Source organism: Talpa europaea (genome assembly GCF_964194135.1).
Source record: "Talpa europaea genome assembly, chromosome: 12".
NCBI lineage: Eukaryota > Metazoa > Chordata > Mammalia > Eulipotyphla > Talpidae > Talpa > Talpa europaea.
In genome coordinates, this window is record NC_140079.1 from 48,293,668 (window position 1) to 48,365,416 (window position 71,749).

At 48.9% G+C, this 71,749-nt stretch overlaps 2 protein-coding genes across 2 annotated transcripts; one reads left to right on the forward strand and one right to left on the reverse strand.

Annotated features, from left to right (window-relative positions):
• Positions 1–10,016: 10,016 nt before the first annotated feature.
• SUGP2 (SURP and G-patch domain containing 2) lies at positions 10,017–34,519 on the reverse strand (the record flags this gene model as incomplete). Its single annotated transcript, XM_084249466.1, has 9 exons — positions 10,017–10,137; positions 10,663–10,799; positions 12,498–12,559; positions 14,175–14,701; positions 18,734–18,845; positions 19,835–20,319; positions 27,699–27,819; positions 30,780–32,369; positions 34,399–34,519. The coding sequence occupies 9 exons, from the start codon at positions 34,517–34,519 to the stop codon at positions 10,017–10,019; spliced, it is 3,276 nt and encodes a 1,091-aa protein (XP_084105592.1).
• A 7,639-nt stretch (positions 34,520–42,158) lies between these two features.
• On the forward strand, positions 42,159–54,693 carry ARMC6 (armadillo repeat containing 6; the record flags this gene model as incomplete). The annotated part of the gene is made up of 7 exons (XM_084250465.1): positions 42,159–42,279; positions 43,333–43,415; positions 48,637–49,210; positions 51,546–51,691; positions 52,603–52,734; positions 53,134–53,271; positions 54,481–54,693. 7 exons carry the CDS (start codon positions 42,159–42,161, stop codon positions 54,691–54,693), a joined length of 1,407 nt encoding a protein of 468 aa, XP_084106591.1.
• Between the last annotated feature and the right edge of the window lie 17,056 nt (positions 54,694–71,749).

Consider the following 71,749-nt stretch of genomic DNA (forward strand, 5'->3'; position numbering starts at 1 on the left):
GGAAATCTGCCCTGTGAGGAATTCAGTGAGTGAATGAGTGAGTGAGTGAGTGAGTAAATGAGTAAGTGATGAGTGAATAAGTGACTGAGTAGTGAATGAATGAATGAGCAAGTGAGTGAGAGAAAGTGTGGGTGGGTGAGTGAATGGATGGGTGGATGAATGAACTGACAAGAGATGGACAGAGGCTGCAAGAGACTCAGGGAGAGGCTGGAGGGACTTTCAGGGTGGCCTGCAATCAGTCCTGGCGGAAACAATGCTCACCGATGTGACTCTGTAAGAGACTCCATTCAAACCTGGTGCTTTTTTCTCCAGGACCACAGCTGCCTTGGAAACAAAGACCGGCGATTGTGCCAGCTTGTGTTTAGTCATTTCTACTTCCTTTGACTATTCTTCAATGGGTTTTCCTTTCAAACCACGTGCGTCTACCCAGAGTGACAGCACATGGCTGGGAGAAGACAGGAAGAACCCTCGCCGCCCCCTCCACCCTCACTTTCCCTTGCACCCCTCCCCCGTGGCCAGACACAGCTGCGTGTATGGAGATCGGCCTACATTTTATAGAATTTCTACCCAAATCACACCAAGCTTTGCAGCTCCTCCACTTAACTTCTGTTAAAATCTTCGTCATATTTCACAGCTGAAGGCCCTTTTAACTTCCCCCTCCCGTCCCTGTATTTGTCTTCAGGACCTGGCAGCATGAACAAGCTCCTGATACATGCGGACAAGGACCTGGATGATTTTCCCAGAAGGGAGAAGAACATGGGCCCGGGTCAGTTGAAAGACTGGCCTGGGATGAGAACCCTGTGGAGCAGCTCAGCAGCTCCTCGAGGTTAAATATGGAGCTGCCACAGTCGCGCGTCACTTAATGACAGGGATGCAGTCTGAGAGATGGATTGTCAGGTGATTTCACTGTTGTGAGAAGGTAATGAAGTTAATTACATGAACCTAGAGGGTACAGACTACTACACACCTAGGCCAGAGGGTATACTGTCTATGGGGACCCTTGTTGATTGAAACGTCATTAGCTGACTCATATGCCCGTGATCCAGTAATTTCACTCTTAGTGTCCACCTTTCTGAACCAAAAACATGGAGCCACATAAATCCCTGAACACACAGTTGCCAAAAGGTAGGAACAACCCAAATGTCCATCAACATATGAATGCATAAACATAGTGTTGTCCATTCACAGTGGAGTATCTATTTTTTAAAAAGGTTATTTATGCATATAAGAACTGGGGTACAGGCCAGAGGTGTGGGGGTGAGAGGATTCACCAGAGACAGAGCGGGGAACAGAACAGGCAGACTGACTGAAATACACTGCTGAGGGGAGCAGCGGGTGAGACAGGAGAGGTCTGCTGCGCCCTGTGGGTAGACCCCTGGCCGGCCAGGGATCAAACTTGTGCTGCAGAGGCTGTGGATTGCTTCACTGTGTTATGCTTAACCCCTTGCACCACCAGGGAGGCCCATTCACAGTGGAGTCTCACTCAGCCATCAAAAGGAACAAAGCTCTGATACATGCTACAAAGTGGATGAACCTTAAAATCATCACTCGAAGTGAAAGCAGACAGACATAAAGGGTTCAGGCAGTTTCTTAAGCATCTTTGTTCCCAAGCACTTTCACCACCTAATTAACAGGCCTCATGGCAATTTTGCCATAAAAGAGAAAGGAATAAAAATAAGATATTGAGGGCCTCCCCGGTGGCGCAGCGGTTGAGCACTGGGTTGCGAAGCTGCCCGTGGCCTCTGCGGTGCCGGTTCGATCCCCGGCTGCTCCCCGGCCACCGGAGGAGGGTCCCACATGGCGCGCAGACCTCTCCTGCCGCCCGCTGCTCCCCTCAGCAGTGTACTTCGGTCCTTCTGCCTGCTCTGCTCCCCACTCTGGCTCTGGTGAATTCTCTCACCCTCCCGCGCTTCTGACTGTACCCAGTGCTTGTATAAACAAAAACAAACAAACAAACAAACAAATAAATAAATAAACATGCCTCTAAAAAAAAAATAATAAGATATTGAAAAAGACAGCATGAAGCATGAAGAATTAATCACAGGACAAAAAGACAAAACATTAAACAAATGTAAATATATTGAGAAAAATACAAAATATTCAAATACATTTCAAAGTGTGTATAGATTCTTGGCAACACTGCCCAGGAACTGTTTTCCTTTCATGGATTGTTCCTAAGTACTTGTCTTCGAAGTCTTTCATTTGTTCATGGTTTTATACAATTCTTGTTGCTTTTTTTTTGCAATCAGGTTTACCGTAATTGTGAAATTAGAGTGTAAAGCCAGATTGAATACTACTATACTGGAGAATGAAATCTTCATTTGCAAAGAGTTGGTTTCTTATTTTATCAGTGGAGAAACGAAACCAGTGTCAACCAGTTCTTTTCTTTTTTATGGTAAAATTGCTTTATGGACAATTAGTTATATGGCAAAAAAAATACTTGTGAGAAAAATGCTTGAGGAGAAAGTACCACACGCAACACAACAGGGCACAATGTGGGCTTTTAAGGAAACATCCAGAACAGGTAAATCTATAGACAGAAAGCAGATTGGTGGTTCTCAGGGGCTGAGGAAGTGAGGTGGAGAGTGAGGGAGAGAGGGTCTCCATTTGGGGTGACGGAATGTTCTGTAACTAGATAGAGGTGGTGCTTGCACAACATTGTGGATCTATTAAATGCCTCTAGATTGCTCATTTTAAAATGGTTCATTTTGTTATGTGAATTTTCTATCATAGAAACAAAAAGGTTGGGGAATCCTCAGGCATGCCAGCAAGGAAGGGTGTGCCATCCCACCAGCACAGGCAAAGGCTGGGTATCAGCATAGCTAATCTGGGGCTGGGCTTATGGTCAATGAGGGGACTCTCCTCAGGAATTTGTCAACTGTGTGCACCACTTTCCTCTGAATTCCTGCACAACCCCACTTCTTAGCTAATGCACCAGAGACGACTGTCCTTATTCTACCAATGAGGAAACTGAGGCCACCAGGGCTAACGTGAGTCCTTCAGGGTCACCGATGTGGCCCTTCCATCACATCACCAGGTCTAGGTCAGGACTTGGAAAACAATTTTTCGGAGGAGGAATGGGGAAGGACGCCTGTGACAGACTCTGGCATAGTACTGCGGGCATCCGTGAGCTTCTCAGAGTCCTAGGACTGATCCTCGGAACCTTGCTGTAGGTGCTGCTGCTCTCTTATTTTGCAAGGGAGGAAACTGAGGCTCAGAGGTGAATCACCCGCCCCCAGGCACATAGTACAAGGTGGATGTTAAGACTGAGAGTTCAAACCTGCAAGTTCTGCTGTGCTCTGAGTTCACTCCAGGTAAAAGCAAGTCATCAAGTCATGGGCCAGAAATCCAGAAGTGAGACCTCACCTCTCACTCCTGGAACTGGAGGAACTGGAGGCAGTGCTCTCCTGAGGAAGTAGAAGTCAAGCAGAGCAGGGCTCAGCTCATGAGGTCCCCCTTCTGGGATTGCAGGGAAGCAGCTATCAGATTCAAGGTCAGCTGGAATCCTGAGTGAAGGTTTCCCAGAGCCTTGATGGGCTTGAGAGGTAGAAAGGGCAGCACGCGTGTCTGTATATGCCCAGGTGTGTGACTCAGGTGGGTGTTCATATGTGCACGCACATCTCTTGTGTTTGTGCACATGCACGTGTGCATGTGTATATGTCTTTGAGTCTGCGTGTGCACGTCTGTGTGTATGCATGTGTGTGGTACACATGTATGGGTGTGTGAATGTTGCACACGCGTGCATTTTTAGTTGCTTGAGCATTTTTTTTTAAAGATTTATTTATTTATTTATTTATTTATACAAGCACTGGGTACAGTCAAAAGCGCAGGAGGGTGAGAGAATTCACCAGAGCCAGAGTGGGGAGCAGAGCAGGCAGGAGGGCTGACGTACACTGCTGAGGGGAGCAGCGGGCGGCAGGAGAGGTCTGCGCGCCATGTGGGACCCTGCTCCAGTGGCCGGGGAGCAGCCGGGGATCGAACCGGTGCTGCAGAGGCTGCGGGCAGCTTCGCAACCCAGCGCTCAACCGCTGCACCACCGGGGAGGTCCTGCTTGAGCATTTTTAGTACATGTGTGGATGAGAAGCTTTGAAACCATATGAAACCAACTGGAAATGCTGGTGTCTAGGATCTGGATTTGGAATCAGGCCAACCCTGGCCTCAGTTTCTCCACTGAGAAGTGGTCAGGTCTCCACTGGATTTGAATCCAGAAAGGCCACTGACACTCAGTTCTGTCATAGTTTATAATCTGTTCTCCAGATTCTGAAGTCAATACCCATGACCTCTTTTGACTGTCAGACGAACCCAGGGCTGTTTATTATCCATGTTTTCATAAACACTTAACTTTTTGGACACTCTAAAGTCATATAAACAAAGATTTCAAACCACACAGAAATGTATGAGGTGATAGTGAGAAATCCCCTACAGCTCAGCCCACTTCTCAAAGGAACCCCTTTAGTATGTGGATATGGAGTTTTCCAGAATTTTTCATTACTGTGTATTTAAATATTCGAGTTTGTGTTTCTATTTCTATTCAACCAAACGCGGTATTTGAAAATAGCATATAAATACTGCAGTAGGGGACTTTCAATTAATGGCACTTTTGGATCCTTTAACTCATACTTTATAATCTTAGGTTAGGAACCAAGTCGATGGGAGTCCCAGAAGGCAGGGGTCAGGGTCATCTAACGTCATGTCCCTGTGGGACTATACTCGGTCTGCCTGTCTACCCGAAGGTGAGCCCCACCTAGTACAACATATGCATTGTCCATTCATTAAACATTTATTTTGTGCGGGGGGTGGTTTAGGGATCCAGCCCTCAAGTGCCATTCTGGACGAGACAGTTAGTAGGATGCCTCATCAGCCCAGGTGGTCAGGTACAGGCCTGGGGAGAGTAGGGCAGGCTGCCTGGAGAAGGACCTGGGAAGCAAGTCTTGGAGGTCCCACAAACCCGGGGCAGGGTGGAGAATCATCCCCATTGATGGTAGAGGACGGATTCACAGCCTTGTCAACATGACATTCAAAGGTAGGAACTTAGGGGCCTCCCTGGTGGTGCAAGGAGTTAAGTCTCAGCACTATGAAGCTATCAGCAGCCACTGCAGCATGAGTTTGATCCCCGGCCAGGGAGATACCCACATGGTGCAGCAGACCTCTCCTGTCTCGCCTGCTGCTCCCCTCAGCAGTGTGTTTCAGTAGATCCACTTGTTTTGCTCCACACTCTGTCTCTGGTGAATCCTCCCTCTCCCCCCTGGTACCTCTGGCTTAAACCCCAGTTCTTGTATGAATAAGTAAATAAAAATTTTTAACTTCATTTTAAAAAAAAGAGTAGGAACTTAACCTTGTCCCCAGAGTCCCAACAGCTAGCTGGAAAAGGTTGCTGCTGTGCCACACACTACCAGCCTGAACCAAAATGGGGAAACAGATTCCAGTTACAAAGACTTTGACAAGACTCTTCTTTCTGGGCTTCCATTTCCCCATCTGTACAAGAGGGTGGAACAGCTGGCAGGTCAGTGGCTACAGTCCAAGCACTGTCACCTGGCTTGTCCTCTCAACTGTCCACTCCCTCAACACACAGGAGGGTGACAATTTTCTCGTCAGTGGACCCTTGCATCCCTTCCGTCTCTGAAGCAGGCTGTTTGGAGATGTGGTCCTGCCCTTGAGCAGGCAGGCAGTGGTAGGTAGGATGTCCACTTCACAGGAAGGGAAACTGAGGCCCAGGGACAAGGGTACAGAGGATGAACAAACATCAACTTTAAACCCTCTCCACGAGGGTCTTATAGAAACCCTGCAAGTCTCCACCCTGGTTCACAGAGAAAACTGAGGCATGGAGGGTTCCGTCTCCATGGCCCAGGGAGGGTGGGTTGTGGGACACACCAGCCTTGATTCCCTTGTGCTGGGTAATGGGTGACCACTGGGTGTTGGGAGTATTTCAACAGGGAGGGCAGGTTTAGACTGCTAGCCTCTACAACACAGGTTCTAGAACAATGTTGGGTGGGGGAACCTGGGGTGTCAGCTGGTCTGTGTCCTGAGTATAGAGAAGGGGTGGGCACCAGTGGGAACAGCTGCAGTTGCTCAGTCCATAGCTCCCCACAGGCACAGTTGGGCAAATGTGGTCACTGGCAGGCTGCAGCCAAAGTTGAATGGCACAGAAATGCCATGAAGGGGTCAGGAATGGGGGAGACTGTGGGGAGGATCCATTGGGTCTTTATAAACAAGAGTTCTCGAATGTAGGAGCTAAAGCTTAGGAACAGCCCCGTGGCAACAGGAGCAGGCTTGTGTAAGTAACAGCCCATCGTAGACATATGTACATTTTTAAGTGAAAAAAAGTCACTGTAGAATAGAATGTGCAGTTGTGCTGTTGCATTAAGGGCTCCAGCTAGAACATGCCTGTTTATACATCTTACAGATCCCAGACCAGTGCCATGGGCGGGGAGGTATTTTCACAGAGTACACACTTCTGTGCCTTCTGTGTGAGTAGGCTGTCACTAGTCACACAGCAATTGGGAGTCCACCCTGTGGAGGGGCTGCAGGACTGGAGCTACAGGCTCCAGTGTGTGAGGAAGAAAGTTTCTGGTGTGATATTTTATCCATTTCACTTTATTGGTATGTGGAAGTGAGAAGGGGGAAACTGTTCTTTGTTCTAAATATATTTAGGTTGTTTTTTCCCCATCTTTTACAAAGAAAATATACATGTGTTGCTTGAACAGTCATGTTTGCATGTATTAAAACACAGATGACTGTGTACACACACAAGCATCACAGCTCAGTGCTAAGAGGCTAGGCAGGGCCCTCCCGGACAAAGAGTGGGTAGTCCTGAATCACAAAGGAGGAAACTTTTCTTCCAAACTGAAGAAATCCTCCAACTGCAGAGGGGAACCTGAGGCCTGAGGTGGCATGACCTGTATTCTCCAGGAGGGAGCAGGGAACTTTCTCAGGAAGTGAGCGACAGCAGAGACCAGCCCTTGGAAGATGGAAGCAGATGTATGGGAAGATCATGGTCATGGGTCCCTGCCACTCCTGAGGGTCCTGGGGACAGAGCAGGGAGGAGGTCCCAAGGGGCCCTGGCTCCTTCCTGTCATGCCATGCTCAAGTGGGGGCCCCACCAGGTCCATGGGTGTCAGGCTTGCTCCATTACTGTGCCCTGCGCCTCACTCCTCACTGAAGGGCCAGGCGAGGGGCTGCGGGTGGAGGGATCACACAGGCTAGGAGCACGTGGGAGCAGAAGGATGCCCCATGGGCCAGATCCTCATCATGGAGTCATGATCCTGGCAGTGGGGAAGTCTTAAGGAGCAGAACTCCCACATCTTGACACCCAGCGGTAGACACCCTATCTCTCCAACAGGATGCGACCTCCCTATGCTTGGTCGTGGTCAAATCTGCTCTCTGAAACAGCCTGGCAAGGCTGGTGACTGTTGTGAATCTGTCAGCAAGGTCCCCGGGCAGGCAGAGGGCATGCCCTAGAGCATGTTACCTGGCTCCACGGTGGCCCCATAACACCTACCACGTATTCCCATACTGGTCTGATTTTCAAAATACATCAATGGAGATCATGAAAATTGGGTTTCTACTACATTTATTGCAACTAAGTGATTAACAACATTCACAACTTCTGAGATTAAAAAAACCCAAAAACTTCCATTTTGTAACATCACAAATGTCTTCTAGGTTTTACCAAGGACCAAAAATGCTAAAATTCTCTATGTGATTTCCAGTGATGGAAACAAGCCAGAGACAGTAAGCACCCAAAGTGGTGAGTTAGCACTTTCCGGATGCCTGTCGTCCTCACGGAAGACCCTGGAACTAGAATGACAGAAAAAACACTGTGACTTTGACAAGGTCTTGCAACCACACACATGCTTGCACCAGGCTCCTGCAAAGGGCAGTGCGCTGGCCTCTGGCTGACAGCCAGCAGGACACAGGTATGCCTCCTGGCTCCCTGCCGTGCCTTCACCACCTGGTTGTCCAATTCACAGGCAAGGCACCACCTGGTGCTGGCAGGACTTTGCAGGCTCAAGGGAGTGTTCCCTCTGACATCTGCCAAAGGTTCTCACTGTCAGCGCAAAGCAAGTGTCCCCAAGAGGAGGGGTGGCAGGAGGCTGTGGGGACAGGGTTCATATACCAGGATTTCCTAAAACATCTGACTTTTAAATAAAAGTGGAGAAGGTCAACAATGAACATTATGAGAACAGAGCAAACATGATAGAGTTAGAGAAAGAGCCAAAGAATTCCGTGGTTCCTGACCACTGACAACATGGAAGGCTACAGGAAGAATCAGGAGAGAAGAGAGCAGAAGCGCCCCATAGCTGTGGTTCCCCCAAACCTCACCGCCCCTGCAGATGAGTCAGGTCCAGGGCAATATCGATGTGCTGACTGCCAAATGGAAGAGACCGGAAGCAAGCACAGTTCCTAGGCTGCTCCTGAAAAGGGAGGTGGCACAGGCCTGTGACCAAGGGCTCAGGACACAGACCAGACAGAAGACAGTGGGAGGCCAGTGGCTTTGAGAAAGTAAGATTTTCTTAAGAGCCAGTAACAGCAGCCGATATGGTAACTCACTGCTGCGTTCCCTAAACTTTTATCAGCAGGATCCCAAGTTTTCCAAATTTTAGCACATATTTAAAACTTCAACACTGCTGCTTTATGAGGATTGAGATTCCAAAAGCCCAAGGATTCCGCATGTTTGCTACAAGAAGCTAGAAGGGGTGGCAATCATATGCCTTGAAATAGCAAACAGCTGCAGAGCCTACCCCAAGAGAATGCTTTCTGCTTCGCACAAAGGCCCTAATAAAACAAGTCTCTACACTGCCACACGTGCAGAAAATGAAGAGTCCTGAGGAGTTCACACCCCTCCCCCCATTACAGCAGACACTCCATATGTGGGTAAAAGAAATCAAACTGCAGCTTGCTATGTGGATTCCAAAAAGACATGAAAAGTTTCATAGTTTAACAATTGCTCCCCACTGAACAGAGCTAAATCATATTGCTGCTAAAGTATGTCTCAGTCTCTTGGAAGGTATTTAAGAGACTTCATAAACACCACATTTGTCAACTGAGTATCTCCCTTGTTCAAGGGGCCTCAGTGCTCTAGCCAACAGGTGGTGGTCCCAGGGCACAGTTAGCTATTCCCCATCTCTATTCTGCTCACCTCCTAGAGAATAAGACAACAGATCTAACTATGGTCTAAAGGCACTGACAGAGACTTCTGGTCGGGAAGTCTGCACAGCTGGTTCCTGGGCACTGAGAGCCCTGGTGTGCCCCTGGGCAGTGCTGCCTTTGAGGGGTCATGGCAGATCCAGAGGGATCTGCTGCAAAGGCACATGGGGGAGAGGAAGGGCAGAAGCAGATTGGAAATGATGCATTCTTTCTTTCTCTAAGAAAAAGTATAGTCAGAGGAAAACCCACACGATAAACTGCAGACAATTGTCTCTGGTACACACCAAACCGTATGTGGGCACTGGTTCCAGGGCAGATCCGGGCAGAGCTGACGTTTTAAGAGTAATTGCTGCTTCAAGCCTGATCTTTCTCACCAATGGTTTTGATCTATTCAGGGAGAGAATGATTTTGTTCAAAATGGAGTTGGAAATGATGGTTGGGAAGGGCAACTAAAAAGAGAGGTGAAAGATGATGAGTTATATACCCACACTTGAAGGAAAAGAATCTGAAGACCCTCAGAAAGGGAGTTAGCAAAGTGTCATCCTCCAGCTCGCCCTCACACTTGCAGGATGGAAGGCCACACGCGTGGCCGCCTGTTTCCATGGATAGCTGCATGCGGTCCAGCCCAGGAGCCTTGCTCCTAGGCCTTGCTGACAGGTACAGCAATTATGCTTGGGAAGTATGGGGCTCACTCCTTCAGCCAAACCTGGACACTGAGAGTGAGGCACATCTGCATCCAAAGACTCCTTTTATTTCCTACAGAGAAGTTTTCGATGTGTTTTTCTGTTGGCATTTTGGGGTACAGGGAACACTAGTTTGGGAAGAAACATCAGCTCAGGCACATGCCTCCACGCAGCTTACACGCATACCTATTTGTTTGCCCGTTTGTGTCTGTACATCTGCATCATCCGCTGACGGAACACGTCAAATGTGTCTTCTTTGTGCTCCTGTCCATCAGCACCCAACCCCTCCCCTTCTGAGGCAGTTCCCCTGAGGGGCAAAACAGAGCGTTAGTGACACCAAGCCCAGAGTCTGGTCACCAGAGGACACACAGTGACAGCAAAGGGGAACAAGGGGTACTCACCTGTGTAGGTATGCAGACCTGAGGGTGTGCTCAGAGCCCAAATACAGCAGAAACCCCCCCAGCACGTGCAAAGCTTGGTATTAATGAAATGCCTGCTGGATGTTAATAAGGCTTAAACCCTGGGCCACATTCTCCCAGTTTGGCTAGTTGCTCAAGGTCTCAGAAAAGGGAAAGTGGTTGTTGGTGTAACTAACCAGAACCACCACTCAAATGTGGCCCAAACACAAAGCCAATTTGAGTCTATGAGAACGTCACGTGTAAACAATCGCTCTCATCTCACCTAACAACACCTTTGTTAAAGAGGAAAAAACTGCCAGTTTGAAGCCATGCTCAATGTATAGAAACCAAGAACCAGGCTACAGGTTAAAGGTATTGGGCCAGAATCCCACAGAAAGCTTTGGCACCCCCCACCCGCCCAGCGCCTGTCGTACACGCTGACGGGCTCCCTGATGCCCTTCCCGCAGGAGCCCAGGCCATGGCCCTCTTTCCAGCCCATCTTCTGCAGCATCTGGAACCCTAGGTTCTTGTCAGTCAGCTTCTGCTGGGCAAAGTCAAAGTCCTTGGGTTTCTGAGGAGAGAGAAGAGGGTGCAAGCGACTGCAGAGAAGCACCTAAGATAAAGGTTTGCCCTTGCAGGGCCTGGCACCGACACCCCAAAGCCTCCTGACTCATCCGCACAGCCCCTTCCACTACCCAGTCTTCCCCTAGAAAGGGAATTGTAAACAAGTTCATCCATATGTAGAGAAGTACACCTGAAGGAGTTTGTACATGTGGATGTCCATGTATGTGTGTATACAGGTTACTGGTGTGGGTGAAATAAGCCTGCAGGGTATCTAGCAAGGCAGACAAGGACTCAGGCAGGGGTCATGCTGTTAGCTGAGGAAGAAGAGAGACAAACAGCTGTCCAGGAGAGTGCACAGGCCAAGGGCTAGGGAATGATAGGCAGGAGCTGCCAGCCCTGGAACCCCTTGCCATCAGAAGAGAGGAGCTAGAATATGCCCACTGAGATGACATGGGGTCTCTGTCATGCCCTCCTGCCCCAGAGCAGGTGGGGAAGGGAAAGACTGGTCATGGATCTCAGATAGCAGGGCTGAGCCCCTTTGGGAAAACAGCTTGGCCTGGACAGACCATTCTGGGTGCTCAATTTGTTTCTAGCAGTCACTCTGACGATGTCCTGGAGAAAGGCCATGCTTGGAAGCCAGGGAGCTGGGTGGATGCCTCCTCCTGCAAGCAGTTGCCTCTGGAGACCTCAGTGTGCAGGACATCAGGGGTTCACAAGTTTCCTTCAACTCTCAGGGTATTTCACTCCCTGCAGGGTAGTTGAGGCTGCTCCACTTTACACTGAGAGTGGCTCCTCAGCCAGACCACAGATGCGCATCTGGGTGCTGCTGCACTTAAAAGTTAGTATACTGGTTTGCGTTTCAAGTTGTGGGAGCAGGAAATTTCCTCCTCCTTCTCATAATGGGGCTAAGACTAACTCTCTGTGTCACTGCCTCAGTGCCTCGTTCAGCTCTCTGACCTCTAAGGACCTAAAATCCTCTGCACATGTCCTGGTGACCTCACTTGCCCCACAAGTATCTGCCTGACCATATGTAGTGTACCCCATCTTCTTCCAATGACATAATCCACAGGGGGCCTCCCCATTTCAGCCAATGGCAGTGCCATCCTGTCATGTTTTCTGCCCAAAAGGCCCTACTATGGTCCTTGAGGGCCTCTCCCTGAGAAGGGATCACAATGCTGATGTCATTCATCTGCAGAGACTATGTGAGCTCAGTTCCCCTCACCTCCCATCAACTGCTTCTCTGCACCCAAAGCACCCCTCACTCACCTCTGTTATTCTGGGCCCTGTTCACTGCTGCCTTCTGGGAGCAGACGGGGCCTGGTGCATAGGGGTTGTGAATGCTGAGGAACACACAAGTGCTAGGCCTGCCAGCAAAGCAGAGCACTCTTCACCATAATCAAAGAACTTCTTCATGGCTGAGATAGCACCTTATCCAATTCTTCAAACCCCACGCCTCCCCCCGCCCCACCTCCACCTCCGCCCTGGTCTCAATCATTTGTTAAATGGACTAATACCCACCCTCCTGGGTTCTGTGCAGAGCAAAGGCCAAAAGTGGTCACTGGAGAAAAGGTTGCTTGTAATGCTTTACATATTGACCCCAGAGTAGGGTATGATACAACATAGTCACAGGTCACAGTGACCTTTTGAGCCCAGTAAGTCCTAATTGACTACATCACGTATAGGACTTTCAAATCATCAAGCTCACCTTTTTTTTGGACACAGGACGACCCCGAGGCCTGTCATAGGCAATACGAACTGGTTCGTGAACTGAAAGACACACAAATAAGACATGTATATACTCTCCACCACTTTAGAGGGAAAATCAGGTTGCAATTTTGCCTGCAGAAGGTGGCTACAAGCACACCGTCAGGCCTCTCAGGAACCTCATGGCCACAGAAGTGCAGCAGAAACTGAACATGCGGGTGCCACCAAGGGCTGTCACTTTGCACTTGGAAAGTCCATCTGAATGGTTCTAATGAAGGGCCCAAGACATGGATCATTTTCCGTGACTGGATACACACACTTTGCTGAATAAACTATGTGCAATCTGTACCTCTTAAGTTCTCTGGGACTATTTCATTGATAAACAAAGTCCATACAACTCTTCCCCCAAAAAAATCACATGCTGTTGACTGATTCACATTTTTTTTGATGAAGGGAGAGATGCAGTTTTGTCTTTTCATCCACTCAATGAAAGAAATGAGAGCTTACAAAATAAAGAACCTCACTATTCCCCATGAGGTCACCCTCAACAGTATTCTGGCCACTGTCAATACCCAAGACAAGTGCTGAGGGGCCAAGGGGCTGAACAGTTGGCAATTCACCACAAACACAAGCCATGGGGAGAAACTACACCAAGAGTCGGGAGTGAACCTGAGTCCAGTGTCTAATACACAGGAGACAGGAGCGCTGTTCACAGTGCCTCACGTGCAGGTTTCCCAGCATCAGTCTCGTGCTAAAGAGGGCCAAGATCTTGCTCTGCAGAGAAACCTGGGTGGATGGGAGCACAAGGAACAATCTAGGCCCCTGGCAGTCTATCAAAAAAGGTTGTACACAATGTAATTCCACTAACAGTGAAAAAAAGGTAAAAAAGGCCAAAGAATGGTCAGTGGTCACCAGAGTGGGTGAGAAGGGGGATTGCAGAGGGACAGAGGTACTTTTTAAGGATGGCTCCAGTTTACTGCAGTGGTGGGGCCACACCTGCACATATTTGCCAAAACTCCAACTGTGCATTAGAAAATGTGTAGTTTTACTGCTGTACCTCAACTATTGGTCCCTCTCCCAAGAGGGCAGGGGAATGGCTTTCCATGGTCAGGGCAGGCACAGCAGGAAGCACTTGGCCATTAACTGTACTTAATCTCACACTGTTGTCCTCCTGCTTCTTGTCACTATAGGAGTAGGATATCACTACCCTAGATCTTCCGGAAGCTCAGTCAGGTACCCACATGGTCATAGGCAGGAAATGGCTGAGACAGCCTGTCCTTTCCCTCTAGGGCTAGGGTTCTCCACTGGACTTTGAGCAACAGTGGAAACCCCAGCAGTATGGGGGCACAAAAGCCACAGACTAATCCAGCCACATTTCCCTGGCACTGATTTGAATGGAATGGAGGTTCACATGCTGAACCACTAGGATGGTTTTAGACTAAAACAAGCACACAGAACCCCATGTTGCACTGGAACTGAGAAGACTGGGACGTAATGTCCAGGCTGCTGTTAGAACAATAGAGAGGAGTAATAAATGAGCCAGTTATTTTTTTAGCAGCCAAGTGCTGCTAATTTCTTCACAACAGTCCAGGTTCCCACTGTTCTCTACCCAGCAACCTCACCCCTCCTCAGTCCTGTGGAGTCTGTGTGGGCGTCCAGCATGCTACCAAGCACTTACCTTTGGGTTCCTGGATGAGGCACAGCCTCTTGGGAGCTGGAATCATGCCAACCTTCAGTGACTTGCTGCTGACCCTCTTCCTGGGGAAGCAGGCCCCCGAGGCAGTCTGTGATAGGGCAGGTGCACCTGCTGGGCCATCCTCAGTCATCTCACTAGGGAAGCCATCAGCAGGGAGACTACCGTCGGACTTGGTGGCACCTCCCAGCCTGGATGCCCTTCCAGGAGCAGGGGCTTCTTCACCCCCCTCCTCATCTTCATCTTCCTCCTCCTCCTCCTCCCCCTCCTCTTCCTCATCCTCCTCTTCCTCAGGCATCAACTCTGGGCTCTCCAGCTCAGTCTCTTGATGGGGGTGCTCATCCTCAGATTCTCCTTCCTCTTCCTCAGGGTCCAGGGCACTCTCCTGACGTTCAGTGTGCTCGCCAGTGTGGAGGCTCAGCGAAGACGATGTAAAACAAATTGACGGGCACAGCTCAAATACTTTCTTGCGATAGAATTTGAAAGCTGAGCTATTTTGGTCATGTAGGAACCTGGGGTAAATGAAAGATACCAGTTACCCTGAGTGTCCTCTGAAGATCCTTATTTGCTGAAACTGTCAGCCAGGTCCACAAAGTTGGGGTGGGACAGAGGAGACAATACCAGGTCCTCTTTCTACCAGTAAGGCTGATGGTATATCTCTTTTCAAGACATAGTTTGAGGAGTATTAGTAACTTTACACAGGAACCTAACTGTTTTGGTGTAGGAACAACTGAGGTCCCTGGATGAGTTCCATGGCAGTCACAGGTCTGGTCACCACACTATTGGGCACCAGGCACATTGCAGCCTACTCACTGGGGCTCTGGCCTCTCTCACACACCAGGGAAGGTATGTCGCCATAGTACTTCCTGGTCCATGTCCAACAAAGATTCTGTGAGCAGGTGGTGTCAATGAGGAGTCCCACTGTCACCTAGACCAAAAGGCACGGTTGGGGGCATGCATGGCTGCTGTGAGAAACCAAAACACGCTCAAGACACCAGACCTCCGTGGAGCAAAGGAAGATAGCCCTTGTTCCTGGACAGGACAACTCAACCTGGTAAAGGCGTCTTTCTCCCCCAATTTACATATTATTGTACAAACATCCCAATAAAAGCATCATTTTTTTTTCCTGGATCTGAACAGGGTGGTTCCAGAATTTATACAGAAAAATAAACATACAAATATATCTGGGGTAACTGTGCACAAGCTCAACGAGGGGCTCTAGCCCTTCAAGGAGTATAGGCGAGAAAGCCTCTGCAGTTAAAACAGTGTGGTAACAGTCCATTTGTTCCCTGGACACAGATCAGGAGAAAGACTAGAGACACAGTTTCTGATGGAGTTGGCCTCTCAAACACCACTATGAAAAAATAATCTTTTAATGAATGGTGTCAACACAACTGGGAAGCTTTAGAAAAATACTTAAATTGGATCCAGGCTGTACCCTCTGCTCCCAAATAACACCACACATGGAAACGTAAAAACCAAGTCACAGGAGTTTTAGAAGAAAACATAAAAGTGTCTTTATAACCTAGTGTGGAGAGATTCTTTCTATGACTTTATATACAGATGCAAAAAAAGGAAAAAACTCAGGAATATGACTACATAAAACACTTGTGCATTGTAGACCATGCCATGCACCAAAGTAAAAAAAATAAGTGACAAATGAAGAAGGAAATGGATATAGCTACAGTACAGAAAAGAGCTCTTATAGATTAAGGAAGAAAAAGCCCAATAATGAAAAGCACAAAGATTAGAACTTCCATCCCTCAGAAGTCACTGCCAGAATGAGACAAGTGACAGATTAGAAGAAAAATCTGCAAATTTCACATCTGATGAAGGACTTGTACCACGAATATAGGATGAATTCTCAAATTTCATTAATTAGCAAACGATGTAACCAACAAATGGCCACAGATTCAAATACATCACTAAGAAACACAAAAGGCACATACATACACAGAGGCCAGCACAGAGAAACAGCGTGGGATCCACATACCACTACTGCTTTTCTGCTGCTGACATGGAAAACACCACCAACCACCACTGTGCACTGGTAAGGGTGGGGAGGAAACAGGACTCTCACCCAGCTGTAGAAACAACGCAGCCATTGTGAAAGGTAGTTTTGGCACTTTCTTCAAAAGTGCCTTTTTTTACCCAAGAGAAATGAAAGCAGGTACCACAGAAGGCCTTGCACATGGACACCAAATTGGAAATATCTCTAAAACCATCAAGAGGTACAGGGCTCAGTAAACAGTAAAGGAATCACTACACAGTGGGAGGAACACTCAGCAGTACAGAGGCATGAACTATGGGTACATGCACAACGGGAATAAATTGCAACAGGTGTGCTAAGGAGTTAGGCATAGAAGAGAGCAAACTGAATCTACATAAATTTCTAGAAAGCATAAACTCCATAGAGAGCAGACTAGTACTGCCTGAGGAGATGACAAGGCACAAGGACATGTGTCATGGATGCCCCCACCATTGTGATGACAGCTGCACGGGTGTAAACAGCGTAACACTTAGCAAACAAATCTGCAGTCTGTGGTGTAGCAACTGTACCTCAACAAAACTGTTTTCAGGGGCCTCCCTGGTGGCACAAGGGGTTAAGATGCAGCACTATGAAGCTACCCACAGCCACTGCAGCATGAGTTCAATTCCTGGCCAAGGAGAAACCCACATGGTGCAGCAGACCTCTCCTGACTCGTCCGCTGCCCCTTCAGCAGTGTATGTCAGTCAGTCTGCCTGTTCTGTTCCCCAATCTGTCTCTGGTGAATCCTCTCACCCCCCACACCTCTGGCCTGTACCCCAGTTCTTGTATGCATAAAATAAATAAATCTTTTTTAAAAAGTGTTTTTAAATAGGGCAAATGATATGAATAGTTTACAGAAAGAGACACATAAGGCACCTAGATTTATGCAAAAAATTTTTCAACTTCAGTCATAAGAAAAATGCAAACTAAAACTTCACTGAGAAAATCAGAAATGTTTTGAGTCCTTCCTATTGGCCTGAAGGGAAAGGGTTGGGGAGCACTGTTGACCCTCTGGGGAGTAGCCCATGAGAAGCAAACTCTAAACAACCTAACACAACCACTCACACTGCCCTTAGACCCAACAATCCCCCTCCTGACAACACCTAAAGATTCTCTTCCCAATAGAAAGCCTACAATGGCCTATATATGGCTCACGTGGAGGATTATGCAGTGGCCAGGAGAATCAGGGCACAGGTGGCAGCAGCAGAGGGCACCTCCACATATGATGTGCAGCTCTATGCAAGTTACTTGTGGTGGAGGAGATGGGGAAATATACACACACTAGAAATGAATCTAGTTTCTGGGGGATGGGTGAGGGAGATTAATTTTCTTGAGCCTACCTTCTAGAATTTGTAATTTTTACTTTGTACATGCAAATGCTGTACTTAGATGAAATTTTTAAAAGATAGAGAAAAAAGTTCTAAAACTGAATATCCACAAAAATAAATTGGTAATGCAAAAAAACGCATACACAAAATGGATTCACTCAAGATCCACTGAGCACATCAGAGATATTGATTTTCTAAGGGAAAAGTAACCCGAGTCATTGTGGCCTTGACTAAACAGGCATATGTCAAAAGTCATTTTCACACTGTCTCAGAAGCACTGGGTGGGGAGGAGATGGGCACACAGTGAATCTCCTGCTGACTGCAGGAGCAGAGTTCTAACTGAAGTGATGGAGGGGACATTGCATCCTGGAAAAGGCTGTCACAGAAGTCAAGGTATAACCCAAACCATGACTGTGCCAAGTGCCTAGATGATGCAGTTCTCTTGCACACCATAGTTTTCATTGGGGAAAAAAGAAATGCTCCCATTTCGCTGCCAAGGCAAGGACAGGAGGTTAACGGGCAGCCAAACTCTGAGACCAGCGGATCTGTTAAAGCTGAGTGCTGGTCCAGAGCCCCCATGGGACTGGGGGATATATCCACACAGCACAGAGCCTTACCCACTCCAAGTGGGAGCCCAGCTGGGTTACAACTCAGTACTAGGACTACTGACTGCAGACAGCCTTTCCCCAAAGGAGAACATGCCCCAGAGGCAGAGTTGGCTTCAATGCTGGCTTTCCTGTTTGTAGGGGGCATGGTGTTGACAGAGCCCCAACTGAGGAAGGGTGCCAGCCCTTCCCTGAGGAAGTGCTTGCTCCCACACCTGGTCTAGGGTGATCACAACTACAGGAACAGCAAGTTCCCACCTGCTCAGAACAGCCAGAATGACTGCAACATGCCCACCCTCTTCCTGCCTCATTTGGTCTTAGCTCAGGACCTGAGGATGGGGCTGCCCTCTGCCCTTGATGTTCTCTCCCCATGAAGAATGCCCATTGGCCCTTAGATCCATTTTGAATTTCTCTCTGGGCTAGTTTTTCCAGATACCCCAGATAAGGGCAAGTCTCCCTCCCTATGACCCAGGGATGGCCCAGCAGAAGTGCGGGCAAGACCTACTTGGGGTGAACCCTAGGTCAAGAGTGTGTCTTATGAGATGAACACACTCCAATTTAAAGGATATGATGGGCACATACCACAGGTCAGGGTTGTCGGTACTATTTTCTATGCTGAATTGTTCAATCTCTGGTCCCACCTGAGCGACAAATTTTGCCAGTTTCTCTGCAGTTTCCATCGTCTTCTTATCAACTGTAAAACAAAACATGGATCACACGTTGGTTCCTAGCTACCACTTGAACAATGTGGGGTAGAGACTGAAAACAGAATCTTTTATGTCCTCCCCCTTTGCCACATGGCTCTGCAAGTCTGCTGGGCTCTCTCACATCAAATTCCCCCTTTTCTCTTGCCTTGAATCAGGACTGACTAACAGAATGTGGTAGAACGAGGGTCCAGAGGCCTGCAACACCCCCCATGCCTCACCTGGAGGCCTAATCCTAACCATTAGGAAAGCAAACTCAGGCCTGCTGCCAGGGAGTGGCAGGCACATGGCCCAGCCACCTCCATTACCTCAACCCACAGTCCAGACAACTGGCTACTCTCTGCACATACATGTACAGCCTTAGCCTGGCTAAGCAGACTCAGAGAAACAGAGGCCTCCTATCTTAAGTCATAGTTTGGGATGGCTAATTACAGAGCAGTAGTGTGGATTCTCTTCTTACATTCCCACCTAGTGCCAAGTGGTTGGGGTGGGGGGGGGGCAGGCCTATGTCAGAGTGAGAAGGTCAAATGGCCAGGAAAACAGAAGAATTAAGTTAATAAATTCAGGAGAAAAACTATAGGTGAGCTAACCCTGAGAACAGAAATACAGATACCCAGAAAAGAAGAGGCAGGAGTTGATGAGGGCAGCCCTAAGGAACATAAAGGGACTAGAATGAGAAATGGATTAAGGAACTTGAGTGCCAAGCACAGCACAAACACATCCTGCTGCCCAGCAGTGGAACCTCAAGGGAGGCACCTTGAGACAGCTTCCCTCCAGGACCAGGAAGGGCATACCAGGACTCACAGGCTGTCCCCTATTGGAAGCAAGAGGAGAGCGCCTTTGAACATGTTCCAGCCAGATCTCTGTGGGTATTACCCACTGCCCTGCCCAGCTTGCAGAAGCAATTCCCTCTGCAGAGACCACTGGAGAGAGAGGGTAGGGGCTGGGCCCAGAGAAGGAGACAAGAATAAGCACTCACCATCAGCAGATGGGCAGGGAGAAGAGGTCTGAGGGGCTTCTGAAGTGTCCACTCCCACTGGCTTGGGTGATGGGGCTGAGCTTTCTGAGCTGGGATCCTGAGGAGAGGGTCCAGCTGGGTCTGGCAGGCAGTTCTTGGCAATACCACTTCTGTCTGGCTTGGGAGGCTTTCCCGGAAGGGAGCCTGAAGCCTGCCGGCTGTGGTGCCTCAATCTGGTGCCTGAGGAGAGGAGGGTCTGGGTGCCAGTAGTTGCTCTCCTTCCCTTCCAGCCCCGGAACCCTTGAAAGCGAAGTCCCCGACGGCGCCCTGGAAGGAGCCTCTTTTTGAGGCTCCGGACTGCCCGGGCATACAGCATGGCCCTGACTGCACACTCTGCCACCACTGGCTTCTGATCCACTCCTGGCAAGGTTTGGCTCATCCGTTGCACTTCTGCCAGTTTCAGCTTATAGTATTTATACTCCAGACTACTATCGTCAGACAGAAACCTGTATGACAAACAAGACAGCAGGACATTGGTCAAAACACCACCACACATCATTATTATAAACTCTAAGTGACAACCTCCCTGCTGTCCTGGAGGATCCATACAGATCCCATAAGGACTCAGAGCAGGGCCCAGTTCCCCATTCTGCCTATAGTGACCACAGGGCAATCAGGAACTCTGAGCACTGATCAATTCCTTCTTTATTTTGTCACCAGCAGCCATGAAGAGCTCACAACCCCTGCTGGTATTGCAACACAAACCAACAGTCCTGATGCCACGAGGCACTTAGCTGCTACTAGATTACCTATAATGGGAGTGAGTCCTTCAAATGACCAGTGAGACTGGGGGCTCAGTGACCTTTAAACTGAGCAGCACGCTACTACTGGGAAACCACATGCAGGGTTACCATGAAGACAGTACAGAAGAAATCAGGGTTACACATACTGATGTCAAAAGGTGACGGTGACATGGCCAGGGAATACAGTTATAGAAGACCGTGACTGTATGAAACTGCTTGGTATACAGACATCCATGGATATCCACTTTGTTACAGTGGTGAAAAAAATATAAGCGAGGGCAATCATTCACTCTGAGGAATGGATGGAAAGGAGTGTGGAGGGGTCTTCACATTTTTTGTTTTCCACCCCAGTAGTCCCTTCCTTCTCCCGTTACCCCACCCTTCTGGAGTCTGGACTTCTCCCCATTTCCCTCGAGTCTCATGGGTCAAAAGCATCTACTCATTCTACTTCTGTAAATGTGCTCAAAGTCACACTGTCCCTCAGCTTTGCTAAGGCTACACTGGGTCTGCAGCTCTCTAGCTATTACTTCCTGCTGAAGTCTCTGATTTCCCTTTGCTCAAAAATTTCCCTTTGCTCAAAGAATCAGGTTTTACTTTGGCTGTCCTGGTCTCAGTGCTCATGTATTACATGTGGTCCATATGACTTTTCTTTCCCAGATATGACCTCACGCATCAGAGAGAATGTTCAATTTCAGTTTGTATAGAGAATGAGTATTTGATGAGTAAGCAATATTTCTGTGGCGCTCACATCATTTGACATTAAGACTTCATGTATTATGACAAGGTTCCCAATCACCAATGACCAGCCAACCGGAAGACAGGAGATCACGCCAAGCAAAGGCTGACTGGTTCCTGGTGGGCAGTGCTGTATGAAGCTCCTGCAAAATGCTGGGGAAATCTGTTGTGTAAGCATTCCATCCTAGTCATTCTGCTGAGCTGATAGCAGCATCCTCCAAGATCACACCCTGACAAGCAAGGATTCCCCTGTCCCAAATGGGATGGCTTGCTTGTGTTGTTGTGAGGTTTGTTTGTTTTTTTAAAAGGCAAAAACATCTATTTTAAGACATTTTTATTTATTTATTTATTTTTATTTATACAATAGCTGGGGTACAGGTTAGAGGCATGGGAGGATGGGAGGATGGGAGGATTCACCAGAGACAGAGCGGGGAGCAGAACAGACAGACCGAAAGCACTGCAGAGGGGAGCAGTGGGCGAGACAGAAGAGGTCTGCTGCACCATGTGAGAATCTCCCTGGCTGGCCGGGAATTGACTCCATGCCGCGGAGGCTGCGGACAGCTTCACAGCACTACACTCAACTCGCTGCACCACTAGGAAGACCCATGAGGCTTATGTTTTAAGTACTTTTTACTATAAGGAAATGCTTCAAATATCATCCCTGTTTATGCCAGTTCACTGTATTCTAAATCCTCTACACCCTTGCTGACATAACAGCATTTATTAATTTCAGAGAAATATATTCCCTTCTCCTACCATGGTAAGATTTACTAATTCATTTCCTTTTTTTTTTTTTTTTAAGATTTTTTATTTATACAGACAAGAACTGGGGTGTAGCCAGAGGTGAAGAGGATGAGAGAGAGTGGGGAGCAAAACAGGCAGACTGACTGAAATACACTGCTGAGGGGAGCAGCGGGCGAGGCTAGAGAGGTCTGCTACACCGCGTGGGCCAGCAACCTGGCCGGTCAGGTATTGAACTCGTGCTGCAGTGGCTGGCTACAGCCTGACAGCACTGTCTTTAACCCCTGCGCCATCAGGGAGGCCTACTAATTCATTTCTAAGTTTTGTATATTTATATAGTTCACAACTATATAGTTCAACAACATTCCCAACCATGTGGCTTCAAGGTGACTCTCCCTTGTCAGTAACCTCCTGCAATGCTTTTCTCCATCTTATTTGAAGTACTATATCCACACCTTTCTTTCTGGTAGCATTTGCATGGTAAGTAATTTTCATTTTTGTTTACTACTCCCTGTATTGAAGCTAACAGCAGGTTCTTTTATTTATTTGTTTGTTTATTTAAGCACAAGCAAAAGCAAAATTTCTTTAGAGACAGAATGACTGCGGGTTGGCAGGGGGTTCTTGTCTTAAATGAGGGGCAGGAGCTGCTTACTCCAACCCTTCTGCTTCCAGGGAATTGGGTTATTGGTCCAGGCAGCAGTTTCTAAGTCACCTCCCCTTGTGTGCTCCCGATGTGTAGTTGGTCCTTTTAAACCTCTCTCAGCTAGTGGAGATGTCATCCACAGATACGTGTGGATTACTAACAAGGAAAACGTATCATGATGTTGTGCTCCTGTTTCCTATTTGCCCTTCTTTTTGAATTTTTTCCCCTTTCTTGGCTTTTCATTGGGTTGAAAACATTTTCTGTTTTGCTTTTTTCCCCTCTATAACAGAAGTTATAAATCCCATCTTTATGCCTTTAATGGCTAATTGACACACATTTAAACTCTTATTCTCTGTCAACATCCAGAGTTATCCACTAGCTATTCTCATTCTGAATGAGGTAAGAGTCTCAGTGTCCACTTCCCTCTTTCCCCTTGCCACCTTGAATACTTAAATCATTTGGGATTTTAGTGATCCCCAAGCATCAGTTATTCAGATGTTGGAGCACTTGGACAATTATGCTGACAAACCAAGAGGGATTCTAGTCACTTGCTTTTTCTGCAAAGAAACATGTGATCTTGGTGGGCTGTCCCTGGAAACAAGGACCAGCACAGGTCAGGGCAATACCACTGCTGAGACAGAGTACAGAAGATGGCAGACAACAAAGCATGTGTGTTCTGTCAGCATTGCTGGGCCCATTCTACAGGCTTGTTGCTCTGCAAGAGATTGAAGAGAATGTAGAAAGTACAGTGTCTGTCTGACAACCCTTTAAGGCCCCAGATGAGGCAGGCAGCCTGGCGCGAAAAGCAGCAGTCACTTGTGTCCCCAGGACTCAGCTATGAACAAACCCTGTCCTTGAGGAGGGGGCGATATCAAATCTCTGTTGGATTTCACTAGGGAGAGAGAATGGAAATCCTCTAACTCACAGTTCTCCTCTGAGGTTTGAACCTTTCACTTGGTAACTACTAGGAAGAACCGATTAAATGCACTGAGGCCTAGAAAGAAGGAGGTCCTCTGAGAAACATCTGGAAGAAAAGGGATAAAATCCTCACTTACTCTATAGGGCTTCAACAGTGATGCATAAAGCCAACAGATCAAGAAAGAGAATGCAGGTTTCTCACCCAGAGATACAGAGGTAAGTGGCAGCATAAAGAACAAAAGTGATACTTCCAAGGAGTGGAACTGGCATGGGAACCAGTTATGGCAGAAACACTTTGCTTTTTGTGATTAGTTCCATAAATTACTTTGGCAAACCACATAAAGAAGTTTGACTAAGAATTCAAACATACCTCCCAAACCCAGGCTCACTATCTCTTATCATGGTTTCTATGGCATACTTCTCCCTCCCCTTCCCTTCTGAAGGATCTCATGGGTCCCTAAGTCTCACTCCTTAACCTGTTCTCCAGCCAGGTCTATTCCAGTAGTCAACCTTTGATATTTTTATTTCAACAATTAGAATTTTCATTTCCAAGACCCTTAATAATAGTTCTTTTCCATGATATGCACATTAATAGTTTTTTTCAATAATATGTTTCATGGATATAATATACTATTATCCACCTAAGATTATTAATTATACATACCTTATTTAGACTAAATCTTTTGCTTATAGTAACTATCTTCTCAGGTGTTAACTGTCTGTTGAATTTAGTGCCTCACTCATTATATTGATTTTCCTCAACTATTTAATTTCCATAATTCCATGCTTCTTTTTTTTTTTTTTTAAGATTTATTTATTTATTTATTTATATAAGCACTGGGTACAGTCAGAAGTGTGGGAGGGTGAGAGAATTCACCAGAGCCAGAGCGGGGAGCAGAACAGGCAGACTGATGAAATACACTGCTGAGGGGAGCAGCGGGCAGCAGGAAAGGTCTGCGCGCCATGTGGGACCCTCGCCGGTGGCCAGGTATCAAACCGGCGCTGCAGAGGCTGAGGCAGCTTCGCAGCCCAGCACTCAACCGCTGCGCCACTGGGGAGGCCCCATAATGCTTATTTCTGATTTGCACGCCCTTATTATGGCTCTGCCTACCACAGCTGTCAGTCATGAGCCTGCTGGCCCATATGTAATGGTCACGGGCAGAGCACACCCCAGTTCTCTCAGGTGCTCTCTCCCTTCAGCCAGTCACCCATCAATCACCTGGAAGCTGTCCCAAGCTTGGTCTCTGCTTTCATTTGTCTATCTGAGACTACCCGAATTCCACCCTCCAATACAGCCCTGCCTCTTACTAGTTGTGCATCTTTAAGGCAAGAGGCCTCTTCCAGCCTCAAGTTTCCTATCTGCAAAATAAGGATGGCAACATGTATTCTTCACAGGGTTGTTATGAGGATTTGGCCAGCTAGTGCTCAAGTCAGTAAATCACTCAGAATGGTACAAAGTACACAGAAAGCAAAAGGGTTTATTAAATAGAAAGCATTCAACAAGTGATGCTGGGACAATTAGGTTACCAGGGGATTTTAAACTTTTAAGTTACATGTGTACTCATTCTATACTTGAAAATAAAACAGATGACTTTACAAATTCTGTAAAACTAAAACCGTAACAATCTCCAACCCTCTTCTGCTAAATCACACTGGTTCCAAAGAACAGTTCCAAAGCTCTGGGTCTGCTACATGGAAATGCATGCCTTTAAAGCATCTTTAGTAATTACAACAGCAAGAATACTGAGTTTGGTATGGGTATACTGTTGACTACACATGATTAGAACTGAGCACTCAAAAAAATGAAATATAACTAGATGTTCTGTGAGATGACATGTAATCTTGTTAATTAACAAGGGAATACAAGGCAAGACATCATGCTATGAAATTATCTTCAAGTCAAAACACTCAGGTGAGGACATGGCATGTGTGTTGTATGCCATGTGTCATGGGCAGCAAGCATGTCATCTGGGACATAACCCATGGAAGGTAACCTGATGACAACACCAGGGTAGATGGCCCCAGTGGATACTGTGCCGTGTCTAAAGGCATTCTGGTTATCACAGCTGGGCTGCAGGATTCCCCTGGCATCCACTGGGTGGAGGCTAAAATGCTGCAATGCCTATGATGGTTCCCTGACAGAGATGATCCTAAATGTCAGTCACACTGCAGTTGAGAAACACAGACACAGGCTAATGGTCTCCAAAGGGAGCTCTCCCTTAAACTCATCAATTTCACTCCCAGATATTACACTCATAAGTACATGAATATAAGTACCTATATATGGACAAAAATATAAGCATGACACTGTTCATTGTAACATTATTTGTAGGTAGGTAGACTGAAGAGAATCTAAGAACTTACCAAGGGGCAATGTTAAGATATGGCATATGTGTATGATGCATCCATTGGTACTAAGGACAATTATGCTAAATTTTTTTTTTTTTTTTGTGGGACCCTCGCCGGTAGCCAGGGATTGAACTGGTGCTGCAGAGGCTGCGGGCAGCCTCGCAACCCAGCGCTCAACCGCTGCACCACCAGGGGAGGCCCACAATTATGCTAAATTTAAAGCCTAGGAATTGGGAAGGATAGGTGGGGAAAAAAAAAAAACCATAACAAAACACCACACAATGAGGGACAGTTGAGTGATTGCATCTTTACAAAGCACACAACACATACCACTTTGATGATAATAAAAAAAAAAGTTACCATGGAATAAAAATACTCCATTTGCAGCAACCTAGGGACGATTCTACACACATACTAAAATGCGACATATTGTGCTACTGCTAAAGCAACTTGAAACAGCATATAATCAAAGCCATTCTAGAAGTCCAACAAAGAATAGCTAAACAAATTCTGACCACCTAGCACAAGGCTAGCTAACACAGTTGTCTAAACTAATGTTTATGAAGTGAGCAAAAAAGCTGTAGGTAAACAGGGACCAAATACCCAAAAAAGGTGCTTTCTCCTTTCAGTCAGTAGACACACAAAGGGCTTCCCCCGACTTGACTTTCTCTAATAAGAAAGTACTATATATTTTTTTTTTTAAACTTTTTTATGGTTTTTATCTTTTTTTTTTTTTATATTTACTTATTTATTTATACAAGCACTGGGTAAAGTCAGAAGTGTGGGAGGGTGAGAGGATTCACCAGAGTCAGAGCGGGGAGCAGAGCAGGCAGAAGGACCGAAGTACACTGCTGAGGGGAGCAGCGGGCGGCAGGAGAGGTCTGCGCGCCATGTGGGACCCTCCTCTGGTGGCCAGGGAGCAGCCGGGGATCGAACTGGCGCTGCAGAGGCTGCAGGCAGCTTCGCAACCCAGCGCTCAACCGCTGCGCCACCGGGGAGGCCCAGAAAGTACTATATTTTTGATGAAAATTTTAAAGTTGTTCTGTTCACGTGAAGAGGCACTAAGGCAAAAGGAAAGACAGTTGAACAAACAGTAGCAAGTAGATGAAAAATAGCTGCTGGGACAGGGCTTTTTGCATATACTCCTCACTGCATCCTTAAGTCAGCACAGCAGCACAAGAAGCTTTGAGCTGCATGAAAGGCTCATGGCAGGTCTATAGTAGGGCTGGCTGGGGCTGGAACCCATGTGACTCTAACTCACCCTCATGCTCTGCCTACTAGCTGTTCACTGCTATTCACCCTCATGCGCTCCATACTACCTGAGTCAGTTACACAAAAATGCCATATGCGGGGGACCTCCCTGGTGGCGCGGGGGCCTCCCTGGTGGTGTGGTGGCGAAAGGGGTTAAGTCTCAGCATGATCAAGCTATAGCCAGCCACTGCAGCTTGAGTTCATCCCCGGCCAGGGAAATAACCCACATGGCGCAGCAGACCTCTCCTGTCTTGCCTGCTATGCCCCTCAACAATGTATTTCAGTGGATCTGCCTGTTCTGCTCCCCACTGTATCTCTGGTGAATCCTCTTACCCCCTGCACCTCTGGTCTAGACCCCACTTCTTGTGTGCATAAATAAAAATAAATCTTAACAAAAGCCACGTGCTCTACTAAAGGGATCCAAAGGCGGGACAGAAAGACCTACCAATAAGCAGGGTCCTCCTTGAGGAGAGCTCTCTCTTTGGGAGACAGGCTGCCTCCGACGACACGTGAGACCAACTGGTCGATGGTGTCTACCACCTTGTGATCTGCACGCTGGGGGACTGCTGCAACACACAAGAAAGGGTTTTCTGAGAAACAAGCATGGCCACATGAGGCTGAGGAAGACCAAGATAGTCAGGGCCTAGGATGGAGCCTAAGCTGGCACCCACTACTGAAACCTTCATTCCTGATAGACCAGCATTGAAAAGAGGAAGGCAATGTGTGACACTCTAGAAACTAATATGCAAAATGCCCTCCCAAAGGCTGTAACATAACTACTGTGGGGAGAGTCACAATGACAGTACAGAGCAATGAATGTACATCTTCTATGGAAGGAAACGGTACCACTTTTCATACCACTCAACTTGAATGCAAACAATACTAAAGGAAAATACAAAGACATAAAATGTACATAGATTCAAAACATGTAAAAATTGTATCAAGGTCATGATTCCTCAAATGAAGGAGGGAAGAAAAGATACACACACATACACACATACATACATATATACATATGGACACAGAAAAGACTTGAAGGAAATATACCAGACTTCTAACAAGTTACATATGAGTGGTAGACTTATCTGGGATTTTACTTACTTTTGCTTTATTTATAAAAAATAAATATGAATGACTTTATTATCACAAAACATATTTACAAAGAAAAATTCCCTAATTGGGCCTCCCTGATGGCATAAAGGGTTGAGCGTCAACACTAATAAGCAATCCGCAGCTACTGCGGCAGGAGTTTGATCCCCGGCCAGGAAGCTAACCCACATGGCACAGCAGACCTCTCCTGTCTTGCCCGCTGCTCCGCTCAGCAGCGCATTTCAGTAGATCTGCCTGTTCTGCTCCCCATTCTGTCTCTGGTGAATTCTCTTATTCCCCACACCTCTGGCCTACACCCCAGCTCTTATATGCATGAATAAATAAGTCTTTAAAAAAAGAAAAATTTCCTAATTAAAAAAGTCAGGGATCACAGGGTATGTGTTTGTGGCAATTATTTGTTGAATGTATAAAAATGCTTTTCAAAGTGTGAATTTTCTCCTATATGACATGTAATTGACAATGTCACCAGCAACACAGAAAAACATCTGTATTCTCAAATACTAAGACCGTTTATAGTCTCCTGATATTTGCGACAGTCTGTTTGTTCACTCATTCAGTAAAATTCACTCAGACCTAGAGAGGTTTTCCAGTTGTTCTGTGGAATACCTGCCCAGTCCTGTCTCTACCTGTGCCCACATGGTAGCTGTGAGTTTACTTGAAGCATCAGTGTAAGCACTTTACACAGGACAAGTTGATCCTTCAGTGGTCATATTACTGCAAGTATTTCCCTGGCAAACTGTATTCTTTTTTGGTTGCTGGTTACTCTCATCTTATAGTACTGCTAATTTTATGTAATTTTACAAAAGTATAAGAGGTTCAAAGTCAAGAAACTTTGAAAGATAATGAAATCTATGAATTGCTGCAACTGTCTCTAGAGAAGATGACCATAAGCTAGGGCTGTGAAGTGGATCCCAGCAATATTCTCCCGAGAAATCTTTTTTTTAAAAATATTTTATTTTTTACATAGAAGAACTGGGGTGTAGGCCAGAGGTGCAGTAGGTGAGAGGATCCACCAGAGACAGAGTGGGGAGCAAAACAGGCAGATTTACTGAAGAGTGAGAAGAGTGACGGGCGAGACAGGAGAGGTCTGTGCCATATGTGGGTTAGCTCCCTGGCTGGGGATCAAACTCAGGCCAGAGGTGATAGCACTAAGACTTAACCCCTAGGCCACCAATGAGGCCCCTGACCAGATGAGAGCTAAGGACACCAATTATATGGGAACCCAGCTCTTGCTGACTTCAGAAGTGGGAATCCAACATCAAGGGAAAGGTGAGATCATTTACATGAGGTGACTGAGGATCATGACTGTAACAAGTGCTGTGAAGCACAGAGAAAAGCCTGTGTGACAATCCTGGGAAAGGGGAAGGGTGATGAGTGCCTTCAGGTTGTGGCTGACTTTTTCTTCCTCCATCAACCATTCCAGTATGGCTGCTGAAGCGACTTTCCCTCTACCATGCTGGAGAGAGGTACATGTAAGGAGGAGAAATCCCATTGCTGGAAGGCTCCCTCTCCAAGAGTAAGTGTGGCTGCCCATCCATGAGTGACCTAACTAGTGACTGGCATAGCCAGGGCTCTACAAAGTGCACAGGAATCAAAAGATTCAGGGACAAATGAAACATCCCTGCTTAATGGGGAATGGAAACTGAAAGCCACATAACGAGGTAATGAGGGCAAAGTCTTCATCACTGGTCACATGGCCAGTACACAGGTTCATGGCCTCTGGGATTCTGGGCTGTGAGAGCATCCACCTGGGCTAGTTTAGGGAAGGGGAAAAGAAAACCAGGTAGCCATTCATCTCTTTCCTATTGCCTCAGTAAACCAACATGTTAACTGCAGGTTACCAGATGTACCTAAGTCATCTGCAGCCAACCTGAAGAGAGCAGGTGGAAAGGTGCCTCCAGTATCTGGACTGATGTCTGAACCCTGCTTGGCCTCTACATAGTTCAGCATGGGCTCCCTTACTCCTACAGCTGGGAATTGAGATTTCTTCTTTCATGAACCTAGAGATCCCTCAAAAAAGTGCTTGGAATTCATTCTTCTTTCAAGTAATACCTAGGGGACTGTTGGAAGAGGGCTTCTTAACCTTGACTGCAGGAGGGTACAATACCCCAGAAATGCAGACAAATTGTATGCAAATTCATACACATTTTTCCTAACAAGGGCCACAGCTGCTTGTCAGATTCCTAAAGGCATCTGCAACCCAAAATGTCTAAGGACTTCTATGGTTAGACAGAAGATTCCCGCTACATGTTTGCACAATGAATGGTACACTAACCAATGCCAACTTTCTACTAAAGTTCTAATTTGTTTCCAATTGGCTAAACAAATTCCATGTAAAAATCTGAGAATAAGAGACATTGCAAGAGGACATGAAAAACAAACCACAATGAACAGAAACTTTCACTGCTTTTCTTACCATCACTCAGAACACTTGAAGCCTTTGGCTGAATTTTGGGTTTCAGAGAAGGAACCATTTTCTCCTCCTCATGAAGCGGCTCAGGTTCAGCCTTCTTGACCTGGAGTGGACACCCACTGCTGACAAGCCAGGCCTTCAGGTGGTCAATATACTCTCTCCCAAACAGAGTGGAATCCTCAAAGTTTGGAAATGCAGCAGGAGAAGGAGCAATATCTTGGAGGCCAACAGCTTCTAAGATCTTTTCTTGCCGGAAAGAAGAGGCCAAGGAGAAGGTCTGTCCCAAAAGGGCCAAAGACTTCCGACAAAGGGAATTTGTGGTCTCTAGGGCAACAGCCAAGTCCAAGGGGTTGCTAAGGGTCTTCATTTTGACACTCAGCTCATAAGCATTACAGGCCATGAGCAAGGGCGTGACACTCTTCAGGAGCCGGTCTTGAAGCCTCATGATGTACTTGTCAAAAGGCTTTATGATTTCAAAAAAGCAATTTTTGGTCTTTACAGCACCTTTGTCTAAAAGCATGTTTAAAAACTCGTTATCAACTCTGGGTGTTTTCAAAGCAGAGTGCTTTAAAAATTTGATAGTAAAAAAGCAAAAATCTCTGTGCTCTGGTTTTAAAGAGCATTTGAATGAGGCCAGCATTTTAGCACAGGTTTCAGTTTCAAGCTCAAAGAGAGTCTGGAAAAGCTGGGAAAATTTAACATCATCTTTTATGGTGTGGAATCCTGCCCACTTGATTATTTCTATTCCAAATCTTGAAAAAACATCAGACTTATCTATGGGGTCAAAGCTCATTTTCCTCCTGGAAAGCCGAACATCCTTCAGATTGAGACCTAAAGGGATCTTCTGAGTGGGGAACTGTATATCTTCTGTCCCTGGGTTTGTCCCGAGAGTCACATCAGGACTTGGGGTGGTTTTCTGGATTTGATTAGTGCCCTGAGTTTTGGGGGTCACACGATTTATAGTGGGTACTTTTTTTGTGCTCACACTTCTCAGTGTGACACGTTTCCCAGCCCCTACTTTTGGCATGAGCAGGCCCTGAGTATCCCCCTTCCCTAGGAGGGCACCCTCTTGGTCAACAATTTTGAGACCTCGGCCACTGCCCCTGAGCAAAGAGTCTGCCTCCCCTGGATGGTCGATGTCATAATCTCGACTCTCCTTCTCCAGACATTCTTTCTCAATCAGCCTGGAGGTGGCAAAGCCCCCAAGTAATGTTGACGGACCAAAGCTATACTCCTGTGACCAAGAGGATTCTTGAGAAACTGGGTGGCCAAAGTCCTGTTCCCACGAACCACGGAGTGCAAACTTCCAGTCCTGAGAACGAAAATGTCCCAATTTCCGATGGCCAAAGACCTGGTCTCGGGAGTCAGGGTGGGAAAATTCCAGATCCCGGCCACATTCTTTGCGAAAATAATTGTCCTCACTTATAGAGGGATTGCTTGATCTGAAGGACGGTCCTGGAAAGACTTCACCTCTAAGGCCTTCTCTCCCAGTGTCTCGAGAGTGAGTTATGGATCCACTAAGTGAGTACCTACTATCGCTGTGAATGTCGTCACACACATCTGCTCTGGTTCTTGGGACGGTCCTTAGAAGATCTGAAATAAATGATGCAAAAAGAAACACAAAGGTACTTTAGATCAGAGGTTGCAAACAGACGGTCCTTGGATCCCAGCCAGGAGGAATACTTTATCTGGCCTGAGCACATTTTACAAATTCATTATCTGTTGCCAACATTTAAAATGCATGTGGTTTCACTTAAAAATCTGATTTACTACTTATAAAACAGAAGCCCTACAAGCACGGGGCTTGCAGCTGCCTGATGAAGGTGTTGCAAATCAGGCAGCAGGCTCTGCACCAATTCAGGTCTCCTGCCTTGGCTCTGAGGAATCTGTTCATACTCATTCTTACATTTGACACTGCACCCACCATACCAGCACCTGACAAAAAGCTGGCTGACATGTTCTCTCAGAAGGTCCACTGGGCCAAAAAAGCTCTGGGAAAAAAAACAAAAAACAACAAAAAACAAAAAAACAGACAGAAGCAGAGAAGAAGGAAGACACACACTAAACAAGCCACATTGAGAGGCCATCATGAAAACAAAAAGCATGAACTTTTGTTCTCTTGTGTAGAAAGAAAGAACACAGGGCAATGTATGTGTACTTGTTCCTTCACACACAGAGACTGTCAAATACTAAGAATACAAGTGAACTACAGACAAACAGGGAGAGGAGCCTGGAGAGACTTTGCATGGGGGTTTCTAATCCCTAGCTAGAACCTATCACCTAGTCAAAAAGCAAAATGAAAAGTGAAGGGATGAGAGAAGATAGTAATAGGTCTAAAGGCCACAGGAAGCCAGAACCTTGCACAAATCCAGTTTATCTGCAAAGAAAGTATTTATTGAGTGCCTACTGCTGGTACTACTTCAGGTATCGAAGTTCCAGCAGGGAAAGGAGACAGCAAAATACCTGCTTTCTGGACTTGTCAGTTGGGGAGTCAAATAATAAACATAAACCCACCAGATGTGAGGAAGTGTCCACAGAAACATGAAGCAGACAGAACAAGAGAGGGAGTTTTTCAGATAGGTTGGGCAAGTAGGGAAACTTTGAGCAGCAGAGCCCTGGTGCAGAGGGGTCATATTTGCAGTGAAGGGAGAAAGTCTTCCAGGCAGAAGGGGAGGACAAAGCCCTAAGGTGAGACCAGCAGGAGGCAGATTGTTAAGACGGGTGCTCCTAAATTCTGTTGAAAATGGAATACCCATGGAACACAACATCATTTAATCCTGGCTGGAGCTCAGGGTTAAAAGGTCCCCAAGTGAAATCAACTGTGCAGTAAAGTTAGGCAATCACTATAATAGGAGATGCAAATAGAAAGGAGGGTGCCAGGTTAAGCCAGACATCGATGTGATTTCAAGTTCACTCTGAATGTGAGGGAGAGCCATGGACAGGTTTGGAGCAGAGGGATGACCTCACTGGCTGTTGTGAGGAACAGACTGAAAGACAGAGTGGATGTTCCAAAAAAGAGCCCACTGGGATCATCCAGGTATTGATGGTGTGGTTAGGGCCTAAGGCCATAGCACTTGAGGTAGAGTGGTGGCTGGATTTTACACAAAATAATTTTCCAATGGTTTACAAGGTATCTGAAAATTGCAGAGTACAGCAGAGATAGAGAAAAGGCAACCAATGGACCATGTAGCCATAACAAAAGACATGGTTTCAGAACCATCTGTCTCCTGTTGAGTTTCTAGTCCCTCTCCCTCAATATTTCTTGAGGTACCTAATGGTATTAGTGTTTGAGTAGGCAAAATAAGACTTAAATCTCCATATACACACACATAAAGGATTCACAAATCACCATAGATGTGGTTACCTCTAAGGGGTAAGGAAGTAGGTAAGAGACCTTCTTTAGATGGGGGAGGCTGCCTGGGGAGGAGAAGCTCCAGATAACACTTCCTTCGCAGAATGATTTCACAGGTGGACCATGGAAAACTTCCTCTCCCCTTAAAGAATGTAGGAGCAGAGGGGTTGCATAGTGTGCCAAGGCACTGAAATCTTCCTCCCCAACTCTAAACACACACCATCCCTACAACCCAGCCCTACCGCTTGCAAACCAAGCTCTTTAATTTACCTTGAGCTTTAAACTGAAGAGCTTCACCTACACCCTCACCACTGGGGTCCATGTGATACCGGTTAGCTTTTTCTTGTAACACAGCATCCAAAGTCTCCTGTGTGATTCGCCTTGCGGCCATGTTTCTCTGACCTGTAGCGAGAGGAGAAAAAGACACTAATAATGACAACTAAAGCTCAGAGAGCCTGCTGTTTTAATTTAATCCTCAAAATAACAAAGCAGTAATCCATAATCCAGTGTGGTACTTCTGATGGACACTGGATTGCTTTAAGGGGGCGGGAACTCTGCCCTCAAGTAGCACATAGTATGTTTCACATCTGAAACAAGTGTATGTCAATTATACCTCATTTGAGAAAACCTAACAGATGTGTGTTGGCTGGGAAGGAGGAAGATGATCTTAGACATGTTTTCTGCTTCTCTGAGCCCATTGCTTTAGAATCCCTTAAGAGCAGTTCCACCTCTGGGAGATGCTGGAGGACAGCAAGTAGCAATACACATAACTGAACATGGCAGGGCAGTGAGAACATAACCATCAAAGTGGTGGTTAGGAAAGATGCTGTGTTTTCCATTTTTACACAGACAGGGCCAAAAGGCTCTGAAAACTGACTTTCCCTCTGAGAAGCGTCTCCACGAGTGGCGATATCCTTCACCAGTGACACAGCTTGCACTGTGCCAGGTTCTGTTATAGGGAAGGAACCCCCTTGACTTCCTTCATACCTGCCTACAACCCAGCAGACCTGGATCTTCTTGCAATATGATACACAATAGCAATAGGGAGACTCAAGCTAAGTGACCCACCCAAGGTCAGATGTCCCCAGCTGGAAACTGGCAAACAGGGTAGTGGGGACAAAGCCCTGAAGTCTGAGTAGAAAAAGACTGAGAAAGAGTATTGAGGAATACAGAGATGGCATCGTTAACCATCAAGATACCTCCTGAAACCTCAAACCATCACCCCCTTTTCCGGGGTGCCCCTCCTCAGCTGGCGAAGGGACCAAACTACGCGACATAACCTTTCGGTGTCTCCGTCTCCCCATCTGTGGAGCGGGTAGCTCGTGGTGGGGTGCAGTGGGGACAGACCAACTAACCAATTCTGGGGGCCCGATACAGCTTCCCCGAAGTGGGTGGCTCCGGACTCGGGCGGAATGAATGAACCGGGGCAAGGGGCAACCCCCTGGGGCACGTCCCGACCCGTCAGACCTGCGAGGACGACGAAAGGGCCCTACGTGCCCAAGAGGCCGCGCACCTATCCCCGGGACCCCAGCCCGGCCCCCCGTCACGGTCTTCCGCCGCTTCCAGGCCTCCCGCCCCGGGTCCCACCCAGCACGCCCCCCGCAGCCCCCCGCCACGTTCCTCCGCCCTCGGCCCTGGTGAGCCAGCCCCCCGCCCCGGGCTCAGAAGCGCCCGGCCTCACCCCGAGCCCACCGCGCGCGGAGCCGCCCCCGCCGCCGCCTCAGGCTCCTCAGCCGCCGCGCGAGGGCGGGGACATGCAAATGAGCCAACGGTTTCTGCAGCGCCGCGCCGCGCAGGCGCAGGCGGTCACCGAACCCCGAGGCGGAGGCGCAAGCGCAGGCGCAGGCGCAGGCGCAGGCGGCTGCCGCCGAACCCTCTCGCGCAGGCGCGCTGTTCACCCCCTCAGGGCGGACGCTTCTGAAGCAAAAAATTTCCCCGCGTGGGGCGAAGGCTACGGGTAGAAGCCAGGAAAAGACGAGGGAGACGCCACCATCGCGCACCTATTAGTTTTAACCGCCCTTGCAGTGGCGCCTGGTGACCCGGGGAGTGGCTCTCGCCGCGGAGGGAGGCCGACGTGAGGCATATCAGTGCGCCTGCGCGCCTACGGCGCCCGGCAAGGCCCAGTGCGCGTCGCGGTGACAGCGGGAGCCCCACCCTCTCCCCCACGTGGCGGCGACTACCGGGTGAGAGCCGCCGCTGCAGCTATCCCCTGGTGCACCGGGCGGGAAGTGAACGCCGGGGCGGGGGGCCTTGAGGGGGGTGCTGGTGGCCGGGGCGTGGCCCTCGGGAGTTGTTTTGGGGATTGAAAAATTGTTACCGAACCCTCCGGAGGACAAAGTCCCCCATCTCTCTGGCCTCCGGGTTCTTTTCATTCATTCCTCTGCCTTCGCCCCTGTAGCCGATTCCTGTCCTCAGCCGTGGGGCGAAGTGGTGAACAAAGTGCGCAAGGACCCCAGCTCTCGTGCGGATTACATTTCATTGGGGCGGAGGCTAGACAGTATAAGCAAATAAACAAGCTTAGCGGATCCGGTCCGACATAAAATACAAATGATAAAGGAGAATGCTGCGCTAGGAGAGCGCGGCTGCTTTAACCAGAGTGGTTAGGATGTCCCTTGGATAGCTGGGAAAGATGAGAAAGAGGCAGGGAAGCACAACTAAGAAGGTCTAGGTAAAAAAGGGGCCAGAGAAGGTGTTGGTAAGGAGGCTGGGTTTTGTTCTGAGACGGCTGGGAAGCCACTGCAGGATCTTGAGCAGGTGAGTGAGGCTTTGTTTGTGTTTTCAAGTCTTTTAGTCGCTGCTTGCAGAATAGAGGTTCAGGGTGTGGCAGGGAGGCAGCAGGTGGGGCGGGCCAGCCATCCTGGAGGAGAACGGTGCTTGAACTAGGATGGGTGTGGTGTGTGAAGGAATGAGGCTTGGGGAAAAACTGGCTGTCATTTGAGGGCTTTACTATTAATAATTCCTTCCTGCGCTCTAGCACCCCATGGACCCATCATAGGGGCTGCTAATGCTGCTTCCTTCCTCTCCTGGCCTAGTGTTCACCAGCTCACCCTCACAAGATGACCCCCAGGCACCAAATCTGTATTTTCTCTGCCCCGGACCCCCAACCTCCAGCCCTGTGCCAGCTCTAGGGGACTCAGAAGGACTCACCTCCAAATGGTTTTAGAGTCAGATGCTGACCTCCCCAACACAAGGAGCTCGGAGCTGGGCAGAAGGGAGGTTCATGGGGTGGAGCAACCAAAACCAGAGAGTATTGGCTCTGTCTCAGTGGCCAAGGAAGGCTCCTAGGATGAGATGGCCTGGTAGAGATGGTATAAAGTCCACCAGGACCAAGGTGGAGTGTTAATGAGGCAGGCTAGTGATATGGGATAAGAGGCTAAGCCTCTTTCTTGCAATGTGGCCTGTGGCAGTTTTTGGTTGTTTTTTGTTTTTGCCTCTCTGAGCTTCAGGTTCCTCATCCATAAACCATAATCCATAAATCCATAACATCCATAAATCCATAACAGCATTCTCCTGGAGGACCCTGTCTCTATAACAGAGTGACTGCTCACTGTTGGCCCACTCAATCTGAAACACCAGGTTGTTGGAAGTGACTTCTGGTGGCAGAGTCCTTCCAGCAGCACTGATCCTGGAAGCTCCTGCCCTTTGGAGCTGGCTAGGAACCCCACCACCAGCAGCCTGAGCTTCTCACGGAGAAACTCTTATCTAAACAGGTTCCCTTTTCTTCCAGGGGGCTGAAGGGCCAGTTTGCAGGAGATCAAGGTGGGGTGTTTGGTGCCTTTACATCCCCTTCCCCAAATGAATTGGCTGAATTACCTCTTAAGCAACAAAGAAAAGGAACAGATAGGTACAGTCTTGCTCTGCCAAATTCTATTCTGAATGCTTTGTGGCAATTAACTGGTTGAATTTTCATTGTAGTCTGTTGAGATATATCCTGTGTTTACCCCTGTGTCACACATGAGGCCATTGGTAAACAGTGAGGAACGTTTTACAAACAAGTGGAGCTTGAGATTTGAGTTCCATTGGCTCTCTCCAAGCCCATCCTTGTCCCTCGGGAGTATCCTCAGGAACATAGATGGAATATTTACTTCCTGTGCTACTACTGTCCTGAAGCCCCATGTCTCTGTCCCCTAAGAGAAAAACTATTTTAAAATAAGATGGTATTAGGACAATTGAGAAAACTGATCATGGACTGTGTCTTAGAAAATAGTGTTGTATGGTTATTACATTTTAGCTGCACTGAAAGTGTGTAAGTATATTTTTCATGGGAGATTCATGCTGACCTCCATAGGAGGGAAGGAATCCCGTAGTCTCAAGTGGTGTAACCGTGCAGCACATGCACAAATACGGGCACATACGCTCAGGTTAATGTGGCAAATGTTAACTGTTGAAGTTAGAAGAGTGTATAGTATTCCTTGTACCATTTTTTCAGGCTTAAGTATATTTAAAAAGTGATGTATTTTAAGTGGCAACTGGATATAATTCCATTAATGAAAGTTTAGTTATTTTATTTTTTATTTATTTATTTTATTTTATTTTATTTTTTTATATAGAGGCATGTTTTATTTATTTATTTATTTATTTATTTATTTATTTATTTATTTATTTATACATGCACTGGGTACAGTCAGAAGCGCGGGAGGGTGAGAGAATTCCCCAGAGCCAGAGCGGGGAGCAGAGCAGGCAGCAAGCTGGCGGCAGGAGAGGTCTGCGCGCCATGTGGGACCCTCCTCTGGTGGCCGGGGAGCAGCCGGGGATCGAACCGGTGCCGCAGAGGCCACGGGCGGCTTCGCAACCCAGCGCTCAACCGCTGCGCCACCGGGGAGGCCCAAAAGTTTAGTTATTTTAATAAACAAGGTATAGTAAAACAAATGAAATGAAAAAGATTATTAGCCTTTGTTAGGCTCTGGACATGAGACCTGGTTAAAAAGAGGGTGGCAAATATTAGGTGTTAACAAACCGTTTGAACTTGGAGACCTTGTTGAGTCATCTATCTAACTGCTGGTCTTGTCCTCACTGCCAACCTATTCTGGGTTTCTTTTTTTTTTTTTCCTTGTTTTTAAAAATGGTATTTTAAAATTGAGTTGTAATTTGTACATTATAATATTTCTCCATCTAAAGTGAATAATTTTTTTTAAAGATTTATTTATTTTTATTTTTATTTATACAAGCACTGGGTACAGTCAGAAACGTGGGGGGTGGTGAGAGAATTCACCAGAGCCAGAGCGGGGAGCAGAGCAGGCAGAAGGACCCTGAGGTACACTGCTGAGGGGAGCAGCGGGCAGCAGGAGAGGTCTGCGCGCCATGTGGGACCCTCCTCTGGTGGCCAGGGAGCAGCCGGGGATCGAACTGGCGCTGCAGAGGCTGCAGGCAGCTTCGCAACCCAGCACTCAACCACTGCGCCACCGGGGAGGCCCGTGAATATTTTTTTTTTTAAGATTTATTTATTTATACAAGAATTGGGGTACAGGCCAGAGGTGCAGGAGGGTGAAAGAATTCACCAGAGACAGAGTGGAGAGCAGAACAGGCAGGCGGACCGAAAACACTGTTGAGGGGAACAGCGGACAAGATGGGCGAGGTCTGCCTCACCATGTGGGTATCTCCCTGGCCAGCTGGGAATTGAACCTGCGCTGCAGAGGCTGCAGACAGCTTCACAGCACTGCGTTCAACACACTGCACCACCGGGGAGGCCTCTAAAGTGAATAATTTAGGGCCTTCTTAATGGCACAGGGATTAAAGTCTCAGCACTATCAAGCTATCACAAGCCACTGCAGCATGAGTTCGATCCCCGGTCAGGGAGCTGACCCACATGGCACAGCAGACCTCTCCTGTCTTGCCCGCTGCTCCTCTCAGCAGTGTGTTTTAGTCAGTCTGCCTGTTCTGCTCCCCACTCTGTCTCTGGTGAATCCTCTCACCCCCTACACCTCTGGCCTGTACCCCAGTTCTTGCATATGCATAAATAAAAATAAATATTTAAAATAAAAAATAAAGTGTATAATTTAGTAATTTTAAGTTTATTCATAAACCTAAAACAAAGTTTATTCATAAAGTTGTGCACCTTTATCTTGGGGTCATTCCATCACCCCAAAAGGAGTCCCTGCCCTCATGAACTGGCATTTCCAACCCCCTCCCCCAGCCCTTGACAACCACTAATCTTTCTGTCTGTGAATTTACCTCATCTGCATATTTCTTGTAAAGGGGTCACACAGTATGTGGCCCTTTGTGTCTGGTCTCTCACTCAGCATCATATTTTCAGCTTCACCCACGTGAAGCGTGTGTCAGGGCTATGCTCGTTTTCATGGCTGATACTTCACCCTGTGGATGGACCATGTTTTTGTCTAATCCACTTACTGTTGATCCACTCCCCCTCCTGTTGCTCTTGTGATTTATGTGTTGAAAACCTTGGTGTTTGTCCTATAGTTGTTTTCCCCTCATGGAGGGTTTTTGTAGATCACAGCCCTGTACTTGGTTGACTTCTTCCTCTTTCCTCAATTTCCTGCAAATTGGTCACTAGTTTGTATGGTATCACCGAGGTTTAAACACACATGAAATGTTAGTGATCCATGTATGTACACTTAGATTCATGGATTTCATTTTGCTCTTGATTTTTATTTTAAAGATGAAATTTATTTATCTGTCTTTTTTTTTTTAAGATTTATTTATTTATGCATTTATTTATACAAGCACTGGGTACAGTCAGAAGCGCAGGAGGGCGAGAGAATTCACCAGAGTCAGAGCGGAGAGCAGAGCAGGCAGAAGGACCGAAGTACACTGCTGAGGGGAGCAGCAGGAGAGGTCTGCGCGCCATGTGGGACCCTCGCCCGGCGGCCGGGGATCGAACCAGCGCTGCAGAGGCTGCGGGCAGCTTCGCAACCCAGCGCTCAACCGCTGCGCCACCGGGGAGGCCTATTGCTCTTGATTTTTTTTTTAAAGATTTATTTATGCATACAAGAGCTGGGATACAGACCGGAGGTGCAGGGGGTAAGAGGATTCACCAGAGACAGAGTGGGGAGCAGAACAGGCAGACTGACTGAAACACACTGCTGAGGGGAGCAGCGGGTGAATCGGGAGAGGTCTGCTTCACCATGTGGGTAGCTCCCCGGCTGGGGATGGAACTTGTGCTGCAGTGGCTGCAGACAGCCTCACAGGCTGCATCTCAACCCATTGCGCCACCAGGGAGGCTTTTGCTGTTGATTTTTAAGGACTGCTTTTAATTTTATTTTGATTTATTTTGTATATTTTCCTAGCCACCTGAAATATTCGCATATTTCAAACTCAAACCTGTAAACAAGGTTCATTCAGTGAGAATAATCCATTTTCCTAACCTCCCTTTACAGATAACTATTTTAGTCTTTGATTTAGCCTTTTAATAACTTATTATTAATTTTTATTTTGACATTTTTCTTAGTATAACAGTATACTTACCGTTGTTATATAACTATGCATAATTCATAACTGATAAGATATAGTTATAATTATATATTTTATAATTTAGGAATTGCATAATGCATACATAGGATCATGTGTCACTTAACAGGGACGTATTCTGAGAAATGCGTCATTAGGTGATTTTGTCATTGTGTGAACAGTTTAGAGCATAATTACACAAACCTAGTTGGTACACGTGGGCTCCATGGTACAACTTGGATGTACCAAGAATGTGTGTATTCTTTATGGATGCAGTTTGGCAATGACTGAAATGTTGACATATGACAATGTTATGATATAATTTTGTAACGGTATTGTACACTTCATAATATATTGTATACTATAATCACAATATGTAACATATCACGTAACATAAGATATTATTTTATTTATTGCTATTTTTTACTATAAACACACGCATTATATTAAAATTCCCCCCTTTCTTAGAATGTAAACTCTCTCCTCTCTTGCATGTTGAGAAGCCGTGCTGGTGTCGGTGTGTTGCCATTTCCTATGACCCATTAGTGAACTTTTCCCTGGGTAGGCTGGGCTCAGCAGCTGCCCAGAGAAGCTGTCCTCTCATCTGTCCTTGGAAGGATAAGAAGATGGCCTCGAAGCGTGTCACCCAGGAGACCTTCGATGCTGCCGTGCGTGAGAACATTCAGGAGTTTGACATGGAGCCGGAGGAGGCAGTGAAGGAAGCTGTGGAGCAGTTTGAGTCGCAAGGTAGGGCTGGAAGCTCTGTCCCCATGCTAGCGTCTGCCGAATAGTCACCCTGTCCATAGCTCTTAACCTGCAATACTGATGTCTTGCCATGGTCCCTCCACTGACATGACAGCCCTGTGCCCTCCCGGTGCTCTTCACTCAACTTGCTCATACCTACCCTCTGCTGTGTGTTTGCCTGGGCTTCCCCCAGATGGCTGCAGGACAGGATCATTCCATCTGGGTCTCATTTTAATTGTCACTTTCTTGAAGAGGCTTTCTCGGATTGGGAGCCTCCTCCCTTCCTACCACACCTGTACCCTAACTTGGACTCATGGGGGCATATGAGCCTATGGAAATAGGTGCTATAGAGGAGAGAGATCCCAAGAGACCTTTTGCATTGATGTGGCAGGGTTAGGGGTTCCTGTCAGCAGGGACTTCCCTTTCCCCAGGACAAGCCACTGCAGGGGGCACAGGTCACCTGATCACCTAGGAGGGGAGGCAGGAGCTGGGAATGAACATCTTTCCCCCAGCACCCCCCACCCCCAATCACTTCCAGCTCCCCAGTGAGCAAGCCCTGTTGGAAGAGGCCAAGAAAGCCAGGAGTCCAACCTTAAGTCAGACCAACCCCATGAGTAGAGTGGAATATAGACACTGACCAGGACCTGGAGGGGTGCCTAGGAGTCTCCCCAGAGTAGGGGCTTCTTGTAGGGGTGCTGGTGAGGGTGGAGATGTAGCCAGGGTGAGGGATGATGGGAGCCCCAAAAAAGAAGGACCCCCTTCCCTCTCATCCTGCCAGGTAGAATGTGCCTCTTGCTGCAGCAATAGTGCCTCACCACTACTCTTTCCCATTGACTGGAGGCAGCTGAGGGGCAAAGATCTCCCCACACCACATTCCTGTGTGGTTGTGGCTGCTGGGCCTGGCTGCAGGGGGGGATTGTTGTGGGGTGGGGAACTGGGCAGACCCCAAAGGCCTCCAGAGTGGGGTGATCCCAGAAGAAGGGCTGTGAAGGGTGACTTGGCTAGTCTGCAGGGATAATGGCTGTTGCTTGTTTCCTGACACTGCTCCCTCTGCAGGGGTTGACCTGAGCAATATTGTAAAGATGGCACCCAAAGTCTCTGCAGATGGACCCCAGGAGGCCACACATGACATCCTGCAGGTAAGAGGCATGGCCCATGTGGGCAGGGCTGACCTCACATGCCTATCCCACAACACCTTAACACTATCTTACTGGGGCACCCTTTTCCTGCTACCAGAAGGCAGGCTCAGGCTCTAGGGTGACCCAGTGGCACAGACCAGCCTGAGTTAGCAGCCAGCACTCCCTGAGTCTACTTCTGAGGGCCTCTCAGGGGTGTCATGCTCTACCCATCTGCCATAGTCTAAGATCATCAGAGCAGACAGGCCCAAGGGGTAGGCAGTGCTCACGGTTGCCTGAGCATAGGGAGCCTTAGGGTAGAGGATACCATGGAGAAGACCCACTGGCCTCTCCCACTACCCCATCAAGTTTGCTCAGAGAGAAATGGGCAGGAAGCTAAGAAGAGAGATTGGGATAATATTATGGCTGTCTGCCATTTGCCAACCTACACATTCAAGAGACAAAGTGTTTATTTGGGATCAGAGAAATGCAATTTGGGGTATACGAGCTGAGGTAAAAACCTAAACCCTGTCCCAGGAAAGAGAAAGTGGAGATTTTATGTGTGTTAAAGAGGGAAAAGAGGTAAGTTGTTAAAGAGTTGATCACCGTTAACAGGCTTAAACTATTCTTGGCTAGACATAATTGGTTACTGAATCTCTTGAAAGGGAACTGACTGGTTCTGTCCTCCAGCTAAAAGTCCATAATCTCAAACAATTGTTTGTTTGATGTTTCTTAAAGAATTGTTTTTGTTTTTGGCCCAGTTTAAATGAGATGGGTAATGAAATTTCTCTGTGATGGCTCCCTGGCTCCATTTCAAAAATGACTTCACAGATGTCAACTTTTCACATTTATTGAGCATCAATTGTTTACTGGCTCATTACAGCAAGTCCCTTTAGCATTTAAACTGGTTTATGGGGTAGGTGGTATCACCCCTGACTTACTGATGGAGACGTGGACTCCTCGAGCCTGACCTTATTCTCCAGGGACCAAAATAAGAAAGGTAAAGCTCATAGAAGTTAAATGCTTCCCTCAAGGTCATCCATTAAAAAGCAGTAAGGTATTGGTCAGACAGCAGAATGTTCTAGTGTCTACAGAGAACCCACTCAGTTTGTTACAGATCCTGAAGGGTCTTTGTCTGGCTTTCACCAATTTATCCCCCACAAATTTTGAGGTTTCATGTAAGGAAGGTTTATTTTGGATCACACAGTAGGAGAAGGGTAGGGAAATATTCTGAGCAATGCTTTCACCTGAGGGGGGTGTCCTGGTTTTATGAGGCTGATTATCAGGGTGGGATGGCAGGCAGTCTCTACCCAGAGGTATACGTTTTAGCAGGCTGAGACCTAGATCACTTTTAGGTCAGACTTCTGCCATCTGAGTCTGCCATCAGGTTTCAGCTGGTTCTAGAGCCTTTGGATGAAGACCGAAAGCTTCTGCAGGGTGGAGGGTATATTTCTCGCTGGTGATTGGCTGGCCTGGCCTATCAGCCAGCCTGGCAGTTCAACAACAGGAATGTTAGACAAGCGAGGTCTAGGTCCAAGGAGTCCTGTAGCACGGTCTGTGCCAGGCGATTATTCTGTGCCAGGCAGTTATTCTCCCAGATGTTAGTAAAGATGTTCATATTTTAATATGAGCTTGTCTTCTGGCAATTTTTCTATTGGATTCTTTTTTATCTTTTTCTTACTGATTTACAGATGACTTTTACGAATGAAGGATCTCATTAAGGAAAGTCTCACGCAGTCTCTGAGTATTTGAGCACTTTATATTGAGTTAAATTCCTCTCTCAAGGGCCTCCCAGGTGGTGCAGCGGTTGAGCGCTGGGTTGCGAAGCTGCCCACGGCCTCTGCGGCGCCGGTTCGATCCCCGGCTGCTCCCCGGCCACCAGAGGAGGGTCCCACATGGCGCGCAGACCTCTCCTGCCGCCCGCTGCTCCCCTCAGCAGTGTACTTCGGTCCTTCTGCCTGTTCTGCTCCCTGCTCTGGCTCTGGTGAATTCTCTCACCCTCCCGGCTTCTGACCAGTGCATGTATAAACCAAACAAACAAATAGATAAATAAATAAGACATGCCTCTAGAAAATTTAAAAAAAAAAAAAAAATTCCTCTCTCAATCTGCGATTAGCCCATTTTTCTGACCAGGAATCTGGGGCTTCCCAAGGATAAATCACCAGGTGTAGAGTTGGGACCCAGGCCCAGATCTCCCTCCCAGAGAAGTCAAGCTTGGAACAACTCTACTGTCTTCTACTATCAGTATATTTTCTTTCTTTTTTTTTTTAAATAAAGAGTTTTTCTTTTTTTTAAGATTTATTTATTTTTATTTATACAAGCACTGGATACAGTCAGAAGCACGGGAGGGTGAGAGAATTCACCAGAGCCAAAGCGGGGAGCAGAGCAGGCAGAAGGACCGAAGTACACTGCTGAGGGGAGCAGCGGGTGGCAGGAGAGGTCTGCGCGCCATGTGGGACCCTCCTCCAGTGGCCGGGGAGCAACCTGGGATTGAACCAGCGCTGCAGAGGCCGCGGGCAGCTTCGCAACCCAGCGCTCAACCGCTGCGCCACCAGGGAGGCCCTCAGTACATTTTATTTATAGAAAAAGAACGTAGGACATGTCCTTGGCATAAAAGAGTCAAGTAATACTCAAGCATTTATAGTAAAATCTGATAGTCTCTGCTCAACCCTGTTTTTGCACTTCCCTGTGGTTCACATTAGGGTTCACAATGACCCTTCTCCCCTCACACTGAGCGACCTCGTCTCACAATGGCGTCCACAGCACCCTTGACTTGGTGCTTGTGTGTCTCAACTTTGCTTATTCGTAGAAGGAGAAAATGCTCATCTGTAGAGGGAGAAAAATTCAACTTTGTCATAACCTTTTGAAATGAAGAATCATAACATTTGTTGCAGACAGACTTAACAATCAAATGAAAATGAAGTCTTAGAACTAGTAGAACATGAACCTGGCTGCTTTCATGGTGGGGTTGTAGGATGACAGCTGTCAGCATAGAGATAGATGGGTGGGCCAAGCCCTGTCACCATGCTGAGTTGTCACAGGTTGTTGCAGCTGTCATCCCTTCAGCCAGCAGTGGGGCTTTGGGCTCACACGCAGCACCTCAAGACTATGAGGAACCCCTTTGCCAGCCTACTCACACTGTGGACTTTCTAATGAGCTTCAGGACAAGAGAGATTTCTCTTAGACTTGGATGCCATGTGCAAATATTTGTCATTTGTTTTTCTCTCTTATCTGACCTATTAAACAGGGTAATTGTAACTCTGGTACTGTATGTTCCCAACAACAGGTTTTTCCCATTTCTTGTAAGATCCCATTGTTTGTTTTGGGTTTTTGTGTAGGAGTATGGCAAAATATACATAATAAAAAATTTACCATCTTATCATTTTTAGGTGCATAGTTCTGTGGCATTGAGTATATTTGCAATGCTCTGCAACCCCTGATCACCATCCATCTCTAGAATTTTCTCATCTTTACAAAATGAAACTCTTCCCATGAAACATTTCCCCACCCCTGGCTCCCACCATCACACTTTTCTGTCTCTGAATCTGACTCCTCTGGGGACCTCACATGAGTGGGATTTCACAGTATTTGTCCTTCTCTGTCTGACTTATTTCCTGAGCATACTGAACATACCTCAAGGTTCATTCATGTCATAGCATGTGTCAGGATTTCCGTCCTTTTTAAGACTGAATAGTGGGGGCCTCCCAGTGGCGCAGCAGTTGGATGCCGCCCTGCGAAGCTGTCCACAGCCTCTGCAGCGCCGGCTCGATTCCCCGCTGGCCAGGGAGAACCCCACATGGCGCAGCAGATCTCTCCTGCCTCGCCCGCTGCTCCCCTCAGCAGTGTCTTTGGTCCATCTGCCTGTTCTGCTCCCTGCTCTGGCTCTGGTGAATTCTCTCACCCTCCCTTGCTTCTGACCTGTACCCCAGTTCTTGTATAAAATAAATCTTTAAAAAAAAAAAAAAAAGACTGAATAGTGTTCCAGTATGGTCCAGGAGGGACCACGTTGTATTTGTCCACTTATCCATCAATGGACACTTGGGCTGCTTCCACCTTTTGGCGAATGTGTAGAATGCGCTATGATCATGGTTATACAAATATATCTTTGAAACTCTGCTTTCAGCTCCTTTGGCTATATCCCCAGAAGTGGGTCATATGGTAATTCTATACAGTGTGAGGAACCTCCACACTTGTTTTCCACAGCAGCAATACCATTTTATGTTCCCACCTGGCATACACAGGGTTCCAATTTCTCCATGGCCTCACCAGCACTGTTTTCTGATTTTTTAATAGGAACCATCATAATGGGTGTAAGGTGGTCTCTCATTGTGGTTTTGATTTGCATTTCCCCAATGTCTAGTGATGTTGAGCATCTTGTGCTTAGGCCTTCTTTGGAGAAATGGTCATTCAGGTCACACCCTCTGATTTTAACCTTTTCTCTTATTAGTCTGTTAAATTATAACTTATGCTCAGTTAAGTGTACAAATGTGAGCTCAGATATGGTTACCTTTTGTGGCCCATCAGGTCAAATCAAAGCCATTTATAGACATGTAGACCTGTCCTCATGGGGTTGATGCAAAATGATTCACGAGTTCCTGGGACAGGTTCTCCCTGGGCTCATGCTGAGGTAGAGCCTTATATAACAGATGTGACTAAAAATTAGGCTTGTCTGTCCTGTTCAGATTATTTTCTCCCCAAAGGCTTAGAGTTGAATTTGGATAAGTCAACTGTGTGTGCAGTGTGGTTTCCTTTGGCAGAGGCTCAGTAAATATTTGTGGAATGAACAAGAGAGATAAGCTGAGACATTGCTCTGGGCGGATCTAGGGAAGGTGGTTTTTGCCTAGCATGTGGATTAGTTATGGCTGTGTGACAGCCAGCCTAAAGGACAGCCACTGTATTGTATTATTTCTTATGATTTGCTGGGTTGACTGGGCTTAGCGTGTTGGTTCTGTTCTTCCACACAGAGCCTTATGCGGTCATTATTGTGTGGGATTTTGAGGTGTGTACACTCTTGTGTGTGGCTTCTGGCAGGGACACAGAGATGACTGGACATCTCCTCTATGTGTCCCCTGAAGCTCAAGGCTACTAAAAGCATAGACATGGCAGCTGCCACAGTAAGAACAGGCCCCACAGAACTTCCACTGCAGGCCCAGATCCCAGGGCAGGAACTCTCCTAGGAGCAGGCTCCCTGTCACCATGGCCCCTTTTGGGCTACACTGACTGAGGTCTCTCTTGTGTCCTCTAGGCCCTAGATGACCTGCAGAAGTCTGTGACTCACTCTCGTCCCCAGGAGGTATCAGCACACCTTGCCCGCTTTCTGGAGCAGTGCAAGCAGCACAAAGCTTACCGCTTCCTGGCAGCACAGAAGGGGGCTTACCCTGTCCTGCTTGCTACCTGGCAGCTGGCCTCAGCGGGTGACCAGGACCTCCTGCTTCAGTCCCTCAATGCCCTTTCAGCTCTGACTGACGGTCAGCCTGATCTTCTGGACACCCAGGGCCTGCAGCTGCTGGTGACCACGCTGGCCCGTAACACCAATGCTGCAGAGCTGACCTGCTCCGGGATCCGCTGTGTACGCCATGCCTGCCTGAAGCATGAGCACAATCGACAGAGCCTGGTGAAGGCTGGTGTACTGCCCCTTCTGACTGGCGCCATTGTCCGGCACAGCTGCTGTGCTGAAGTAGTCAGGGAGGCCTGCTGGGCACTGCGTGTCATGACCTTTGATGATGACATCCGTGTGCCCTTTGGCCACGCCCATGACCATGCTAAGATGATCGTGCAGGAGAATGGAGGCTTGAAAGTGCTCATCCAAGCTGCTAAAGGTAGGAGCAGTGGGGCTTTCTCTGACGAGGCAAGCCTAGCAAGGTGTGGGAACAGGGCAAGAGTGAGAAAGGCAAAGACTGCTTCAGTCGTGGCTGGCTCCAGGCTCCACTTACCTCTCTGTCTAGTCCCAGTGCACAGCAGCCCTAGTGGAACAGGATCCTTACTCCTGGTCACTACCAGAGAGTTCCAGGCCAAGACCAGGTCCTATACTCACCTCTGGAGCTATTTGGGGGAGGGAGCTCAGTTCTCTCCAACCACACAGGCAGAGAGTAGGGAAGGGGAAACACCCCAAGTTGAAAATAAGGGGACTGTTTTTAATAGATGAAGATTATTGCTGCCATTCACCATGACCAATCTCCGGTGGTTTACATTCTGGTTCATGTTTGGCCATTTATTCTTGTGCACATGCATGTGTCTAAACTGGGGTGACCACACTGTCCATGGAGGTCACAGCATTGACCTCCAGTGCCCCCTTGTCTGCTTCACCTACTAGAAAAAGAGTCTAGAGCACAGACAGAACTAGAATGAATTCCCCTTTCTACCTGTCCTATAGCTCTGGCTCCATGGCCTGGCTTATGTGCCCCATGACTCCAGTCCTATCTGCTGTAGTCTCCCTTCCATGCCTCCAGAGAATGTGAACACAGGTCTTGATGGTCTACCCTTCTGAGTAGTAGTTTGCATCTTCCTTGTTTATTTACAGGAGGGCATATTAGTCAGGGTCATACCAGAGACACATTCCCAATAGGCTATATAGAGAGAGACACTTATCACAAGGAATTGACTTGCATGGTTATGGGACTAGCAAGTTTGAAATCTGCAGGACAGGCCAGATTGGACAATACTTTCTGCAGGCATGCTTCTTCCTCATCAGAGAGGCCTTGGTTTCCTTCTTTTCTTTTAATTGGCTTATAACATGTATATTTTGGGTGTAAAATCTTATAAATCAACACTTGTATATTATGTTTGCCACCAAAAGTCTCGTTTCCATTCACCACCATACAGCGCCCCTGTTACCTGGCTAATCTGTCCCTCTGCTTCCTTCCTCCTTCGCCTTTGGCAACTGCTATTCTGGTTTCACATTGTAAAAGGTTTTTTTTCTTTGTTTGTTTGATTTAGTTCATCCATTCACTTTATTTCTTTACATTCCATATGAGTGAAATCATAAGGTATTTGACGAACTTATTTCACGTAGCATAATCCCCTCTAGGTCCACCCACATTGCAAAGGGCAGGATTTCATCTTCTTTATAGCTGAGTAGAAGGTCACTGCTGAGTAGAAGGTCACATCTGCTTTATCTTTATTCATTAATTCATAGATGGACACTTAGGTTGTTTCCTGCTCGTGGCTATCATGAATAATGCTGCAATGATGATGGGGGTATACAGATTCTCTTTTTTTTTTTTAGATTTATTTTTTATTTATTTATACATACACGAACTGGGGTATAGGCCAGAGGTACAAGGCAGTGAGAAGATTCACCAGAGACAGAGTGGGGCAGATTGACTGACATACACTGCTGAGGGGCACAGTGGGCAAGACAGTAGAGGTCTGCTGCGACATGTGGGTAGTTCCCTGGTGGGGGATCAAACTCTGGCTGCAGTGACTGCTGATAGCTTCACAGTGCTGAGACTTAATCACCAGGGAGGCCCAAGCCCTCTCTTTTAAGACTTTATCTGATTGGCTGAGGCCTACCCAGCCTATCAAGGGTCGTCTCCTTAAAGTCAGCTGGTTGTGAGTAACATACTGCACTTGCAAAACACCTCCATGGCACCCCCAGATTACTGCTCAGGGCATCTCAGGGGTCTGTGGCCTGACCTGAGGACTATGAACTGACCATCAGAACTCTATATAGAATATCTATCCACTCCTACTGTTGGCCTCAGCACCAGCCTCTCCTCCCAGGTGCCTCTGTGTCTCATATTTGATGTCTATGCTCAATTTTGCCCAGATCAACTCTATCCATCTGTCCCTTTATGGTTTCTGGGTTTCTGATCGCACCTAGAAAGGTCATTCCCACCCCAAGATTATAAAAATAGTCTCGGATGTTTTATTATAGCACTATTATGGTTTTCTTTTTTTAGGTGAGATCATCAGTTGGTCTGGAATTTATCTGGGGCATGTTGAGGGAGGCTCCATTCCAGGTCTTCCCCAGCAACCAGCAGAGGGCGCTGCAGGTCCAGGAGGCCTGAGGCAGGCCCTGGTATTCACTGGGGTCCTGCAGGTACAGGAGGCCACCTCTGTGAGGCGCAAGGACTTCCCTGATGGTGCAGAATTGGCTTCAGGACCCCTGGCTCAGCTCCCCTCCTCTACGGTTGCTCTCCTCCCTCTCTGCAGCATTCCCCGACAACCCCAGCGTCCTGAGTGAGCTCTGCAGCACCCTGTCCCGCCTGGCAGTCCGCAATGAGTTCTGCCAGGAGGTGGTGGACCTCGGGGGCCTCAGCGTCCTGGTGGCCCTGTTGGCCAACTGCAGCGACCACCAGGTGGGCATCCAGAGTGCAAAAGCCCCTGCACCATTTTTCCATCTGTCCTTTCTCTGGACTCCCAGGAGGGCTCTGACCTCCTAGTGAACTCTGCCCCTTTGGGCCCTGAGTAGCCAGACAGCTTAAGTCAATACCAGGGTCTGTCTGCTGACTCTGGAACCAAAGGTGACCTGGAACTGAAGTTTAGAGGGAAAAATAGATCCATCCACTTTCTCTTACTGTACTTTAGCACCTTTGTATTCTCATCAGGAGTCAGGGGGTGGAAGTGGGTGTCCATGTGACTGGTGCAGACCCCAGCTCAGGTGAGTGAGGCTTACCCCTCTCTGTCTGGGCTTGTCTGTGTGTGAAATGGACAGAGACCCTTGCCCATCATTCCTTCATTTAGCAGCCACTTATCAACTGCCTGATTGTGTGCTCTGCACCCAATGGCAGCAATGACCCTGTGCTCCCCAACCCTGGATGATGAGGTCAGCCAGGCTCCTTCTATACAGAAACCTAATTTGCTTCCACTGCTGGGTAGTCAAGGGCAGGGGCTTGGTATCCCTTCTTGGGCTCTGAACTCGCTGGGGTGATGATCAGTCTCATCAGGAACTGGGCTGTGGCCAGGGGACCCAGTCTCTGACTGCTGGCTCAAACCACTGCCTCTCCTGAGTGTGCAGGTGTCCACTTTGCCCCAAATCCTAGGCCTGTATGCAGTTGGGTAGCATCAACCACCTCATGAGCCTCTCTACCTAATCTATCCAGCTGGTAGTAACCGTGGTGTGAGTGCTGCCTGCACGCCTAGGATGGCCACAGCTGTCAGAGCATCCCTGATGCACACGTAGGCCTTTCAGCATTGAGCAGGTAGCTGGTACCAATGGGAGAGGGGATGACCAGTGACACCCCACCCTCACCCTCTGCCCTCCACCTAGGATCTGGTGAAGCAGGTGCTAAGCGCATTGCGGGCCATTGCAGGCAACGATGATGTGAAGGATGCCATCGTGCGTGCTGGTGGGACAGAGCCCATCGTGGCGGCCATGACCCGGCACCTGACCAGCCCACAGGTACCCCCTGGAACACATGTGGTTCCTATCTGAGCATTGCTCTCTCTGGTTTCTTCCAGAGTTCAGGACTTGGGGAGGGTGAGGCGGCTCTGGGGAAGGACTTTGAGCAAGACAAGGTGGGCTAGGCAGGGCTGAGAGAGAACTGGGTGCTAGGAGCTGTATGAGGGAGGGACTGGGAGCTGGACTTTGGGTCTGGCTGACTAGCTGAGTGTGGGGGTGACTAGCTGAGGGTGAGGGTATTCGAGGTACCAAGGGACCAGGCCTAAGCTGACCTCCATAAGAGCTTGATCCATGGTTTTCCTTCCTAACATTACCAGCACACATAGTCTGGTCCAGGTGAGGTCTGTCAGGATGGTAGGGGTGTTTGCCCACTTCATCCATCCCCTTGATCCCCCTCAGGTGTGTGAGCAGAGCTGCGCAGCCCTCTGTGTGCTGGCCCTGCGCAAACCAGAGAATAGCCGTGTCATTGTGGAATGTGGTGGGGCGCTGGCTGCTCTGCAAGCCATGAAGGCACACCCACAGGAGGCTGGCGTGCAGGTGGGTATGGGGACAGGAGGAGGGGCAGGAGACTGGTGTGCAGGCAATGGGGGAGGGGCAGGGCACAGGTCTCCCCATCCCTGTCCAGTCCCCACCAGGGGCCAACTAAGGTCTCCTTGCTTCCCAGCCCCTGAGTTCTGCATCTACTGTCCATTCTCCAAATGCTGAATCCTGCCAGCTGCTGTCTCATTTCCTGCCCTTTACTCTTTCTGCATTTGAGCCTTTTATCAATCCCCTTTCAAGGAATCTGGAGGCGCAGCTAGTGGGGATCAGCTGGAGTTTGGTAAAGTTCCTTGCCCCACCTGATCTGCTCCTTGGTGTGGGGAAGGTGGGCCTGCTGTCCTTGCCTTGTTGGGGTGCTGACAGAGCTGGAGCTGAACCATAAATGGACCGTATGCACCCAGCCTGAAACCCACACTCCATTCCAGCCCCCAGGCTCTCTTTACCTCCCCTCCTCCCCACCCACCCTCCCAGCACAGTGCCTCCTAGTGATCCTTAGACACACCAGTCTGGGGGGCGGGGGTCGAGGGTGTCTTCGCTTTTAGCTGTTCCCTCCCTTCCTCAGCACATCATGCCCTTGACTCACCTTCTCCACTCCTGATCACCCTGGCCAGATGGTTTTCACACCTTACCTGCTTCTCATCTGTTTTCCACTAGTATTAGACGCCATCCTGGGATGCTTTGAGGTCCTATACAAAGTAGAAATGTAGGACACAAATGATGACTGAATGAGTGATGTATTGATATAATGGGCAAATGGACCCTGTGTGCCCTGGGCTCTACCCAGGCTCCTACCAGTTTCAGGGAACCGCTGAGACTGAGATTCAGATCCCACATCTGTGATCAGTATTTTCCTTCCTAACATTACCAGTACACATAGTCTGGTCCAGGTGAGGTCTGTGGGGATGGTAGAGGTGTTTCGCACTTTAGCCATCCCCTTGGCCCCCTCTCAGGTGTGTGAGCAGAGCTGTGTCAGCTGCTATGCACCTGAGCTTCAGTCACCTCAGGAGGTGGGGGACTGACCCCAGCTCCCTGAGGCAGGTGAGGAGGAGAGAGGAGACTAGTCTAATGACTCACAGCATTGGCACCCACTGAATATGGGCGGTGGTCATCATTACCCCATTGTCATGGGGAGGTGTCTTAAGTTAGAGTGGGCCCCACCCCAATGCCCCACACACCAGCTCATAACTGCTCACCTCTCCCTTCCAGAAACAGGCCTGCATGCTGATCCGTAACCTGGTGGCCCGCAGCCAGGCCTTCTCACAGCCCATCCTTGACCTGGGGGCCGAGGCGCTCATCTCTCAGGCCCGTGCCACCCACCGAGACTGTGAGGATGTGGCCAAGGCTGCCCTGCGGGACCTAGGGTGCCATGTCGAACTCCGAGAGCTATGGACTGGCCAGAAGGGTGACCTGGCACAGTGACCTCAGGCTTGGCCTGGGTGTGACTGAGTTGTATGACTCAGGAACAGAGCAGGGGGAAGTCTATATCTTGCTGTGCTGCCCCCAGCCCTGGCCCTTCAGCGCTAGGGATAGGCTGGGGGTGTGAGGGGGCATTGATGAGGTGTCTACACTGCAGAAATCAACCCCTGGGTCCCAGCCTCTCCTCTCCAGCCAAAGACATTGGCATCATCCATCCTATACCCCTTGCCCCCACGCTCTTTCCAACCAGAGCGTTTGTTCGCCAGTCTGCTATTTGGGCGCCAAAGGTGGTCTGGGATTTGCAGTCATACTAGCCAGTCTCAGAGAAGGCCAGGGAGCCGCTCCTACGTGTTTTCCCTTGTCCTGCTTGTTTTCCTCACTGTAAATGGGTCCCAGATATCTTGTTCTGCTGGCCAAGGGGTAGGGACTGAGGCTCGTGCACCTCAGGGACCCAGGCCAGCCACTGGTACTAGTAATAAAGGACATTGGATGAATATTGGAGCAGTATTGTCTCTTTTGTGGTTTAGTTGGGTGTAGGAGCTGCAGCCAGTGGACTCCCCAGGGAGGGCAGACTTTGGAGAGGCTGAGGGGGTTGCTGAGGAGAGTGACGGGCTTGAGAGCAGCCTAAGACTTGTGATCCACTGTTGTCCTCTGATGGGCAGGTTGCTGGCCACAGCTGTCATGAACCTGGGGTCTGTGGGAGCCATAGTCTGCTTTCTGAGCATGTGTCACCCTGGGGGACCGAAAGCTCAGAGTCCAGCCCCCACCCAGCCCTTTGGCCTTGAACAAGTAATATCACCTCTCTCAGCCTCAATTTGATCCTCCATAAAACTGCAGTTGAGGGGAATAGCTAGGCATGTGGGAGGCAGCAGTGTCTCAGCTTTACCACCTCAGTTACCCTAGGAGGACTATCCTGTACCCCCAACTTGGCTCCTCTGTGGTCCTTGTGTTAGGGGGAAAGGATGTTCTGAGTTAATCCCATACAGGCTTTGTGGACCCCACCCCCACCCCAGGCCAAAGTCATCAAGACATTGGGAAAGACAAATCCCGTCACCACCAAAGGGAAGGTGGCTGGGACCTGAGGGTGGAGTTAAGCAGCCAGGTTGGGTATAAAAAACCAAACACGTGGGACTTGGGGTCTCTCGCTCTGTCGCTCGCCTCCTGGGTTCACAGCTCCTGGCTCGCGGCCAGCTCTCAGAGTGCCATTTGGGATTCCTGATCAGCGGATCGGGTAGGATACATTTAAAACTTTGTATACATTTCCTCATTTCCCCTTCCCTTGTAAATAAACCTTTTATTAACCTTTCATGTGTGCCTGCAGTAGAGTATTGATAAGTCCTTTTAAGCGTGCAGGTGAGGACCCCAGTCAGGCACCCCATTTTGTATAGGGGCTGCCCTATAACAGCTTGGCGCCCAGCGTGGTTTCCAAGTTACACCCGCGGTTGACCAGCCCAAAGTAAAATTCCTTGCGTTGGTCACCATAAGCGCACTAGTTCTGCAGGACTCCTGCCCTATAACACGTGCTTGCTTGTGGCTTGGGCCGCCTGTCTTCCCTCTCTGAGCCTTGCTTTTCCATCTGTAGCTAGATTTCATCGTTACTGACCCAGTACCCACCCCACCCTCCTAGTGTTGTGGGGTCCCAAGTGGCTGTGCCAGGGCAGACCCCACATCTCTGCAGTCACACTAGGGGGTCATGTGGCTACCTGATAGCTTATGTCTCTAGTGTGGCCCAGGGTAAGGTCATGACTTGACTCTTACTGGCTCCAGGCACCAGGTCCCTCTCTGGGAGTTCCGTCTCCTGCTTGTCCCTCCTTCCCCTAGGCCTAAACTCAGTCCATGAGGTCAGCTCCTACTCTTTCCCAGAAGGTTTCTGGTTTCCATGGAAACTGGCTGATGCAAATAGTTATGGGGCTTCACCCTTGTCCTACCTTCCTGTGGTGTCCAAATCTCCCCGGCTTCCAACTGGGAAGGCCCTGCCCTGAACCTCTGACCTGGTTACCCAGCCCTCATTCTCTTCACCAGGGTACAGAAGGACCCTGTACCTTCCCGAGGCTGTCCTGGTTTGACTTCTGGGTCAGCCTTGCATGTGACCTTGGGCAGTGCTGTGATCTTGGGGCAATCCCCAGATCCTGTGAGTCTTGCTTCATCCATCACCCAGAAATGGATGTGCATTTCTGTGGAAGCCTCAAGTGTTGCCCTATTCCTGCTGTGCTCTACTTTGCTTTCAATCTGCCTATGGCTCCCCACTGCCCTCCCCATAAAACCTCCCACCTTCATCAGCCCTACTCTCTCTTCCTTATTCACTGTTCCAGGCTCACCAACCTCCCCACCTTAAGGCCTTTTTACACATAACACTTTCAGCCTGGAGCAGCAGCCTCACTAACCCTACCCACTTGGGCCCCCCCTTGAGCTGGCTCCAGGTTTCAGTTCACAGTATCACCTCTCTCCGAAGACCATCCCACACCCTATCCCATCACCATTGTGCTGTGTCTCTGACCTCTGCACTCTGAAGTTTGCCTTATTTGTGTGTGTCCCTGTTTGTCTCCCATCACCCCTGAGCCCTGTCTCCCGGCTCAGCTCTAGCTTCCCCTAAATGTTTTGGAATGCACACCTGAATAAATTAAGCAGCACACTAGGTGGTTGGAGGGAAGGCCAGTTCCCCCAAGCCCCAGGGCCTCCCCTGGGCTCCCAGCCAACCTTCCTACAGATGCAGGCTGGGGAGAGGGGGAGAAAGGGTGGCTTTGGTCTTATCTATCCCTCCCACCTTAGCCTGAGGAAGTCTGTCTGTTCAGTGGGTGGGGCCCAGACTGGGTGAGGGAGGGGGGCCAGTGCAGCTGAAGACCCCCCCCTACTTCCCAGTGGTTGCTGTGCCTGGGTTTCTGTTCCTGTTCTGCCCCTACAGGTGAGCCTGAGCTTCCTCACCTGAAAGGGGCTAACTATATTGCTGCACAAGGCTCAGCTTAGGGGTGCCCAGCTCACAGTGCCTCTACTGATCACTTGTTGGTGACCTGGGAATGTGGGAGGTGCCTCTGATGCTGAGTGCTCTGGAACAGTGTTCTGACCTCTCTGAGCCTTTTGGAGGCAGAGTGAGCCCACCTTAAGACTGTCCTTGGCTGTCATCACTAAGTGCTCAGGATGTGTCCTCCTGCCAGGGAAGGGCCCAGAGTTAATGGGCTGCAAACATCTCTCTGAGTGGCATGCCCTGTAAGTCTCATTTCAGATGAGATGGACTCACTGACATTTGAGGGGTTGGAGTAGAACAAGAACCCAACTCATCCTGTCTTAACCCCTTCATCTATTGCCAGCATTGCTAACCTGACCGTGGGTAAATGGTTCTGTGGTCTCAGTTGCTTGAGCCCTGTAACTGGGCCTGGGTCTGGCTCATGGCCATCCTGTCAGATGATTCCTGGAATCCCCAATGGGTTGATTGAGGAAACGGGAGCAAAGAGGGCAGTATCTTGCCAGGACCAGCCAGGCCAACAAGTAAGAGCCGGGATCCCAGGCACTCAGGCCAATTGCACCCAGGTTCCTGTGGTGGGGTGTCAATGGCTAAAGCCAAGGGGCACTGCCTGCCATTGTTGGAAGGCTGTAGGGAGGTCTGCTGGCGCCAGCCTGCTGAGAGGCAAATAGAAATCAGAGCCTTGCCAGTATCTCTGGCACCATCCAGAGAGGTTGCCCAGTGCTGGGCTGCTGCCTGACCCTTGTCTCAGTTGGCAGTGCTCTGAGAGTACTGGGGGACCTTTCAGAATCATGCAGTCTCCTCCCAGGGCCTGGCAGGTAGGGGCTTGTGGGTGGAGACTCCTCCAATATAAATATCTCCCTCTTAGTTAGAAGCCACTCCCACAGTTGGTCTATGTCCACATTCCATGAAGCGCAGTTTACAGAGAGGGAAACAGGTCTCCATCACCGCACAGCCAGCGCTCACTGTGGACCAACGTGGTTGTGAGTGTTTTACTTCCATTTGTTTTGTTTATGCTCCCAGTGGCCCCGGGAGGTAGTTGGAGAAACAAGACAAAGGCAGGACTGAAGGTCCTGTGTCTGGCATGTAAAAATGAATAGGGATCAAATCTAACCCTGGGCCCTTCCAGCAAGGAACACTTGTCTGTGAGGCTTGGTTTTCTCACTTGTAAAACAGCGCTGTCACCCCCATATGGATGAGATTATGTTTACGAAGCTCCTGGCCCTGCCAGTCTCTCTGGTGGAGAGACCCAGGCCTGGAAATTGCAGGGATACAAACTGCAGATGGAGGTTTGGGCCCAGGCAGGAACATCGTGGAACTATCAGGAGTTGAGTCAGAGGATGTCCTCAGCTAGTGACTTCCAGGGTGTGGGGAGTGGCACAGGCCTGAAATGTGAACCCTTGTTAAGACACAGCTCAGTTTTGCTCCCCACCAGAATTGCCTAGTTCTGAACTTGACTCAACCAACCCCGCCTGCACTGAGGAAATGAGAGCCAGTCTCTGGGAGCATTTGTAACCCTATCTGCCCTGGATGCAGCTGGTGAGTCAGAATGGGTTGGGCTGAGGGAAGACAAGTACATACTGCAGGTGTCCTCCTGAACTGTCTGCAGAGTCCCAGAAGCACACCTCAGAGAAACGGAGATTTACAGGCCAGAGGTAATGGCTGAGGGTTAAATGTTTTCACAAGAAAGTCGAAACAGGTATATACATTCTTTCAGGGGAGCTCTAGAGGAAAAATCAAGGTGTAGGACCCTTTATCCTAGGAGAAACAGGCCAGGGACATAGGTGGGCCAATGCCGGAAAGAGAAGCTAACCCAGGTTTCTTGGGTCTCCACAGCTGTTCTCTGACACTGACTGACTGCCCTTCCTGAAAGCAGGCTGCCTAAATTCACACCCAATTTGGCCGCTGAAATGCTGTGTGACTTTGGGAGTCTGACCTCTATGGATTATGGTTTCTATAAAACGGGGCCAGGGTCTTTTTTACCTCATGGGATTGTGATTATTTTACAAAAGACTAAAAAAAAAAAAAAAATTTACAAAAGGCTTAGCCGGAAGAGGCTCGACAGGGACGTCACTGGATCCAGTGGAGGAGGGCGTTAGCACTGAGTCTGCACTCAGAGAGGTCAAACGGGTCCAGAACCAGCAGGTTCCACCTATTTGCAGGCCTCCACACCAAGCCGCAGAGGGCCAGGAGCGTGCCCTCCAGTGAGCCTCTGCCCCCCGCGCCGTCTGTCCGGAAACAGTGGGAATGAGGGAATGGCGTGGTCCCGAGCTGGGAGGCCGGAGCGCAGGGCTATTGGCCACAGCCTCAGGGGACCCCGCGCAGGGCATCCGAGGCCATTTCGGCCCCCGCGCTCCGGCCCGAAGTCTGCACCTTGCAAGCCCCCCTCCACCCGCCCATGGTGCCTGCGATTGGCCGTTGCACCTGCCTATCTTTAGCCTCGAAGCCAATCTCCAGCGCCCTCCGGGCTACGCCCTCCGTTCCTACCGCTCCAGTCGCGCCAACTTCCTCGGAGCCCCGCCCCTGCTCCCTAGAGATTGATAGTCCGGGCTGCCAGTCTTTCCCCAGGCCGCCAATCTTCACCCGCCTCGGGCCCTCACCTCTCAGCGCCTCTCACCCGGGGCCTCCTGCAGCCCCGCCTCCCACCCTCAACGATTGGCTTCAGGGCTGCCTGTCCGCGCAGAGCCCGCGAATCCTTCCTGCCCCCCAGGATGATTGGCCGCCGCACAGCGAATCGGAGCCCCTCCTGGCCCCGCCCCCGGCGCTCGCCGGGAGGGGCCATGCTCGAGGCGGGGCCTGGCGGCGGCGGCGGCGGCGGCGGCGGCGGCAACAGCACGTCCCAGCCGGTGAGGGGCGCGAGGGTCTCGGGGCCGTGAGTCACGGGGCGCCGAGAGCGCTGACCTGGCGGGGGCCGCGAGGGCGGGCGGGGCCGCGAGGGCGGGCGGGGCCGCGAGTGACAGCGGCGTCGCGAGGGCGGGGAGAGGTTGAAATCCCCGACCCCTTCCCCACGCGTCGAACCCGAGCCCCGCGCCGAGCAGCCCGCGCACCTGAGCGCGTCCCCCGCGCGGGCGGCGCCCGCCCCCGGCTGCGCCCCCGGCGCCCGCGCTGCACCCCTGCGGGCCCCGCGCCCGCGGCCCCCGAGACCTCCCCCACACCTGACACCGCGTCGCCCTCAGGGGCGCCCCCAAATCACCCGAGACCCTGACCCCGGACCACGCCCAGGGGGCGACCCTCCCGCGCAGGCACACCTCCGCCTGCGACCCTGACCGCGCGCCCGCGCACACCTGCTCCCGGTCCTGGCCCCTCGCCGATTTGCTCACTTCCAGGACTGTGCCCCTCCCACGGCCCCTTCACTCCAGCTACCTGGATGGTGCCCCCAGGTAATCCTCCCGACTTCCACACCCCTGCCCCGGGCCCCAGCAGCCCCCTCGCACACCTCTGGGTGTGACCCTCCCATATGGGTCTGACCCACCCATACCCTTTTGCACGTGTGCCTGTGTTTATGCCCCTCTGGAATCCTCCCTACCCAAATCTTGGCATCAGAGAATCACTGCACCCATCCACCCACCCACCCCCGCCCAAGAAAAACCCACCCAGAAGTTATCTTTTCATTTATAAAGATACAAAGTGATTTCCTGCCTTGGAATAAACCCATGAGCCATAAAAATTAGAATGATCTCTATTTTACCAGCTCTAGACCTCAAGTGACTTGCACTGGGGAGGCAGAGCCCACCCTGCCCTCAGTATTGCTAACCCTTGACTGTGACTTCCCCCATTTTGCCCATCTGTTGTGTTTCTCTTGGAGGGGTTGGCAGAAGGGTCCTCAGCCCGCTTGCAGCTGTTCTCAGGAGTCATGACTTCGGGTCTGGAAAGGTTGATTGAAAGGGGTGACCCAAGGCAGGGGAGCTGTGCCTGGTGCCGGTGGCAGGGGGCGGGGCAGGATTACTGCAGGGGCAGGACTTGGGCTTCAACACCTACAGTACCCAGCCTCAGGGTCACCTGGGGGGACTTGGTGGACTTTGGCCCCAGCTCTTGCAGATGGCGGTCCCTCACTGACAGGAGTTGGCTCCTTGGGCACCTGAAGCCACTAAACTGGAAGAGTAAGGAAACACTCTTTGATGTGAGGGAGCTAATGTTGCAGCCTCTTAGAGCTAAACTGCAAAGCTGAAGCCTGTGCTGGGATAGGAAGCATGTTTTTTTCAAGTTCCCTGGAGTATACTTTGAAAGTATATGATTGTTAAGCAAGTAACCCTAAGCCCTTTCCTATAAGGTTTGCACAGTGCCTCTATTCCCTTCCTGTCTCCCTGCTAAGATGTGTTAGAATGTTCCAGAGGGGCATGTCACCTTGAACTTCTCTTATAGAAACTGAAACCAATGGCTTTTTCTGTCCAAATTCAAAAAGTCATTTGAAATATGTGTGTCCACGTGTGTAGGTAGATAGATGTGTGCTGTATATGTCTATACACGTATTTGTATACATTTGTATATACATTTTAATGTATATGTGTATATATATCTGTTATGTGTACATATGTAAATATATAAATACATTTTGACAATTGATGTAACTGATGTAGATGATGTAGATGGTTAAAAAAATAATCAAACAGTATAAGCAAGCATGCAGTAAAAGCTGAGCAGCACCCCCTTTGTTTTTTAGCAAATTCTTGTGTTTCCTTCCAGAGATAGGCATGGTGGAGGAGTATGTATCTGCCCCCCCACACACACACCTTAAATCACTACTAAATTTGCATCAGATTTTATCAAATAGTTATGCCTATTTGATAGTTTTGTAATCAGTCCCTTGCTGATGGTTTTTTAAGTTGTCACCCATATTCCGCTTTTATAAACCAAGCTGTTAATGAATAGATGGATTCACGAATTAGCAAATATGCCTTGAAAGTGTGTGGGGCTCCAACATTACACAGACACCTCACACCTCCCATCTTTACGGGGCGGGACCGTCCTTGGAGGAGCAGGGTCAAAGTGCACGTCCACCTAATTGGTTAATGTCTCCACAGAGGCTGTGCTGTTGTCAGTCTCTCAGCTGGAGGTGGAGTATCCGCTTTCTCCCCTGTGGCCAGGTCTACTATTATCAAGTATTTATTCTCTCCAATCTGATGAGTGAGAAAAAAGCCTGAGAAATCATTTTGTGTGTTTTTTTCTTTTAACATTTATCATTTTAAAAATTTTTTTAGAGATCCTTTTGAACATTACTTCCTGCTTCCTACCCAGCTCTGAGGTGTTCTGGCCTCAAGGTGGTGATGGTTACTAAATATTAGACTTCATTTCTCCTTCACAGTCTGGCTAAAGTACAACCCAGGAAATATTGGAGTCCTTTCTCTCTGAGGCTCTGCAGGAAACTTTGCTGGTGGGGATGGGGATGAGGGTTCTTTGCTAGAGAAAGGGAGGCAGGCATGGCCTGGAGTTCCAGGAGGAGATCCTGAGACATTGACACAGGGTATCTCAAAAGGAAGACAGTGGCTGGAAGAACTGTTTAGCTGCTGCTTGTTCGTTTTGTTTCTTCACTGGGATTGTACCAGACATGAGATGGAGACCAGTCAAATACTGAAGCGTTTGAGAAAGTGTCTAAGAGTCTCTTGGTTTCATGTTGTTGGTGCAGGTGAGGGTGTCATCTAGTGGGGTAAGGCCTCTGCCCACACCACCTGAGTTCATTTCTTAGATTTTGGCAAGTATTTGGAAAAATACTAAGATGATTAGAACTATTAGCTTGTTTGGGTTTCACAAACCAACTTTAAAAAAAATGCATTGGGAGTCGGGCTGGGTACAGAAAGGAATTAAAATCTTTAAGAGTGAAATGCTTCTTAATAAAAAGCATGTCATGTGCACATGAAAAGAAAGACGGCATAAAAAATAATAAAAAAGAACAACCAGTTCTAGAAGTAGAACCTTCCCCAACCCCCGCCCCCAGGCCCATCCCTGGTCACTGTGTGTGTGCTATTTTTAAAAGGTGCTTGTCAATGTTTGTTTTCTTCACTCAGTACCTTTGCAGCCTCGGTTTTTGAACCCAGGAACCCAGAGCTTGGATTCTGCCCACAGGGTGGCCTATGAGGTCCAGGGGGAAACAGTGACCACAGAGTGTGGGCAGGTCACTATGAAGGGATGGGCCAGTACTGGAGGGGCTTGGTTTCACATTCCTGCTGAATTCCTTTCCTGGGACTGCTGCAAATCACTGCACACTGGGTGCCAAAATTCTCTCGCTTAAACCTAATCCCCAGTGTGAGATGATATCTGGAGTTTGGGCCCTAAGGAAGTGATTAGGTAATGAGATTGGGGCCCCTGTAAATGAATGGGATTTGTGCCCATATAAAAGAGACCCCCAGAAAGCTCCCCCACTGCTTTCACCATGTGAGGATGTAACAAGAAGGAGGTCATCTTTGAACCAGGAAAAGGGCACGAAATCTTCTGGGGCCTTGATCTTGGACAGTCTCCAGATCTATGAGAAATATATTTCTGTTGTCTAGAAGTTCCCCCCCCACTCCCACAACCCAGTAGGTGATATTTTGTTACAGTGGCTCCACACCGAAGGTTTGGTTCCTAATTGGGACCCTAAGGGAGAATCCAATCCAGTCTTCTCTCTGGCTGCTGGCAGTCCTTGGGGTTCCTTAGCTTGTTACCCTATCACCCGATCTCCCTCCATCTACAGATGTCGCCCTCTCCCCTGTGTGTATTCGCTTCTCATAAGGACACCTTGTATTGGATTTAGGGACTCTTTCCAAATAAGATCAGTTGAGGTTTAGGAGAGATGGGTTGACCTTTCTGGTTTCTGTTTTCATGGGGAGATGCCACCCATTGGCGGCCAGGCCTCAGCATGGTGGCTGGTCTCTGTTAAGCTGGCAAGAGGGTGCAAGAGCACATTGGTCAGAGACAAATGGTGGCAGACCCTGAATGTCAGAGCGGGGCTGGGCTGGGTGATGGTGGTGGCATGGCAGATTGTTTGGTGGGGAGCCCTTTCTCAGCAGTCAGCTGCAAGGCAGTGCCACCCAAGCTTTGTTCAGTATTCTGGTGAGATGAACTAGAGGAAGCCTGGATACAGGGTAATGCTCAGCCCTCTTGGAGGCATTGGTGTGGGTTTGTGGGCTGAATGTCACGAGCTAGGAACCAGGTACCTGCTCTGCAGGGCAGGGTGGTGGGGACCGAGCACCTGACCCGTGTTGCTGGTCAGTGTCCATTGAGCTCCATCCTAGCCCTGTCACATTCCTCGTTAGGGAGAAATGTACTTTCAAACACCCATGACACTGAAGCAGCACCAGCCTGAGGAGATAGTGATGCATGAGGAAACTGAGGCCCTGGGAGGTTTAGTGGCACATCCCAGGTCATATACTGGACCTGGTCTTTCCACATCACTGGGAGCCTGTGTCTGCTCTCTCTTGGGAAATGTGTGGCAATGATTGTTGTTGTGTTCCTTCCTCCTGTGAAGGATGCCTCTTGTAGGTGTATATCTCTGCCTCCTTGATTGGCATGGATGCTGACCCTGACCCAGGCCTTGACATCCAGGTGCACTCAGACTAGGGTAAAGGCAAGTGGAAAACAGGCCTTCCCAGGGCAGCTGAGAACGAGAGTGCTTAGGCCAGGACAGGGCAGCTATCTTTGGAGAGGTAAGGGACTTTGAAGGATGCACTTTAAAGGATGCAGAGAAATTTGCCAGACATGGGGTCAAGGGGTGTACTCAAAGCAGAACTTGGCATGTCTAGAAAGTTAATTCATTCATCCAGTGCTTTGACTGGCTTTGAACGATGCAGGGGGGTGTTGCCAGGCATGGGTCAGGGAGTGCAGCCAAAACAAAACTTGGCATGTTTGGAAAGCTTCATCCAACATTTATGTGAGTAGGTGTAAGGATTTTGCTGAAATTTGTGAGAACACAAAGCCTTTGGGGTGAGGACATTTCACAGACACCAAATGCACTTGGCAGCACTGTTCACAAGGACCGGGGAAAGTGATTCTCATGAAAAGGTAGGGACCTTCCAGAACATGAATGCCTGCCTGTTTGTATGTCTGACCCTAGAGATTGCAGCATGGATGACAGTGACCAGAGTCTGTGTGAGACTTGCAGAGGTGAGTGCAGTGGGGAGAATGCACCCCAGCAATCTCAGCCAGACTCAGCCAGCAGAGTTAGGGTTAACAGGGAAAGGCCTTTGTGTATGGTGCTTCCATCTCCTAGGCAGAAGTTAATGCCCATTAGCGGAAAGGAAACCAGCCTTTATCAAGGGGCAGAGTGGATGGTAATTGGCTTCCGTTTACCCAGCAATTATGGACCTGTTCCCAGGCTGCTTATAAACTCTATTGACCAAGAAACTGTCCCCCTGTTTGTGCAAATATTTCCTGAGTCCCACAGGTTGCAGTGTCAGTTATGAGGTGCCGCTGCTGTGCACACAAATGTGACTGGTCAGGGCTTCTGAGGTAGTCAGGCACAAGCGTGTATCTGAGTGTTTATGTGTGTCTGCTATGAGGGTGTGTGTACGTTGTGTGCTTGTGTGTGTGGAACAGAAATACCATGAAAAAAAATGGGCATTTGTTATTTTGGGTGAACCCAGGAACATTGCCCACCATGCCATGCCGGATGCCCCTCCACACTTGGCCCTGGTTTTTGCTCCACTGCCAGGGAGACTCTGGCATCTAACCCATAACAGGCACTTGTCAAGGATTTGGAGAGAAACCTGGAAGCATCTGGAACCACAGGGCACCTTTGTCTATGGTCAAAATACAGCTCAGGGTGGAGAGATGTAAGGAAAATATACAGGCCAGGCTCTGTGGTGCAGGGGGCAGAACCCCACCCCAAACTGGCTGACCTGGAATGGGGGGTTTCTGTGCTTAGGGTTAAAGTCCAGCTGCTTCCTGCACTGTTGAGTCGCGACAGCTCAAGATACCCTCCTCTCCTCTCTGACTGTGTCCACTGCCCTTAGACCTCCCATCCCCTCACCTCCAGGAAAAGAGGACTTCTTTGGCCCAGGGGCTCCCTCGAAAGTCCCTTTAGGTTCACCTCTCAGAACCCAGGAGTCGAGTGCTCATTACTGAGCAGGATTACCCAGGTCGTGCTGGGGTAGAGGGGGAGGCCATGCCCCCCTTCTCCAAGGTGACAGGGTAAGGCTACCCAGGATGCCTATTTGGGGGGGCCAGATGGCCCCTGCATGTGTGGCCTACCTTCTGGGGCTTTTAGTCATTACTGAACTCAAAGCGTTCTCTAGCATGAGGAGGAAAGTGAGCCATCGAAGGTGAGGTAGGTCTATGGCTAGGGCCCCTTAGAGCACAGCCCCACTCCTCAGGAATTACCTGCCTGGTGCCTACCTGCCCTCAGGCTCTGCTCAGTGGTCCAAAGGCACTGGGCCAGTTTGAGGTTTGGTTTTTTGGGGGGTTTATTTGTTTGTTTTTGTTTTTACTGTTTAAATATTTTTTTATTGAGGTATAACTTACGTGTAGTTAAGTGAACAACTCTGAAATATGCAGCTCAAGGAATGTGTACATGTGCTCACACTTGTAACCAAATCCAGATCAGTTCTAGCCTCCAGCTTCTCCTCTGTGCCCCATCCTTGCATTATCTCACCCCTGCCCCCACCCACGAACCCCATTCTGGTCCTTATCACTGCTGATGCATTTTGTCTGTACTTAGATTTTTTTTCAAATGTAGTGAAATATGCACAACATGAAATTTGCGATCCTAACCATGTTTAAGTGTCAGTTCACTGGTGTCAGGCACATTCACATTGATGTGCAGCCATCACCGCCCACGTCTCCAGGACTTTCTCATCTTCCTAAACTGACGTTCTGTGCTGAGCCCCTGGGACCCACCATCCTACTTTCTGACTCTGATTTGGACTACTGTGAGGGGCTCATGTAAGTGGACTCCTACAGTGTCTGCCTTTTGTGACTGGCTTATTCACTCAGCAGTGTGCTCAGGCCCCCCATGTTGTGGCATGGATCAGAGTTCCAGGCTGAACAGTATTACAATGTGTAGCCAAACTGCAGTGTCACAGTGCTTGGATCATACGTGGACAGTGTCATTCAGCACAGTCTGTGCCCTCTTCTCTCTCTTTTTTTTTTTGTGCCCTGTTCTCTTTCCACTATTGTTTGTGAGACCCCATCCTGGCCTCTCTGCATGTCCTGTGGCACCCTGAATGTGACAACACCGCCTGTGCACTCCTGGTCCATGGTGGGCATCAGGGTTGTGTCCACAGTGCCGGTGTCATTGCTGTAGGAGGTGACACTGATGGGCAGGCTTCAGAGCTCCTAGGAGACCCAAAGTCATCCCCAGCTTTGAGAACATGGGAAGAGGCTTTGGGAAGACTGGTGTTAAGGTATCCTGATGGGGGGGTGGGCAGGAGCTCAGTTCAGAGTGGAAGCACCAGGCCGTGCAGGAAGTGGATGTTTAACCTTGCACTGAGACTGCAACAGCCATAGGCTCAAGATGTGGCCTCTGCCAGTGTGCCTGTTTGACTTTCCCTGACCAGCCTGGAGGTCCTCCCCCATGCTGTGTTCACCGTGGTAGCCCTCCCCACTGCCACCTACCTTGTGCATTCCAGAAAGCCCTCCTGGATCCCAGACAGACCCCCATGTCTGTCTTCCCACACACCACCCCCCAGCTGCCCCTACTCTCTCAATGGGATGTGTACACATCAGTATGCCCTTAATCTGGCAGAACAGCCCAACAGGGAGAGTAGGGCCCATTCGGAAAGGGAGACCCGAGGTATGACTAAGACCTGCCTATCCTGCCAGAGGAGAGAAGGTTCTCCCAGGGCAGGTGGGAGCTCAGGCAGGATTTTGATGCAAAGTACATATAACTTAAAATTTACCATTTTACCCATTTTAAAAGTGTACAGTTAATGGTTTTTAGGATATTCACTGATCACATCACATTTTAGAACATTTTCACCACCCCAATCCCATAAACAATTGCTCCCACCTCCTCCCTCAGTCCCTGACAACTGCTGATCTGCTTTCTGTCTGTGGACTTGCCGGTTCTGGATGTATCATATAAATGGATCACATACTATGTAGCCTTTTTTTAAAAAAAGATTTTACTTATTTTTACATAGAAGAACTGGGATACAGGCCTGAGGTATGTGGGGGTGAGAGGATTCACCAGAGACAGAGCAGGGAGCAGAACAGGCGGAATGACTGAGATGCACTGCTGAGGGGAGCAGCGGGCGAGACAGGAGAGGTCTGCTGTGCCATGTGGGTCACCTCCCTGGCCAGGGATCGAACTTGTGCTACAGAGGCTGCAGACAGCTTCATAGTGCCCCTTGCGCCACCAGGAGGGCCTCATCTCTCTTCTGCTGTTTTTGTTTCCCTCTCTAACCTGTGATGACTCTGGGACCAGCCCATCTCAAGACCCTGGATTGGGTTGCATCTTCAAAGTCCCTTTGTCTGGTAGGGGACCATGATCTGCTCCCAGGGATTGGGCCACACATTTGGGGTGGGGGGGATTAGTCAGCCCACCATCATCCTTAAATATTGGGCCAGAGCAGCACAGCAAGCCATGGGGTGGAAGAGGATGTAGGGGCCACACCACTGATGTTCCTGTGACCTGAGCAAAATTGGAACGCTTAGGATAAGGTGAGGCAAGTACCTGAGGCCCCAGCCAGCCATGGCTCTTCCCAACCGGATGTCCCTGAGCGTGGGCTTCTTTTGAGCCCACCTATGCGCATGTGGTTTCTCATCATCCATGTGCATGGTATTCGCCTCACCCCTCTCCTGTGAACCTCATTATCTTTGGTTAAGCCTGGGGTGTCAGATGTTTTAAACCATGGAAGGCCCAAGATATCATCTCCCAGACACAATTTCCACTGACCCCCACCAACCTGTTCTGAAGAGAGTACAGGATCAGGATGTACTGTCCAGGGAGGCAGCTCTGATCTCACATTCGGGACTTTCCTGGCTGCCAGTGCCCTTCCCAGACCCGTGACCCTGAACCCCTGGCTGCTAGGAGCCCATTCACTGGCAGGCCCTCCATGGTCACAGATGTCTAAAACATCATTAAGGCCTTTGCCATGTCCCCAAAACTCCTGATTTTTCTCAAAGCATCTTTAGTTTTTTTATTTTTAATTATTTTAGAAAAGTTAAAGTAGCAGAGTTCCTACGTGCCCTTCAGCCAGCCACCCAATCTCAGTATATTTTTTTCTTTAAGATTTATTTATTTATGTATACAAGAACTGGGGTACAAGCCAGAGGTGCAGGGGGAGGGGTGAGAGGATTCACGAGAGACAGAGTAGGGAACAGAACAGGCAGTTGACCGAAGTACACTGCTGAGGGGAGCAGCAGGCGCGACAGGAGAGGGCTGCTGTGCCATGTGGGTAGCTCCCTGGCCAGGATCAAACTCCTGTGGCAGAGGCTATGGATAGCTTCACAGTGCTGTGCTTAGCCCCTTGCACCACTAGGGAGGCCCAAATCTCAGTATCTTTTAAGAGACTTGCCTGAACCAGAAAATTGGCATTGGCACATGCTGGGAATGTCCCTCCAGACAAATTCCAGCACTCCTCCCCCATTTTCCTGCGGTCCTTATTCTGATCCAGTTCCCCTGTCACACTTAGACCCAGTCTCTCTGTTTCCCAGTCTTTACCTTTCCTTGGCACCACAGCCTGCACACTGCCTACCTGTCTCATTTCCCTCACAGGGTACATCCATCTCCCTGTGACTACACTTGGCTGTGTGGCTCTGGCAGAACCCCCACCCACACCCCCAAGCACTGTTGTGTCTTCCCCTGGGTGTCATACCTGCCAAAGACATGGTGTGACCTGACACCTGTGGTGCTGATCTCTATCTTTTGGTTAACTTGGGAGTCTGCCCTGTTTCCCCTCCCAGAGAAAATATAAAGTGTCTGTAGGGAGATGCCCAGAGACCACTAAACAACCAGTTTCTTATTGTGTTTTCACATCTGTCCATAGTTCTGATGGCAGCTGTGGACAGTGATGTTTGCCTAGTGGTAATTTTCCATTTCCAACATGGCCCGTATGGAGATGATATGAAATACTATCATTTATTCAGTTACTCATAAAAATTAACAAAGACAGGGCCTCCCTGGTGGCGCAAGGGGTTAAGCACTGCACTATGAAGCAATCCGCAGCCTCTGCAGCATAAGTTTGATCCCCGGCTGGCCAGGGAGAAACCCACATGGCAAAGCAAACCTCTCCTGTCTCACCCGCTGCTCCCTCAGCAGTGTATTTCAGTTGATCTGCCTGTTCTGTTCCCCACTGTGTCTCTGGTGGATCCTCTCACCCCCTGCATCTCTGGCCTATACCCTGGCTCTTGTATGCATAAATAAATAAATCTTAAAAAAAAAAATTAACAAAGACACCCAAACGAGAAAAGAAACCCCTTAGTCTGAACTTTCAAGAGCAAGGGTATCAGTCACCCACTTTGTTTGGCTGAGACTTGCAGGCAGGTGGGCACAGGGAAAGCTTTCTAGAGAAGGGAAGGCACTATGTGCCCAATGGAAACTGTAGCATGGAGAAGTAGGGCAGCCAGCAAGGAGTGGGCATCCTGTATAATGAGGAACATATTTTGCTTTCTTTGATTGGTCCTGAGTTGGGAAGGGGCAAAAATTGGGGAGACTTCAGTCTGACCAAGCCCTGTCTATCTGGGCTGGTTGTTGCTGCAGAGGTAGGGGTTTGCTGCCCAGTTGGTGGCTGCAGGGGTGGGATCAGAGGTCATCATTTGCACAGCCTGGCCATGGTCTTAGTGTGTGTTCTTTTCTGAATGGTCCCAGACCCAACCACCCCCTCACATAAACCCCATTCCCCAATGTGGTTCCAGGGGGAGAACTGCAGGGCCATGAGTGTTCACCACTGCAAGGAGATTGAGTACCAAGAGTGTGCACGTATCTCCCCAGGGAGACTTAGAGTCCAGAATGTGAGCCCTAAGAGACTGACTCCTGGCTGAACCCCAGGCCCTTGGAGCAGATGCATCACCATCAGGTGGACCTGGGTCCGTGAATTTCACTGTCTTGAACACTTTCAGCATAGTGTTATAGTGCTCACATCCCAACAAGTGTGCATGGCAATGGGGCATCAATACCTCTGGGGCCCCTGGGGGCACACTGAGGGTCACAACTCTCCCTGTGTTTTACCAAAGATTGATTTTTAAGGG